Here is a 62,502-nt window from a genome sequence, read left to right on the forward strand (position 1 = left end):
CTGAAGAATGAGCTGGAGAGAGACAGTAAGGTAAGCTCTCACTGCATAACTAATTGCCTGTATGTCTCACCATTATAATGCCAATTTCTTTTGTTGGAATTCCTGTGTTTGTTTCTAAGTAACTAATTTACTGATAAGGTGTGCGCTTTCTACAGATTGTGGTGCCCCCTCTCCCTGGCAAAGCTTTGAAGAGACAGCTGCCCTTCCGAGGAGATGAGGGTATCTTTGAGGACTCCTTCATTGAGGAGCGGAGGGTAGGCTTGGAACAGTTTATCAACAGGTGTGTAAGGTTTCTGCCAATGGTATTTCTCTCTCTGTATGGCTGTCTCCATTTCAATGCATTGTCAAATTAACTCCCAGCCATCTGCCTTTTGACTCCACTAATAAGCAATTATGATTGCTAATTACCTGAAACCTACTTCTTTCTCTACTATCACCAGACTCGCAGGTCATCCCCTGGCCCAGAATGAGCGCTGTCTTCACATGTTCCTTCAGGATGAGTCCATTGACCGGAACTACATTCCTGGAAAAGTACGCCAGTAGGATGGGCAGGGTTGAGTTGCCATCTAGGGCAGAGAATTGCCAGGGACCTCACGATATGATATTATCACGATTCTTATGTGCTGATATTTATTGCGATTTAATGTTCCAAACGTATTGCTTATGATACACTGAGTATATAGAACATTAAGAACACCTGCTCTTTCCATTACATAAACTGACCAGGTGAAAGCTATGATCCCTTTTTGATGTCACTTGTTAAATCCACTTCAATCAGTGTAGATGAGGGGGAGGAGATGGGTAAAGAATGATTTTTAAGCCTTGATACAATTGAGTTATGAATTGTGTATGTGTGCCATTCAGAGGGTGAATGGGCAAGACAAAATATTTAAGTGCTTTTTTGAATGGGGTATAGTGTTAGGTGCCAGGTGCAGAACTGTTGAGTATTTTCATGCTCAACAGTTTCCCGTGTGTATCAAGAATGGTCCACCACCCAAAGGACTTCCAGCCAACTTGACACAACTGTGGAAAGCATTGGAGTCAACATGGGCCAGCATCTCTGTGGAACGCTTTCGACACCTTGTAGAGTCCATGCCCCGATGAATTGAGGCTGTTCTGAGGGCAAAGGAGGGGGGAGAGTGCGAAACTCAATATTAGGAAGGTGTTCCTAATTTTGGGTATACTCTGTGTATGTCTGCTGCATAGAGACAAGATGCAGCATGAGAGAACGAGTTTTGATCAGTCGGGGAAATAAAAGTGCTGACAAAAAAAGGATGAAAAATACCTGCGTTTTGGCACAGATACAGCCTACTTGCGCTAGCCGACTGGGTGGCTGGGTTGGAGAGGGGTGTGGCAGTAGGTGGGGTGTGCTGGCTGTTCCTTAGCGGTTTCCATCCATCTCTCCCAGCAAGGGAATAGCATTTTATTTGTACACTAAATTATATATAACACACACAGTATGACCTCAGCTATCAAGTCTTGACTTACCTAGTACACTAATTTTGTGCTTACTAGAAGCATAATCGGGTGAAATTATAAGATAATTTTGTATAACCTAAAAGCATTAATATTTATTGTATAAATGTGTGTCTGTAACAGATTTCCATCCAACATTTTTATGTGAGTAAAGTACATGTCGGGTAAAAATATCAGGGCTGATGGAAACAGCAAATTTGTCTGGAAAATGTCCAAATATCTACAAAACAAAATACACTAGACAAGGTGGGCTCTTTTTGTGTTGGTAAAATTAATGATGTGAGAAATGGCGGTGGAAACGCCTTTGTAATAACCATCTTGGAGTCACACGATGCTATGTTGTGTGGTCCTCCCACTACGACTCGGGGAAAGCTTGCAGTTCATTAGGCTACAGATGAAGTAAGTTATGATGCACTTCACCGGGAGCTGAAAGTTCACGGTGATGAGCTTGATGCTCCTTTCAGATAAATACAGAGTCTTATTCTGGTGATGATCAAATGAAATGTATTTATATAGCCCTTCTTACATCAGCTGATATCTCAAAGTGCTGTACAGAAACCCAGCCTAAACCCCCAAACAGCAAGCAATGCAGGTGTAGAAGCACGGTGGCTAGGAAAAACTCCCTAGAAAGGCCAAAACCTAGGAAGAAACCTAGAGAGGAACCAGGCTATGAGGGGTGGCCAGTCCTCTTCTGGCTGTGCCGGGTGGAGATTATAACAGAACATGTCCAAGTTGTTCAAATGTTCATAAATTACCAGCATGGTCAATGCTTGGCTGCCCCGTTTGACAAGTACAAAGCTCAGTCTTAACCATAATTATGTAGGTAGCCTACCCGCGCTGTATCTGCAAGGTGTTGGTTAGAGCACACGTGCCAAGACCAGAGTCGGCACATTCGCTGTAAAACGCAATTTTTTTTTTTACAAAACCACAAGTAGAGTTGAAAATGCGATGGAAACCCATTTAACTTCTATGTTTTTATTTGTTACATGGGAATTTAACAGTAGAAGTAATCTTTATGTGCACTCCTTCATCACGCACAGCTTTTTATCCGCAACAAGTCAATTTGATAAACGCATCTCTGGTGGGATGTGTATTGTTTTTATGCAGATTTTAGAATAATTGCATGAAAATCTGTCACCAATTGGATGGAAACCTGGCTGGTGATGACTGTTTCTCATCATTTTAAATGTGAAAATTAAGAAGCTATAGCTTAGCAAGCGGACAAAAGGATTATATTCTGTAATGTTGTAAGAGATTACATTTTACAGTTGTTTAAGGAACCTGAACATATAGAGAACAGTATCAGAGGTTTTTGTGTCTTACAATGTCTCTCCCCCCCCCCCCCCCCCCTTTTTTTTTTTAGGTGTGAATAAAGTAAGTTTGGTTATGCTTTTTATTCATATTAATACAATTGTGATCATTTTCCAACCGCTTTTGTGTGTGTCAATTCAGATTTGGTTTAGCGGGTTACCAATAATACATTCATGCATTTACGCTCATATCTCTTCGCTTCCCTCTTTTTCAATCAACCACTTTCTCCTTTTTTAATTTTCCTTGAGTAAGTGTAACTGTTGCCATGATATGGTTGCATGCATGCATGGGGTAATATTTACAGTTCATCTTTAGTAAAGCACGTTACTTCCCCTTTTGGCTTAAAGGGAAATGTCACTGTTTTTCAACTTGATATTTTATATATCTACAGCACCACAACATATTTGAAAATTACGCTTATCTTTGTTTTTTAGTAAAAAAAACTGTAAGTGTTTCTGATGACATCATTGGTATGCGTCATGTGATTTTAATCAATTTATGAGTAGGAATATGAAGTTGAACATATTTGGAATGTCCCTTTAAACCAGTCATGCAGGCTTTCATGGCAGCACTAACTGAGACCTAGAGAGCAGTATCTAACATTCATATAATGTATGTATGGCTAGACCTTGCTATTGTTTGTTTTTTTAAAGACAGATTACATGCAGTTAATTTTTGAACTACAAGTTTACATCAAAATGCTCTCATCTCCAGCACCCTAAAATCTGTCGGATGCTGTACGCTGATACTGGTAACACAATGCCTCAATCATTGACTCTAGTTTTTCATTTGTGATATAAAGGAAGTCTTGATTTCAAACCTATTCTTTAGCAATAATGGAACATACCCCTGAGATCATATAAATTATTTATTTTTCTAAGGAAGATTCTGTTAACCTAGCCATTGAATCAGAGCCTAGAACTAACCTACACAATCTTACCCTTTTTTTGATAGTAGTAACTATGTTATAGACATTGTAGAACAGTAATGGTCTATGCCTTTTGTTTAGACTTTAAAGTCTTGGTCTACATAAGTGTAGTGAGACTGGCAACACTAATCCTCAGATGCTAATAAGTCCATGAATAGCTGTGATTTGTTTTACTTTCTATAGCAGCCCCAGAGATGAAAATGATGGTGTACTCAGCCCATCTTCTCAACCCTACACCCCCTGGCTGTTTGGCTTTATCACTAGAGCCCACGCTGTCTCTTCCACAGGTGGCCCATCCTCCTAGACAACTGCATCTGCCGGAACTCTCTGTAAATACTGTGTACATATATACATATCTTATTTGTAGTTGGTCTGGGGAAGCTCTGGGGGTATTCACATGCAGAGCATTTAACTTGTAGCAGAAGACTGAGGGTGGTGAATTTATAAAACCAGTGAGTTAGTAAGTTACCTTTTTGAAACAACAGGATTTTTCTGGAGTTAAACTTGAGGCTTATTAAGTAAGTAGGAGTTGGTAATAATAAGACTTAATTTTTGGAATGAGAAAATATTGTTTAGTAACACAAGTTGGCTTCCTAACTCATGAATTCTGCTTGGTGAAATATAATTGTGTACATTTCTCATGTGAAAATGACAGGCTCTGCCAAAAATACTTTCCCCTGAGCAAACAGTTTCTCAGTTCTAGAGATCGATCTCCGAAGGGAAACCTGGCCAACCTGACTCACCAACACAAAGCATTCTATTACGTTCCATTAAGATTCTTTTTACATTCATGTATATGTACTTGACAACTTATTTACGAATCTTGATAGAGGAATGATTCCATAGTGTCATAGAAAAAATTGCCAAGTATTAGATCAAGTCTTGGGGACAAATATTCATTCATACCACCTCAATGGTCATCAAAGACTCAATTGCACTTGATGTAATAGTAGGGATCTTAACCCCAATGTGTTGGGAAAACTCCCAACCTAGATTCTCGCCACCGTGGTCACAATCATTTTCAACCTCTCTACTGCAACACTATTGTAGGTTGTTGTAAATGAGAATATTTGAAATCAACTTACCTGGTAAAATAAAGCTCAATCAATAACAAGAATGTCCAGCAGGATACTTATTTTGCTTACACTCGCAGATACAGGGTTGTCTTAGAAGGAAATATTATTCAGTGTTTAGGTGCTTCTGTTTAATGTGTGGGGTGAGGCTGATGCAGCCGGATATGTCTGTAATCAAGCACCAAAGACAGTTTCTGCTGCCTTGTGATTGTGACATGTCTTCCTGAAACATCCTCGGCCTCACCACAACTAAACTGATGGCTAGTCGCCAACCATTTAATTTGTGTTTTATGTTCATGTGTTTTTGACCATTCAAATACATAAAGGCTGTTTTTTTTCTGATTTGTTGACCACAATGTACTGTTAGTTTATTAAACCACTGAAAATCTATCAAAGGTGGTTGTCTCCTCATTTAACAAATATTCTGTTATTATGGCCCAATAATCTCTCACCAATTTAGTGGAAATTGCTTTCCTCAGTTATCTTTCAAACCAGTGGTCAAGAAGAGGACAAGGCAAGAAAGCGACCAGACCAGATGGAAATAACCATACCTGGTGTAATAGTGACGTAAAAAAGGAATTGAATCTACTACTACATTTACATTTTACATTTAAGTCATTTAGCAGACGCTCTTATCCAGAGCGACTTACAAATTGGTGCATTCACCTTATGATATCCAGTGGAACAACCACTTTACAATAGTGCATCTAACTCTTTTAAGGGGGGGGGGGGGTTAGAAGGATTACTTTATCCTATCCTAGGTATTCCTTAAAGAGGTGGGGTTTCAGGTGTCTCCGGAAGGTGGTGATTGACTCCGCTGACCTGGCGTCGTGAGGGAGATTACATCTACACTGTAGTAGATAAATAGACGTCCGTTCTATTAAAATTAAATGACTCACATAATTTTAAGGAATTTAATACATTAGTTCCATGTGGAAATGTTACCTTTTGTAATTAAAAGGTATTGACGTTGCTTACATTCCAATGACGTCTGACAAATCACATTAATCTTGCTATTTCCCCGGATGATGACAACCAATGAGAGTTGAGTAGAGGCGGGATGTTTACACTTTTAGCCAAACAAAATACATTGGTTGTGCCATTTAGAGTAGTCATATTCTACAGTTACACCTTTTTCGCAGAATTTATTTCTGTGCCCATCAATTCCTCAGGTATGTAGCTATAAGTTATTTACCAAAGGCATCGAATGTAAATTGAATTTGCTAGCTATGTGTTCCAAGAGTGAACCAAATGCGACCGCTCACCGATAGAAATCAATGAACTCTGAAATTCAAGATAGGGAGATGTATAGTGAATAGCAGTAGCTGGAACGAATGTGGCAGTTGTTGGTTGGTCTGCTGGACATTTTCGCGATGTCCAGCATGGCTACCACAATCCACGCGCGACTACGATTTGTGCCAGGCTACAAGACTCGCGTGCTCTGACTCACATCGTCAGCAATAGCTAGTTGAACCCAAACGTAAATCAGACTCTGTCGTTGTTTTATGTAGTTAGCTAGATTAATATTTGAGTGTCGACCATTCATTCTGTATTTGACCTATCTAGCCATCTGTACCCCTGGAATCAGGTGGGTGGCTGTTTACTTTGTTCCTTGTCAAAACACTGACCTCTGCATTGCTCTTTGCAAGCCTGTAGCCCTTTCACTCTTGAATGTATTAATCTTGTCTAGCTAGGTAATAATGTCCCTCCAACTACAATATTTAAACCAAATATAGCCTTGGATATCCTATTGCTGCTTAATCTGCAAACGTAGTACTGACAGTTTCTATTGTGGAATGCTTGGCTCTATGTTAATGGTTTGCATAACTATGTTCAAATTTACCTGCTGAGGCATGTCTTTTCCCGGTGTCCCTATTTCTGTAGGGTATTTTTTTATTTAATTTTTTTCAGCCAAGAAACCTAACCACCAATCAAACCACCACACCTACCTTCTGTTGGGATTCCAAGTAATGTTTGCGTGTTTTAGCCATTTACTGTGACTGGAAAGACTAGTGTGAAAGAGCCCTGCTGAGGGAGTGTCACTCCATGGAGAGATTCCCAGGCTGAGTAAGTTTCATCTGCTTGAGACCTGTGAGTGCTCCCGGGCTGAGAGGATAGTGTGTGGTGTTGGTAGGGTGATGAGGTAAACAACTCACTTGGAAGTGATCAAATGAATGGCATAAGCCTACTATAAGAGTTAACCTCCATGTATAGAATGGGCACTCCAGAAGATCTTTCAGCCTTTTGGTGAATTGCATTATTGTGGAGACATGGGCACGTTAATAAAAAGAAAGCTGGCTGCTGATGCTCTGTTGTTATCATGGCCCATAATTAGATTGCCCTTTTGGAGGAAAGGATCTGATGAATAGCAAATGCAGTGTGCACCAACTGGTGTCATTTCAGATGAGGTGAAGTGAGGTAACCATGGAAACACCCGTCCTGGATTCCAGGACCTGCAAATTGAGCATTATGCCCTGCCTCATTCCTTAATAAACATTGGCAATGATTCCATTAACTTGAACTGTTTAAATTTAATCATGAACTGTAGAACTGTTATTTTTCTTTATTTACTCAAACTCTGTGAGCATGGAACAACTTGTTGTAGCCATGGCAAGACAACAATGTAGCGTTGTTGAATTCGGAAATGTCCTGGCACCTAGGCCAGATTTTCTGTCATAAATTATTTTTACAATGGTTCTTCTATCTTTTACAATTGTATTGAGAATACACCTGCTTATACATGACCAGAACGACTCATTACTTCAGCTCCCACAACCTATTGCTAAGACTTTGGTTAGTTTAGCCCACACACTACGCCATACTCTTTCTAGGCTACACAAACAGTGCTCTATTCAATCCGCATCGTGTAAGTTCAGCTTTACAGCGTGATTGAGATTTAAAAGCAATGTTCCCGCTTTAGCAGAGACCTCATTCACGGTAAACGCTGCATATGTCGGCTCAATGGGAAATTACCTTTACATTTCTATCACGGAATCAGCTTGAATAGAGCCCATAGTCATGGCAAATTATTTCCAAGAAGGTTAGAAGGCTTACGTAACGTTGCCGATTATCCTCTTAATGGAGGAGAAAGGCCAACTCTATGCTTGATTTAGGCCTAGTTGTGATTGCAGAGACTGGCTGGCTCAACTTCTCCTGGCTAGTATGTCAGCCTACTGATTCTAGTAGATTGACACACGCAGACAAGCAGACCTTGCAATCCCATTGACTGTATCCCTATTGTCAGCCTAAAGTCAGCAATATGTTACTGTTCAAATGGTTAGCAAATGGTAAGTGCTGTGTGTGTAGTGACTGAGTTATGCCTATTTGTTGAACTCATAGCCTATAGTGTGTACACTACAGATTGAGAACAAGGGCCTGAGATATGAATGGGTGTATGCTATGCAGTCACCTGTGTAGTCTGTGTTCCCTGTAGGTGTTGTCTTTTGTCAGCCAAACAGAGTTGACATAGATGCTCTTCCTCCTGATAAGGTGTGTTTCCCAGACTCGACCTGATTAAACTTGCATGGCCTCTCCGGTGTGTGTGTGTGCCAAGGATCAACCCTTCAACTCGAAGCCATCGCCAGACAGGAGAGCTTTATTATGTCCAACCATGGCGCCCTAACAGTGGGCTTAGACAGCTAGGCTATTCCTTCCTGTTTAATGATAGCTGTTTTGGGCACCGTTGGATGTGGCGATTCTATTTTTCTTATGCTTCTTTAAAATTTAAATCGGTCTGGTGTGTCAAGTCATAGGCCCTTCATCAGGTTTTTCCATTACCCTGTCTCTCTCTCCCATGCTTTCTTTGCCAACGTCGCTGCCATTCCTCCTATTTGCCCCCCTTTCTCCCTCTTCTCTTTTCTTATTTATTTTCTTTGTTCTCCTATTTTAGTTTTTCTTCTGGCTGCAAATGAATGGGGTTCTTAAATCTCTCCCTTAGCTAGTCTTTCAGATTCACTATGGTCTCTGCCAAGGTCAGGGTACTGGTCAACACTACTGCATGGTTTTCTTCCCGTGAGGGACCACCAGCCAGAGGTCGGGACAGAGCTGTCACTGTCTAAGCCTAAATGGCTGCCTGCCATTATTCACTATTCAGCCAGCCTGCCTTTAGAAGCAAGTTATCCTAGTGTCAGGTTGAGATCTGTAGAGAGAATGGGGTTTTACACGTTAACAGAATGACGCTGAACCTCCTATTTTTCACTTTAAAAGTATGCCAAACAAAAACAATTGATTGCAAAGTTAAACAAACCATACAACACTAAGCACAATGACTACTTTTAACAGTTCCCACTGAACATTTTTCAAAGATACATTTAATTAAAGAACAGTGCAGATGTAAAATTTTAATCTCCTTCAACTTTTTTATGTGACCACGTTTTCCAAAAACTCAGTTGAATATCTGCCCCGAATTAAGATTCAAAGATGTCAGAAAGAATGGTGTGTCAGCTACAACATGACACCTTGAGTTTGAAAAAAATCTATTTTTGTTATTGAACTACTAAGTGAAGTAGATAAACACCTGGTAACAGAATGACATCATGGGTCCCTGTTCTGTACAGAAATGCATAATTATTTATGTCATTCTCTTCATGGTGATGTATCCTGAACAGGTACACAAAGGTAGAAAAATGTAATATCCTCCTTTGCATGTTTGGATATTATTCTACACACTGGCTTTTATTCTAATGAGCTCTGTTCCCAGGTACAGATCTGTACCAATCAGGTTTTTTTCTGGATCAAAAAGGGCCTTAGATGGTTGTCGTGGTAGGGGGGCGTGCCAATGAGCTCATTCGGCCGTTGTCGTGGCAAAATTTGACATTTTAGCATTTTTAGGCCAATTCCTTTTCTTTTTTTTGCAGTCTTAAATCGAATTTCCTGCGATACTACATATTCTGCCATGGAGCTGAGATTTTTTGTTGTTGCAGTTTTAAAGCTAGTTTCCTGCAATTCTATGCACTTTGCCATGGATAATGTTCTTATTTTTTTTGCTCAAACATAACAAAATGCTAAATTCATTTTTATTTTTATTTTTTATTTTTTTATTCTCCCTGACTGTCTATCTTTTATTTTGATTGGATCTGAAATATTAATGCCCCTGTGTGAAAAAGTAATTGCACCCTTACACTCAACAACTGGTTGTGCCACATTTAGCTACAATGACTCCAACCAAACGCTTCCTGTGGTTGTTGATCAGTCTCTCACATCGCTGTGGAGGAATTTTGGCCCACTCTTACATGCAGAACTGCTTTAACTCAGCGACATGTATGGGTTTTCAAGCATGAACTGCTCGTTTTCAAGCAACAAATGTGAAGTTTTGGAATGGCCTAGTCAAAGTCCAGACCTAATCCCAATTTAAGAAGTTGTAACAGGACTTGGAATGAGCAGTTCATGCTGGAAAACCCACAAATGTCACTGAGTTAAAGCAGTTCTGCATCCAAGAGTGGGCCGTGATAAACACTTCAGTGTCTGGGCTTGTCCTTCAAATCACTCCTGTTGTGTGTGTGTGTGTGTGTGTGTGTGTGTGTGAGAGCTGTCTTCTTGGGTATGATGATACAAGCTTGGCACAACTGTATTTGGGGAGTTTCTCCCATTCTTCTCTGCAGATCGTCTCAAGCTCTGTCAGGTTGGATGGGGAGCGTTGCTGCACAGCTATTTTCAGGTCTCTGCAGAGAAGTTCGATCGGGTTCAAGTCCGGGCTCTGGCTGGGCCACTCAAGGACATTCAGAGACCTGTCCCGAAGCCACTCCTGCGTTGTCTTGGCTGTGTATTTAAGGTTGTTGTCCTGTTGGAAGGTTAACCTTCGCCCTAGTCTGAGGTCCTGAGCGCTCTAGAGCAGGTTTTCATCAAGGGTCTCTCTGTACTTTCTTCCGTTCATCTTTCCCTCGGTCCTGACTAGTCTCCCAGTCCCTGCCGCTGAAAAACGTCCCCACAGCATGCTGCTGCCACCCATGCTTCACCATAGGGATGGTGCCAGGTTTCCTCCAGATGTGACGCTTGGTATTCAGGCCAAAGAGTTAAATCTTGGTTTCATCAGACCAGAGAATCTTGTTTCTCATGGTCTGAGAGTCCTTTTAGGTGCCTTTTTGGCAAACTCCAAGTGGGCTGTCATGTGCCTTTTACTGAGGAGTGGCTTCCGTCTGGCCAATTGCATAAAGGCCTGATTGGTGGAGTGCTGCAGAGATGGTTGTCCTTCTGGAAGGTTCTCCCATCTCCACAGAGGAACTCTGGAGCTATGACAGATTGACTATCAGGTTCTTGGTCACCTTCCTGACTGAGGCCCTTTTCCCCAGATTGCACAGTTTGGCCGGACGGCCAGCTCTAGGAAGAGTCTTGGTGGTTCCAAACTTCTTCCATTTACAAATGATGGAGGCCACTGTGTTCTTGGGGACCTTCAATGCTGCAGAAATGTTTTGGTACCCTTCTCCAGATCTGTGCCTCGACACAATCCTGTCTGAGATCTAAGGACCATTCCTTCGACCTCATGGCTTTGTTTTTTGCTCTGACATGCACTGTCAACTGTGGGACCTTTTATATAGACAGGTGTGTGCCTTTCCAAATCATGACCAATCAATTGAATTTAGCACAGTTGGATTCCAATCAAGTGATTGAAACATCTCAAGGATGATCAATGGAAACAGGATGAACCTGAGCTCAATTGGTAGCCTAGTGGTTAGAGCGTTGGACTTGTAACCGGAAGGTTGCAAGATCGAATCCCCAAGCTGACAAGATAAGAATCTGTCGTTCTGCCCCTGAACAAGGCTGTCATTGGAAATAAGAATTTGTTCTTAACTGACTTGCCTAGTTAAATAAAGGTTAAGAAAAAAGGTCTGAATATTTATGTAAATATGATATAAGTTTTTTATTTTGAATAAATTTGTAAAACATTCTAATAACCTGTTTTTGCTTCGTCATTATGGGGTATTTTGTTTGTGTGTGGATTGATGAGGGGAAGCAAAACAATTTAATCAATTTTAGAATAAGGCTGTAATGTAAAAAGAAATTGGAAAAAGTTGACGGGTCTGAATACTTTCCGAATGCAGCGTATTTTATTTATTTCTCCTCTTCCCCAGCCGGCTGTAAGAAGATCCTTCATCTCCTCTTGACTTGGTGACCTCCTGTCCTACCATGGCTAAGAAGCTAGCTTCCTTTGGTAAGATGCTGCTCAGGCGGCGAGCGCTGGACTGTAACCAGGAAGAGAGCCACTTCGCCCGCTGCCTGAGCACACTGGACCTGATAGCCCTGGGGGTGGGATCCACTCTGGGGGCCGGCGTCTATTTGCTGGCTGGAGAGGTGGCCAGGGAGAAGGCCGGCCCAGCCATCGTGCTCTGCTTCCTCATCGCAGCGCTCTCCTCCGTCCTTGCTGGTCTGTGTTATGCTGAGTTTGGTGCCCGTGTGCCAAAGACTGGTTCAGCCTACATGTACAGCTATGTGACAGTGGGGGAGATCTGGGCCTTCATCACTGGTTGGAACCTCATCCTCTCCTATGTCATAGGTGAGTCAGAAGTGGGAGTTAGAGAAAATGAGGGATTTGAGATTAAGAAGGGATGTCATTCAAAATGGGGGGAGGGAACGTTTTAATTGTTTGTATCTTATAAAGTTGCAAGAAACACGTTTGAGGTTTAAACAGGATATGAGAGGTGCAATGATAAATCTCTCATAATTTTTCCTCATTACTCTAAGCAGGGATATTACTGCAATACCCAAGACAGTCAATTGAGATTATCAGCAATTCTGAGTAGCTGAATAATTAAGATTCTGATGAGGACTTGAGCTGAAGAGGTTTTACAGGCAGATTGGTCCTCTAGAAGGATTGCCTCTTGACAGAAGGGCCCTTGAAAGTGTGACTCCAACTTCTGTCATTATAAATCTCTTCCTCTCGCTCCCTTCCTCTTCTCTCCCTCTTTCAGGCACAGCCAGTGTTGCTCGGGCCTGGAGCTCCACCTTTGACAACCTGGTTGAACAGAAGATCTCAGACTTCTTCAGAGCCTCCATGTCCATCAAGGTCCCTGGGAAGATTCTGGCTGAATACCCAGACCTCTTCGCCCTCATCCTGATCTTGCTGCTCACTGGTGAGGCTCTCGTTTAACATAACTCTGAACACATTTGAAAGCATTATACACACCCTCAGCGAAAATACAGCTACAATGATAGGGCTCTTCATTCCTGCATTAGGGCATGCGAAGAGTGCCCATTCAGTTTAGCATTATGATTGGCTGTGCTTGGTCGCTGCCCACGTCTGTGGCCCTGACACTTTGCCAACACCCACACAGGCCTGCTGGCGTTTGGCGTGAGTGAGTCGGCCCTGGTGAACAAGATCTTCACGGGGGTCAACCTGGTGGTGCTGGGCTTCGTCATCATCTCAGGACTGGTGAAGGGAGACCGTACTAACTGGAACCTCACTGTCGAGTACTTTGTCAACACATCCAACATCACTGATACAGAGTGAGTCACCAACCAGCTGGCAGACAGACAGAAGAGCTCATGAGGAGTGGTTTATTAGGCAGGAATGGTGTTTTAAAATCAGCCCTAGGCAGTAGTTGAATATATGAGTCTGTTTACAAAAAATATATTAACTCCTTTAGAGACATCAACCATTAGGGATACCAGTTCTCTTCCTGAAGACTCAATATGAAATTATTATCTTTCTCTTTGCCGTTTTTCTTTATTTTCCAGGCTACTTCAATAACTTTATTAAATAATAATTATAACCAGTCCCCTGCTCTTTCTTTGTCCAGGATCATTAAAGAGAAGTTTGGCAACGGGGGTTTTGCTCCATTCGGCTTCAGTGGAGTCCTTTCTGGTGCAGCAACTTGCTTCTACGCCTTTGTGGGTTTCGACTGCATCGCAACCACAAGTAGGCAATTTCCTCTCGTCTCTTGATACCAATGATTTACACACAACATTAAGAACACTTTCGTAATATTGAGTGGCACGGCACCCCCTGCTTGTGCCTTCAGAACAGCCTCAAATCGTCAGGGCATGGACTCTACAAGATGTTGAAAGCGTTCCACAGGGATGCTGGCCCATGTTGACTCCAATGCTTCCCACAGTTGTGTCAAGTTGGCTGGATGTGCTTTGGGTGGTGGACCATTCTTGATACACACAGGAAACTGTTGTGTGAACCCCAGCAGTGATGCAGTTCTTGAGACACAAACTAGTGCGCCTGGCACCGACCATCATACCCCGTTCAAAGGCAGTTAAATCTTTTGTCTTGCCGATTCACCCTTTGAATGGCACAAATACACAATCAATGTCTCAAGGCTTAAAAATACTTTGTTAACCTGTTTCCTCTCCTTCATCTACACAGACTGAAGTGGATTTAAGAAGTGACATCAATAAGGGTTCATAGCTTTCACCTGGTCAGTCTATGTCATGGAAAGAGCAGGTGTTCTTAATGTTTTGGTTCCGTGTGGTTCAGCTGGTAGAGCATGGCACTTGCAACGCCAGGGTTGTGGGTTTGATTCCCACGGGGGACCAGTATGAACATGTATTCTCTGGATAAGAGCGTCCCCTTAATGGCTAAAAAGTAAATGTAAAATGTACCTGTGGTTGACGACTGTCAAATCTAAACCGTCTTTATCTTTTTCCACAGGTGAAGAGGCCAAGAACCCCATGCGTTCCATCCCCATCGGTATCGTGGCTTCTCTGCTCATCTGTTTCTTTGCCTACTTCGGGGTGTCTGCAGCCCTCACTCTCATGATGCCCTACTACCTGCTGAACAAAGAGAGCCCGCTGCCAGAGGCCTTCAAGTATGTGCACTGGGACCCTGCCCGCTACATCGTGGCTGTGGGCTCCCTCTGTGCACTCTCCACCAGGTGACTGATAGACAGTTTCCCATAGAGACTTCCTCATGTCCTTGTGTGCACTTCTATCAAAGGTTAAAAGGCACCCAGATGGCAGGCTATTTTTAGTTAGATATTTATTTCTGGGTTTGAACAGATGTTTATTTTCATATACTGTGGTTTCAATTCCTTTTTTGTTTGTGATTATTTGCAGGCAAAGGAACAGACACAAATTATGATGTGGAATATATAAACCCAAAAGTGTTTGTTTCATGTGTTAACTTATTTCGGGGTCATTCAGTGTTTGTGGACTGTCCAGAGACATGGCTGGCCTCTGTGTGATGGCGACTACTTTGTCTGAGTCTTTCTCTCTTTTCCCTGTCCAGTTTACTGGGCTCAATGTTCCCCATGCCCCGTGTAATCTATGCCATGGCTGAGGACGGCCTGCTCTTCCGTTTCCTCTCAAAGATGAACATCAAAACCAAGACCCCCCTGTTAGCCACCATTGTGTCGGGTATTGTAGCAGGTAAGCTTAGCTCATGTTTTACTAAGTATCTCCTTTGTGCACCAACACTTTGTTTTCTGTCAACTGTTTAGCTGCTACCCTATGCTGCTTAGAATTGAAACCTATTCTTTCTTTCGGCAGCCTTGATGGCATTCCTGTTTGATCTGGCAGCCCTGGTGGACCTGATGTCGATAGGAACTCTCCTGGCATACACACTAGTGGCTGTGTGCGTGCTTATCCTCAGGTTAGCACAGAGGATTATAGCTAATACCCTTCTTTTTTTTTTTAAGAGTCACAAACACATTTGATTCCTCAAATATCCAACTCTTTGCTGTAAATGAAAATGTTCTAGTAAAGTACGTAACTAGTAAAGTAAGGGTTGACTGAATTCTACCTACAGTTGAAGTCGGAAGTTTACATACACTTAGGTTGGAGTCATTAAAACTCATTTTTCAACCACTCCACAAATTTCTTGTTAACAAACTATAGTTTTGGCAAGTCGGTTAGGACATCTACTTTGTGCATGACACAAGTAATTTTTCCAACAATTGTTTACAGACAGATTATTTCACATATAATTCACTTTATCACAATTCCAGTGGGTCAGAAGTTTACATATACTAAGTTGACTGTGCCTTTAAACAGCTTGGAAAATTCCAAAAAATGATGTAATGGCTTTAGAAGCTTCTGATAGGCTAATTGACATAATTTGATTCAATTGGTGGTGTACCTGTGGATGTATTTCAAGGCCTACCTTCAAACTCAGTGCCTCTTTGCTTGACATGGGAAAATCAAAAGAAATCAGCCAAGACCTCAGAAAAAAAAGTGTAGACCTTCACAAGTCTGGTTCATCCTTGGGAGCAATTTCCAAACATCTGAAGGTACAACGTTCATCTGTACAAACAATGGTACGCAAGTATAAACACCATGGGACCACGCAGCCGTCATACCGCTAAGGAAGGAGACGCGTTCTGTCTCCAAGAGATGAACGTACTGTGGTGCGAAAAGTGCAAATCAATCCCAGAACAACAGCAAAGGACCATGTGAAGATGCTGGAGGAAACAGGTACAAAAGTAGCTATATCCACAGTAAAACGAGTCCTATATCGACATAACCTGAAAGGCCGCTCAGCAAGGAAGAAGCCACCTCTCCAAAACCGCCATAAAAAATCCAGACTACGGTTTGCAACTGCACATAGGAGCAAAGATTGTACTTTTTGGAGAAATGTCCTCTGGTCTGATGAAACAAAAATAGAACTGTTTGGCCATAATGACCATCGTAATGTTTGGAGGAAAAAGGGGGATGCTTGCAAGCCGAAGAACACCATCCCAACCATGAAGCACGGGGTGGCAGCATCATGTTGTGGGGGGTGCTTTGCTGCAGGAGGGACTGGTGCACTTCACAAAATAGATGGCATCATGAGGGAGGAAAATTATGCGTATATATTGAAGCAACATCTCAAGACATCAGTCAGGAAGTTAAAGCTTTGTCGCAAATGGGTCTTCCAAATGGACAATGACCCCAAGCATACTTCCCAGGTTGTGGAAAAATGGCTTAAGGACGACAAAGTCAAGGTATTGGAGTGGCCATCACAAAGCCCTGACCTCAATCCCATAGAAAATTTGTGAGCAGAACTGAAAAAGTGTGTGCGAGCAAGGCGGCCTAACATATCTGACTCAGTTTGGTCAGGAGGAATGGGCCAAAATTCACTCAACTTATTGTGGGAAGCTTGTGGAAGGCTACATGAAACGTTTGACCCAAGTTAAACAATTTAAAGCCAACGCTACCAAATACTAATTGAGTGTATGTAAACTTCTGACCCACTGGGAATACGATGAAATAAATAAAAAATTAAATAAATCATTCTCTCTAATATTATTCTGACATTTCACATTCTTAAAATATAGTGGTGATCCTAACTGACCTAAGACAGGGAATTTTTACTGGTATTAAATGTCAGGAATTGTGAAAAACTGAGTTTAAATGTATTTGGCAAAGGTGTATGTAAACTTCCAACTTCAACTGTATGTGTATTTGTTCTCAGGTACCAACCGGGCACCCTGGGTGTTAGTGGTGCCAGTGAGAAGCTGGTGGAGCTGGTGGGTCTGCAGAGGGCAGCCATGGCAGAGGGGGACAGTGGGGATGAGTTTGGCCAGGAGAGTGAGGGGGAGACCAGGCCCCTCAGGGAGCGGTTCATCCTCAAGATGCTGCTGGTGCCCAGCTGTGACGTCCCAACCAAGACCTCCGGGCTCATCGTCTACATCACTACCGCTGTCATCTGTGAGTCTCCCCCTTTTGACAGGGTGAAGTGTTGATGGTGTTTAAAGCTATATTTAAGTTAGCCTTTTTTGAGAGGGTTGGCATACTGGAAGCAGCTGTCTGATAATGCAAATGAGAGAATACATTGAAATTATTTAATAAGATTCCACTGTACATGCTAAGTTAACAATCTCTCTTCTCTCTTTAGCTGTGGTGTTCACCCTGCTGTGCATAGTACTGTCTGTGTGTGGGGCAGAGGTGGTAAGTGGCCACCCAGTGTGGGTCACCATATGTGCGATACTGGCCTTCTTCTCCTTCCTGTGTGTGGTCATCATATGGAGACAGCCCCCGAGCAGACAGTCACTCACCTTTAAGGTATGATGGAAGTTTTCAGTCACAGGACTCATTTCACAAACATTTTCTTGAGAAACCAGTTTCCATTTACTAAACGTTTCCTCATCAGCTCTTCGCATAAAAGTGAATTAGAAAATATTTTGTAGTTGTTAGACTTGAATATGTCCAGTGTGTGGTTTAATGTACAAAATAAACATTTTGAATCCCTTCAGGTACCCCTACTCCCAGTGTTGCCATTGGTCAGTATCTTTGTCAACATTTACCTCATGATGCAGCTGGATGGGCCAACGTGGTGTCGCTTTGCAGTGTGGATGACTATTGGTTAGTGAGATTGCCACCCCTATTATTTATTTGCCTCTTGCGCCTATCTGTATTACACAACTTTGTGTAACGCAAGTACAGTGTGTCAGTGAGGTTCACCTTTGGCATGCCGTAGCTTATCACTGTTTAAATCAGTTTTTCTTCCTTCTTCCCTCTCTCTCCTAGGTTTTATCATCTACTTTGGTTACGGGATTAAGAACAGCTCAGAGGCCACACCCAACCGTGGTAAATTTGAGCCAGTCCTCCGATCAAAGAGCCCCAACTACCTGGCAGAGGATGAGAGTGAGGTGGAAGGAATGATGTCTTAGAGGAGAATAGTGGTGGAGTAGATGGTATTTGCCCCAACGACATACCACGCAAGCCTTGAACAGGAGCACATTCTTATCTGGGTTTTTTCAACTCTCTGGGAATTGTGCCACAACAGTCTTAACTTTCTGTCTTATTCTTCTTCTAAAATTGATTAAATTAATGTTTTCCCTCATCAATCTACACACAATAATGAAAACGCAAAAACAGGTTTTTAGAAATTTTTGCAAATTTATTAAAAATAAAAAACCAATACCTTATTTACCCTTTGCTATGAGACTCGGAATTGAGCTCAGGTGCATCCTGTTTCCATTGATCATCGTTGAGATGTTTATACAACTTGATTGGAGTCTACCTGTGGTAAATTCAATTGATGGACATGATTTGGAAAAGCACACACCTGTCTATATAAGGTTCCACAGTTGACAGTGTGGAAGAAGTTTGGAACCACTAAGGCTCTTCCTAGAGCTGGCCGCCTTGCCAAACTGAGCAATCGGGGGAGAAGGGCCTTGAACAGGGAGGTGACCAAGAACCCAATGGTCACTCTGACAGAGCTCCAGAGTTCCTCTGTGGAGATGGGAGAGCCTTCCAGAAGGACAACCATCTCTGCAGCACTCCACCAATCAGGCCTTTATGGTAGAATGGCCAGACGGAAGTAAAAGGCACATGAAGTTTGCCTAAAGGCACCTAAAGGACTCTCAGACCATGAGAAACAAGATTCTCTGGTCTGATGAATCCAAGATTTAACTCTTTGGCCTGAAAGCCAAGCGTCATGTCTGGAGGAAACCTGGCATCATCCCTACGGTGGAACATGGTGGTGGCAGCATCATGCTGTGGGGATGTTTTTCAGCAGCAGGGACTGGGAGACTAGTCAGGATCGAGGAAAAGATGAAGGGAGAAAAGTACAGGGAGATCCTTGATGAAAACCTGCTCCAGAGCGCTCAGGACTTCAGACTGGGGCGAAGGTTCACCTTCCAACAGGACAACGACCCTAAGCACACAGTCAAGACAACGCTGGAGTCGCTTCGGGACAGGTCTCTGAATGTCCTTGAGTGGCCGAGCCAGAGCCCGGACTTGAACCCGATCAAACGTCTCTGGAGAGACCTGAAAATAGCTGTGCAGCGACACTCTCCATCCAACCTGACAAAACTTGAGAGGATCTGCAGAGAAGAATGGGAGAAACTCTCCAAATACAGGTGTGCCAAGTTTGTAGCGTCATACCCAAGAAGACGCAAAGCTGTAATCGCTGCCAAAGGTGCTTCAACAAAGTACTGAGTAAAGGGTCTGAATACTTATGTAAATGTGATAATTCTTTTAAATTTTAGAATATATATATTTTTTTATTAAACCTGTTTTTGCTTTGTCATTATGGGGTATTGAGGGGATATTTTAAATTTTTTTAAATCCATTTTAGAATAAGGCTGTAACAATGTGGAGAAGGTCAAGGGGTCTGAATACTTTCCGAATGCACTGTATATACTCTGTCAACATGAACTTGCCACATTTCTGCATATCTAAATGTTGAAAGGGTTCTTTGTCTCAATGATGATGTCATTTAGGTGGTACAAATGGTAAGGAAACAGAGTTTCTCCACTTTAACGTGTTATTCTAGTGCCTGGTTGTTTCTGCCTCAATTCAGCCATTTTCCCCCAAATGACATCTGGTCTCTTGTGTCTTTGCCCTGTGAGTCAGTAAGCACATCAACAGGGTACGTGGTGTTGCGTGTCCTCCTGTCCATGTAGGTCAATCACTATGGTTTTATTTGTGTTCTTTGAGGACAGGCAATACCAAGCAGAGTGTCAAACAATCCCAGAACTCACTGTTTGCACTATAGAGAGATAGAGTCTATACTATAGAGAGTCCTTACCCAAAAGTTCAAATTTTGAATATTCTTTTAAACAATAATTTATATAATTTTGTTTAAATATTTATACAGAAACATGCATGTATATTTTTGTTGGATACATATATATATATATATATATATATTTATGTATGTTAAAATGTTTTTTATTTTAAGAGCTGCCCAAATAATTATTTGGTTTAAAATGATGCACTCAAAGGCTTAAAGGTAGAGATTGTGTGACGAGAGAAATAACTTATTTTTGTACCATGATGATATACAAACTCTACCAAATAGAGAGATGTCTGTAGGAAGGTACACTGAGGGGGGAGGGGGGGGGGGGATTAGTATATTCAGCCCAAAACTGACACTAGTGAAAGGCAGAGAAGGGATTCCAATACATGAAACTAGTATAATTTCTGGAGTTGCATTAAAAGGCTTTCAGGTTACATTTCTGTTCGAAGGTCTTAAGCTTGTGGTTCATGTTACCCACCTGACTGGTTCCATGTATAATTGTGTACATAACTGTTTGTATATAATTGTGTCATTGAAAGAGGGGCCTGGGTTTTAATCGCTAACTCTAATGAGTGTCTAACTGAATGTAGTAATAACTTGAACTGAAAAGCCCACCAGCCTCAGTCAAGTTCTGTTTATAGAAACTTTGTGTGGTGTTGTTTACATCAACTTTTTGCTGTTTAACTATGTGCCTCAGTCTACATTTTCAGTTCCTCACTTTAAGGGTATGAAACTGTTATTTGTATTCTATGCCTGTTTGATGTGGAAATTGTCACCACAGATTATCAATTACAATTGATATCTGCTGTTATTGGTATCAAATGAAGATTTTAAGATCAAGACAGTCCAGTCTTATTGGAAAATGGGCTAGAAAACAAACTACAAATAGCTGTGAGTGAAAGTGGGGATATTTTCAGACTGTCATTGTTTCTAAAAACAACTTTGTAAAGATAGGTTATGATTCCATTAACAATGAATATTGTTTGTGCTTGACATTCTCCATTCTCTCTGTTTTGAGCTTTTACAATGTTATTTTGTCAGTTGAACTGTTTACTTTCAAGTACATGTGTATAGCGGTTTGCTAATCCTTTTCAATTTGTAAGACATTATACACTGGGTGGTTGGAGCCCTGAATGCTGATTGGCTGAAACTCATGGTATATCAGACTGTATACCATGGGTATGACGCAACTGCTCTTATTACGTTGGTAACCAGTTTATAATAGCAATAAGGCACCTCGGGGGTTTGTGGTATATTGCCAATATACCATGGCTAAGTGGTGTATCCAGGCACTCCGCGTTGTCGTGCACATATACCACACCCCCTCGGGCCTTCTTGCTTAATTATACATTCTATTGTGTTTTGTGGTTGGTATTTTTGTTTGGCCTGCTTGTTTTATTACAGTTCTTTAACCATTTTTAATGGTTCCAAAGGGCTCAAAGCTTGTTACAGCATCATGTTGCAAAGCCTTGCAGATTACATAAGTGTCTCCTTACAATGTTTTGTGGAGTAAATTACAACATTATGTTTACAAACATTGCTTTTAACACACATAACCTTGAGGTCATCAGAACAGTATTTTTTTTAAATATATATAAAATAGATTGTGTACTGACAGTTTCATGACCATTTGTATTCTTACTCATGAGAACATGTTCTATTTAAACTATTTTATATCTGTAAATGTGTCAAGAGAAATTACTGTGTATAAATGTTTTGTAAGTAAATTTTAATCATCCAAAATAAACTGATTTCTGGCTTAACTTTCAATTATAATTTCCCAGTCTTTCTGTAAAAGGTGGCTTCAACACAAATTATCCAAATGTATGTTGTTTATTGCCTGGTGTCATAACTTGTTCAATCAAAATGGAATCTTATGGCAAGACTTCAACTCCCAGACATACTTTGTTGTGGTGTATTTTCGTTTCCTATGTTGACAACCAGCTGATTTCCTGTGTCTTTAAATGTCCTGCCATTATTCTTCAACAAGCAGCAGCTAGGTTCGATGTTTTTCTGACCAACAGAAACTCTCGAACATTGGATACTTTTTACCATTGGGATGCGTAGCTAAATATTTAAGTACTTGTTTTATACTGGTACAGTAATCGAAACTGTGAGTTTATTAGTAAGATTAAGGGTAGAGATATCGCTGTTTGTCTTTTCTGTTCCGCTTTTCTGCCGCAGTCCGATATTTTCAGCTAACCTTAGCTAGCTTTTTTGATTTTAGCCAGGTAACTAGCTAACTAATAAGTTAACTTTACATTTCTGTCAATGTTTCCGTAATGAGCTTCTTCACTCAAACGTAATCGTTAGTGAAGTATATGTTTTCTTCAAGAAACCAACCTTGTAAATTGCCACAACCCAGAAGTAATGTTAGCTAGTTAACTTAGCTCCTTGCTAGTTAGTCATGTTACTAGTTACATATTGTCCAGCAGTAATGGAGGGTTTTCAGTAAAAATCGTTATTAAGGTTAAAGCAACGAGTTTAGAGCCATCTAATGTGTTTGTGACTGTAATAGTTAACTAAGTATTCGTGTTGGCAAGCTACTGAAGCTAGCTAGCTAATTTCTAGCCAAATGCTAGCTAAATAGCGACTGTCTAGCAGTGAGTGTATGATTGCTAGACAGTGGTTGATTGGGCAGATAAGCTTGCTACCTACTAGCCTCCATCGTTCGCAGATATCACACGAACGGGCGAATATAGCAACCAATTTGTTCACGTTGTCAGCGCGCTTGAGAAGGTGCTAGGCTGTTGAAAGCAGAGAAGGAAAGAGGGGTGAGAGTAGTGAAACGCACACAGTGCTCTTTGTGCCAGGGGGTTGGCCCGGTCTCAACCAGCGAAGCGCAGTACACTCGGTTCTGTTCAGATCTGCTTCAGAACCATGACAACTGCAAGGGATCTCGATATGGTGAGTATTCATTGCAATCCAACACAATCCTTACTGCATAAGATCCTGTATGTCTAATATTAAAATGGTTATAATGCATGTTATGTTTTCCATTTTTAAATGGAATGTTTATTTAACTAGGCAAGTCAGTTAAGAACAAATTCTTATTTACAATGACGGCCTACACCGGCCAACACTGGGCCCATTGTGCCCATTGTGCGCTGCCTGGTGGGGCTCCCAATCACGGCCAGTTGTGATACAGCCAGGATTCGAACCAGGGTGTCTGTAGTGACGCCTCTAGCACTGAGATGCAGTGCCTTAGACTGCTGCGCCACTCGGGAGCCCAAATGTATTTGGGGGTTAGGAGCCAGGATCAGGGACTAACGTTAACACTCTCACAAACAGAATAGCTGTTTCTGTAATCACCATCTGTCAAACTACATTTTGAGATTGACCCACATTTTTTCTAGATGAGCCTTAATTGATTGTCTTCCTATCAAAAAATCACAGCTCCACCCATTTTGAATACGGTTATTCTCCAAACAAACCCAGTTGACATGTGTAAAGGCAAAGACCTTGTCCATGGCACTGTTGTGTTAAATCAGGGATGAAGAGGAGATTGATTGTAGGGACTGAGGAGAACCAGTCAATTTGAAATCACAAACGATCTCAAATCAATGAAAAGGCTGATAGGCTACTCTAGGCCGCCTGCCCTGTTGTACCTATGCCAGCTTGTAGTGCTCTAGAGTTGTCTACTTCTGCAAATATTTTGTTCATATTTACATTGATATTTTGGTAATTTAGCAGACGCTTTTATCCAGAGTGACTTAGTAGCAATACGGTCTAAGTGCCTTTCTGTTTCCAATGCACGCATGTGTTGCACAGACCTTTTCTGTTACTTCAAAGCTGAGTTTTTGAAGTTAATGTTTCTCTTGATTGGATAGTCTAAGAGGATATCCTTGATGGTTAAAAAAAGAACCAAGGGCAGCTAGGCAGATTCGAGTTTGTTTTGTTTGGTTGAGGATTAAAGGGATGAAGGGAAGCCAGGGATGGGGGGGAGGGGGCTTGTTAATGATGACTTTGGTATCTAACCCCACTCAGAGGTTATGCAGTGCATAGGGGGAGGGGCTTAGTAGGGTCGGCGTGTTTGTAAACAGCTCAGTGTAGGACTATCCTGACAATACACCTTGTGGCACAGATTCTTTGTTCTGGCTTCCCCGATTTACCACCAGAAAGTTTAGGGACAAATGAACATATTTTATTATGTGGGGGAATTACCCATTCAATTTTTACCGTAACTTTGATATTGGTATCCAAAATATGATAGTGTTTGTAAGGGTAGGATATTTGTCATGATTTCCAAGCCATTTATTGGATTGTGGTGGGATACCAATATCTACTCTGATGAAGTGTGTTTGCGCAGCGTGTTACGATCTGTCAACTGATGGAGAGATTCACAGGGGTGGAGTGTAGCTTCCGGCCATAGGCTAATGATGCTTCAGAGCTTTTTTCACTATTAGAGGTCCTGACCTGGGGCTGCTGCCACCGCAGGAGGGAAGGCTATGAGCCAGGGGTCTCTTCCTGTGTAGGAGCTGCCGTGTATGCTTAAGGCTACTTACCGGTAGCGGATATTTTATGATTGTCGAATTGATGAGTTTATAATAGATGCCGTTTACATAGCCTACATGGAGCATCTGACAGTAACCTCTGAGTTGCACTACTTCATGTAAAATGCTGTTTATTTCCCAAATGGATTTCAATACCCGTACGACTTATTATTTTGGAGAAATCATAGTTCACCACATAATTAGTTGGGGGGAGGGGGGGTTCATTTATTCTCTGTGGCATTTGGAATTTGACTCATTGCAGAACCCTGAACAACCTGCCTTACCTTCATTTGTTGTCCTCATTTGGTTTTCAATGAGAGCATTTATTCCCAGCCAAACACTGTGCAAACACCATGTTGATGATGTAATCGTTAAACCAAGGAGCGATTGAAATCTATGAAAGAAAATGCAATTACCCAAGTCTCCTAAAATGGATTCTTTGGATTCTGTAAATGACTAATACAGATGAAATGGTCCCTTTTTTTTTTTTTTTTTTTTTTAAAGGCTAACATGTCGTAAGTTGCTAGTACAATTAGTGCAACAGCATGGCCAACATTTTTTCTTCAATTTCTTTTAAATGGGTTCATTTAGTGAACTGGGTGGGTACAAAGAAGAGCAGGGAAAATTCCCCAGCCCCCTCCCTCCTTCACACACACAACTACGCCCCTGGGTTACGCATTGGCCATGTAAATTTAATAACGTGGCCCAGGGCTGTCTGGGACACCTGGGGTTATCGCATTAGGCCAACAGCCCAGAGAGAGGAGCTGCCCACAGCGCTGAAGGCCCACTTCACCCCCCCAGCTCCACCCTTATCTGTGCATTGTCCTGCTATAGGGGCTCACTTCACAACGAGCTCAGTCCTCTCTGAAGGAAGCAGCCCAGTTAAACGGGGCAGAGATCTGCACCAGAGAAATCTAATTAGACAGGAATGTCAATTTCAGTGCAGGCTTCCGAGGGTCATCTCATGTCATTCGAGGTGAGAGAAAACGGAAGGATTCCATGTGATTAGGCTAAGCTACATGCTTCTCATTGCTCGACGGGGTGGAAGTGTAGACCGTATCATTCTGAAATTGTGGGATTTCTGTAGAGCCATGTGTAGGATTATTAAGATGTTTTGTTTGGGCGATTTTTCAGGTGAATCTGCGTCTTATCCTGGTCAGTGGGAAGACACAAGACTTCATCTTCTCCCCCAACGACTCGGCCATGGACATCGCCAAGCACGTCTTTGATAACTGGCCCTTGGGTGAGTTTGTGCATGTTGGGACGTGGATCAGGGAACAACCACAACACTGTCTTTTTTTATATTGAGTTGTATTGCAGAATTAATCAGGTCAATTTGCAACTTTCTTAATTCTTCTTAGTCTGGGTCGGATTTAAAAACATGCTTTCTGTCTCTTGTCACGGGGACCACATTCCAGTTATTATTGGGACAGTTGTTACACAATGCCTTGGCTCTAAACACTATATGCCGCCTTCAAACCACTGACGATGGCAGCCATGTTTGTGTGTTCAACCACTGCAGGAAGTCTCTGTCTGAGTGGCTGTCTGGCACTAGTGATATTAGACTGCTTCTGAGTGTTGTTCTAATGTTGTTGTCTCATCTCTGCATCAGGATGGGAGGAGGAGCAGGTGGGCAGCGCCAGCATCTTGCGCCTCATCTTCCAGGGACGCTTCCTGCATGGCAGCGTCACCCTGGGCGGTACTTGATGGACCCTCTTATACACACACACACCATGCTACCGGGCTAAAATAAACTAGTGAATACTGTATGACCTTTGTCCTTTGAAATTAATTCTGATTTCAAATGTGCCACAGTTGAGGACATTCACTGTAATGAACTTGTCATCAAAGATGGAGAATGGACATTCTGAGCATGCTTACTAATGCCATAATTAAAGAGGATTATCTTGTGATTATATATTCTGCATATGAATTGTTCATTGTCTGTCCTTTTTGTTTTCAAAGCTTTAAAGCTGCCCCCTGGCCGAACAACTGTCATGCACTTGGTTGCCAGAGAGACCCTGCCAGAACCTAACTCCCATGGTGAGAACCTTTCTCTTGCGCTCTCTGGTTGTCTGACTCATCCCATCACCTAGCTGTCATGGACCAGTGGTGGGAAAACGTACCCAATTGTAAAAAAGTTAAAATGCCTTAACTTCTCTAGGGTATGTGGGACGCCACCTCGTCAACAGCCAGTGAAACTGCAGGGCGCCAAATTCAAAACAACAGAAGTCCCATAATTTAAATTCCTCAAACATACAAGTATTTTACACCATTTTAAAGATACACTTGTTGTAAATCCAGACACAGTGTCCGATTTCAAAAAGGTTTTACGACGAAAGCACACCAAACGATTATGTTAGGTCAGAGCCAAGTCACAGAAAAAGACAGCCATTTTTCCAGCCAAAGAGAGGAGTAACAAAAAGCAGAAATAGAGATAAAATGAATCACTCTTCATCAGATGACACTCGTAGGACTTCATGTTACACAATACATGTATGTTTTGTTCGGCAAGTTAATATTTATGTCCAAAAATCTGAGTTTAGGCGGGACGCTACTGTCTAACTTGGCCAAAAGCCAGAGAAAATGCAGAGCACCAAATTCAAACAAATAAACTTTCATTAAATCACACATTAAAGCTACACTGGTTGTGAATCCAGCCAACATGTCAGAATTCAAATAGGCTTTTCGGCGAAAGCAAACGATGCTATTATCTGAGGATAGCGCCATAGTAAACAAAGAGAGAGAAGCGTATTTCAACCCTGCAGGCGCGACACAAAACGCAGAAATAAAAATATAATTCATGCCTTACCTTTGACGAGCTTCTGTTGTTGACACTCCAATATGTCCCATAAACATCAGAAATGGTACTTTTGTTCGATTAATTCCGTCGATATATATCCAAAATGTCCATTTATTTGGCGCGTTTGATCCAGAAAAACACTGGTTCCAACTTGTGAAATGTGACTACAAAATATCTCAAAGGTTACCTGTAAACTTTGCCAAAACATTTCAAATTACTTTTGTAATACAACTTTAGGTATTTAACGTAAATAATCGATAAAATTGAAGACGGGATGATCTGTGTTCAATACAGGATTAAAACAAACTGGAGCTAGCTTTCTGGTCACGCGCCTCTAACAAACAGGACACTTCGAGTGACTCTTGTTCAAGATGGCCGTACTTCTTCATTACACAAAGGAATAACCTCAACCAATTTCTAAAGACTGTTGACATCCAGTGGAAGCGGTAGGAACTGCAAGAAGGTCCCTTAGAAATCTGGATTCCCAATGGAAATCCATTGAAAAGAGTGACCTAAAAAAAATAATCTGAATGGTTTGTCCTCAGGGTTTCGCCTGCTAAATAAGTTCTGTTATACTCACAGACATGATTCAAACAGTTTTAGAAACTTCAGAGTTTTCTATCCAACTCTACTAATAATATACATATCTTATCTTCTGGGGCTGAGTAGCTGGCAGTTTAATTTGGGCATGCTTTTCTTCCAAAATTCCGAATGCTGCCCCCTACCCTAGAGAAGTTAATATAATGACACAACTGAAAGTCACCCAGTAAAATACTGCTAAAGTCTGACACGAAACCCAAACCGGCTGCGTGCGTGCACCATCGTGCATACATTTATTTTGTCCCCCCACACTAAACGCGATCACGACAGGCAGGTTAAAATATCAAAACAAACTCTGAACCAATTACATTAATTTGGGGACAGGTCGAAAAGCATTAAATATTTATGGCAATTTAGCTAGCTAGCTTGCACTTGCTAGCTAATTTGTCCTATTTAGCTAGCTTGCTGTTGCTAGCTAATTTGTCCTGGGATATAAACATTGAGTTATTTTACCTGAAATGCACAAGGTCCTCTACTCCGACAATTAATCCACACAAATGGTCAACCGAATCGTTTCTAGTCACCTCTCCTCCTTCTAGTCTTTTTCTTCTCTTGACTTTATATATATTGGCAACTTTCATAAATTAGGTGCATTGGGGTGCATTGGGGTGCGTGGGTACTTGCTTCACTGACCTCGTTCGTCTTTCAGTCACCCACGTGGGTAAAACCAGTGAGGAGATGGCACGTGGGTACTTGCTTCTATAAACCAATGAGGAGATGGGAGAGGCAGGACTTGCAGCGTGATCTGCGGCACAAATAGAACTGACTTCTATTTTAGCCCTTGGCCACGCAGACGCTCGTGAGCAGTGTGGGTGCAATAATTGAATAATATAGATTTCTAAATCTATTTTGCGAGCGGTGTAGTCAGCCAGTTATAGTATTTGGTTTTAAATAAACTTAGGTATCAAAAGTAAATGTAATTAGTGAAATATACTTAAGTATCAAAAGTAAAAGTCTAAATCATTTCAAATTTGTTATATTAAGCAAACCAGATGGCACCATTTTCTAAATTTACAGATAGCCAGGGGCACACTCCAACACTGACATAATTAGTCACTTTACCTCTACCTACATGTACATATTACCTCGACTAACCGGTGCCTCCGCACATTGACTCTGTACCGGTACCCCCTGTATAGTCTCGTTATTGTATTGTTGCGCTTTATTTATTTTTCTATTTTATTTATTTTTTACTTCAGTTTGAGTAAATACTTTCTTAACACTTATTTTTCTTAACAGCATTGTTAAGTGCTTGTAAGGAAGCATTTCACTAAGGTCTACACCTGTTGTATACGGTGCATGTGACAAATACGATTTGATAATTTACAAACGAAGCATGTGTGTGTAGTGAGTCCGCCAGTTCAGAGGAGGTAGGGATGACCAGGGATGTTCTGTTGATAAGTGCTTGAATTGGACCATTTTCCTGTACTACTAAGCATTCAAGATGTAACTTTTGGATGTCAGGGAAAATTTATGGAGTAAAAAGTACATTATTTTCTTTAGGAATGTAGTTAAGTAAATTGTCAAAAATAATACATGTACAGATACCAAAAGATACTACTTAAGTACTTAACACCAGTGTCAGGGACACTGTTGAGCTGTAATTGCTACAGATATAGGCCTTATTGTCCCTTTAAACCTGAAAGTCTGGTGTGATATTTTCTCTTTCGTTGTCTGATGTCAAGTTTCTTTGTATCGTCCTCTTTGTAGGTCAGCGTAACCGGGAGAAGATCACAGAGAGCAACTGCTGTCTGCTCTTGTAAAAACAACAAACAACAATCCTTTCACTCCCCTCCCCCACATTCATCCTATGCTCGGCTTCTGTCTGCCCGTCAACCCTGGATTTGGGGAGATCACAGGAAGATGGGTCACAGAGCTGTCAGCGGGCGTGTGTTTGTTGCACGTGTTTGTTGCACTCTGGCCCAATCGGTGGCTTAGGAATTATGTAGGTTTTTTTCGTGCCAATTTATTCAAATCGATTTTCTTTTGTTCACCCTTTTGCCAAATTTTGCCTTTCCTTCTCTCTGTTGTAAAATCATGTTAAGAATTTGTACATATAATATCTGTGGTTACCCAGGAGGAGCATATATCCTGTGTAACCGGGGGAGGATATACAGGTTTTGAAGACTCACCTTACAAAGAAACACTAACAAACTCTTTGGAACTTTGACCCGTACTGTGCATACAGTTGTTTGCATTACCCTTGAAGACACGGCATACAGTTTGCTCCATGTGTCTTTCTGCTAATGAAATGGAAGTTCCCACGGGGTTGGCACTTAACTGGGTTGTTTATTTGAAAGTGTGTCTTTGTAAGTTTTATGTATGGTCTTAATCTTCCCATCCCCTTCCCGTCTTAGAGGAAGAGAATCATTTCCTACTGTTATACAAAGTGCCGTCCCCCTCACCCGATGTAGACTGTGTACAGTAGTTGCCTCATACTGGCAGGGAGTGTTTAGTCTGCAATAGCACCAGTGGACTGGAGTGGTGCATCTTTCTGTGCCATGGGCCACGTGTTCGTTCCTGGACCAACACAGAGGAAGAGTTCAAAGTTGTAAATGGACAGCTGTGTCAACACCTGAGTGGATGTGTGTGACATTGTCATGTTGGATCACCTCCTTGAGGATGAACTGGTTTAGCTAGAAGAAGAATCTAAACTAACTCCTAAGTGTCCTCCCCCTGGTTGTGAAGCCTTGCTTTCTTTCTTTTTTCTCCTTTTTTAAACTGAGTGAAAATACTTTGGAGTGCTTCTGAGTGACCATTTTGTGTCATTCTGAATGGCTTACCTCTCTGATCCACATGACCGTTTAGACTGTACCACACCCAGTCTCATGAGGAAGCCCCGTATCCTCGCCACTCCCCGTCTGACCTGAGTGAGGAGTAAGGGAATCGACGCCAGGAGCCAGTCAACCGTGAGGTGGTGGTGGGAGGGCTTCCTACAGGACATAAGGGCTAGAGGCATGGGGGGGAGCAAGGGCTTGGTGAGGGTACCATCTGGAAATGATGTATTTTTTACCTCCTTTATGTTTGGATGCTGTCTGTTTTTGCCTTTTTGATTCATTCTGTAATCATATTAATATTGCAATTTTTTATCTTGTATTGTTTATTCCGTTTTTGTCTGACTCCTGTTAATTGAATACTTTTTGTTCCAGGGGTTGTATGTATATGTCTGGGAATGTAGATCATGTTCTGTGTGTCAGTGGATGGGCTGGGGAGATGTCTGTGTAGTGAGACAGTATGGCTGCGTTTACACAGGCAGCCCAATTCGGATATATATTTCAGTTATTGGCCTTGTTTTTTTTGACCGAAAAGCTCTGAAAAAGATCTTATGTGAAAGGTCAAAAGACCAGTTAGTGGAGAGAAAAATATCAGAAATGTGCTGCCTGCGTAAACCCAGCCTTAGTGTATTTGAGAGTGAGTAATGGGTGTGTGTTTGTCAGGTGTGTGTGTGCTCTTGCGCCTAAATACTGAGTGAGTGTGTGGGTGAGAACTGTGGGATAGTTATGCAGGTGGTTGAGTAGGAGGGCGATTGGTCTTGGGTGGCTGTGGTTTCCATGGAAACAGTGTGGTTCCTTCCTTTGAGTGAGTCTTTTGGTTAGTGTTTGTCAACCAATGTCACTGCTATGAAATTTCTCAATATGAATAAATGTAAAAAAAAAATTAAGAAGTGATCTGCTTTAAGGTATTATAAATTAATAAACATCTTTAAATATGACTTGTTTTTTTTACTAAAAAGAACAGGGGAGTAGAAATCAAGTTAATTAAGCAGTGTTGGGGAGTAGTGAACTACATGTAGTTCAACTAGTCATTTAATTACATTTTGCAGTAGCTTGGTGGTAGTTGAACTAAATTCTAATCTAGGTAGTGTTTTCAGTAGCTTGGTGGTAGTTGAACTAAATTCTAATCTAGGTAGTGTTTTCAGTAGCTTGGTGGTAGTTGAACTAAATTCTAATCTAGGTAGTGTTTTCAGTAGCTTGGTGGTAGTTGAACTAAATTCTAATCTAGGTAGTGTTTTCAGTAGCTTGGTGGTAGTTGAACTAAATTCTAATCTAGTTAGGTTTCAGTAGTTACTTGTTTGCCGTGTAGCGAACTACTGGAACAACACTACTTTTTAGCTAAAATATGGGTGAAGTAGGCAATCACTTCCTTTTATTTTGTCGTCAGACCTGCCTTATTCTCATTTGAAACATTTTCTTAACGTAAGACCCCCAAGGTGATCTGTTCTTGCAATTTGTAGTCCGACAGGTCTTTTTTTTTTTTCAGGAAATAGTTTGGCTGTATTGAACTACTTTTTCAAAGTAATTTTTTAAAAGTCAACCATATTTCTAAAGGGTAGCTTAAATTCTTTCAGTGGGAAGTAATTGGTAGCTTGAATTATGTTTTCAGAGTATCTTCCCCAACACTGTAGTTAAGCATGTGGCTTGCCTCTGGGTGGCAGTGTTGTGTAGATACTCAATACTCTCGCAGTGTCATCCTGGGCTGAGGCATATTACTCTTCCAACACCTGCTTTAGTTCCATACTGGTAAGATTAATACCTCTTTCGCCATCCTCTAAGGGCAAAATGCAAAATGTTGATGTTGGCTGTTATATAAACACAGTTTTCCTCTGACTAATAATGATTGGCTGGCGTTATCTATTATTCAGAGGTTCTTTGCAATGAATTGGTTAAGTAGGAGACTGATAGTTACTCTCCAGTATCACATAAATGACATTAACAAAGGATAAGAATGAGTGTGACTGATGGATTACTGTATGTGGACTTGGATAACTAAAATGTAATCGGTCACCAGATTGGTTTTAGAATGTGTTCAAAGAGTCAAATATTAGTGTTGCTTCCGGTGTTGGAAATAAGTTTGGGCATCTTGGATTCTGTCTGAGACTTAGACCCCATATAAAAGGCTTTGCATGTCGTGATGATTGAGTCGTAACATTTGGTTGAGCTGTTATTATTCGATATGTTCTCTCCCGTCTGTTTTGGAAAAATCTGGTTATGACGCATAGCCAAGGGAGCTCCAGGTTTCCAGTTGATGTTGGCAATAAACGTCAAGCCCCCTGAATTATTCTAAAACCTAGTGCCGTTCTTAATCTTTTTAAATCAAACTACTTGTCCTTCCATGCATCTGCTCATGTCTCTCTGTCTGGCAGCTTCTAGTTTTCTGTCTGGCAGTGGATTTAGTAAGAACACACAGGGAAGATGAGCAAGATGGTCATGAGAGGGGTCTGAACTGTGAGGTGATAACCAGAAACTGACCTGGAAACAGGGAAGCAGCATCTGTTAAAAGCATTGCTACTTCAAACTGTTTCAGGATGAATAACTTTGCGGTATTGCATGAGCCGGGGCACGTGCGGTCAGTCAGTCGAGTGTGTTAGAGTGGGCCCCGATCCAGGGTTAACAACCAAGAGAAAAGGAACCACACGGTTCAGCTGGGCCATCTCTTGGGGTGGTGTGCTATGCTGCTGTGGTGGTGGTAATGGGGAGGGGGGAGTCTAGCTGCCGTACCCAGCTTCCTCTGACATTGGCTGGGGACTCTTTGCAGGGAAGCTGTGATGTGGCGCAGCGGAGGACTGTCTTTCTAGAGATTTCTGATGCCCTGGGAGAGCCATCTCTCTTTTCCCCTCTGCCTGGGCTCTATCTGTTTCTCACACTCCCCCTCCTGCTTCCCTCCTTTCTCCCTCTCTCTCTGAGGCCCTCTGCAGGCACTCTGGGTAATAGGTGTGTCAACATCATAAAAGTGATAGATGTGTAAGGCTGTTCACCGGCAGGGGGGTTGTGACTTAGAAATGTTTTTTTTCCTCTGTTTTTTAAGCCTACCAGAATCCCTTTCCCCCTTCTCGCTTCTGGCTAGTGCAGAGCCATTTCGCCTTGTCAGTCCCACTTATATTAAAACCAGCTGTGAATGCACACAAACACACACACACACATACATACACACACAGTTGAGCACAGACTGAGGACAGGCTACTGATACCACAGACTCTGGGCTTGTCCATTTTTTTTTTTTTTATCTGTCAGCCTTTCTATACGGTCTGGTTAGTCAGACAGCAGTGGGAGAAAGCCAGATGGGATGAGTCGCTGTATGTGAAAGTGGTTGTACACTCGTGCCTATTTGTTAAGGTGTGTGCATTTATTCGTCTTTTTTTTTCTTCTATAAACCAGAAACCCACTGAGAGTGGAGTTATGAGAGATCAGTAGGCCAATATGAAAACACACACATCCACCACACACCCACACACACAGCCGGGTGTCAATGAGTGAATGAGTGTTCACACACTGACTTCAGTAGTCTTTCTCCTCTCCACTCCCATCTCCAATCATCCCCTCTCCTCCTAATTGGAAAAATTACTCCAGTTCATATGACTCCTTCGTTCCACATGAACAGACCCGACACTAGACAGAAGTCAGGGACAGGACGTGGAGTTCGTTCTGGCGTGTGAAGGGGGAAGGGTATGGCAATCAACATAGTCCTACTGTTTTCACAGCCAATAAGCAACGGCACCACTGTAGAACTGTCAAACACCAGGCAGCATTTCGCTACATCATTTTTTCTTTTGGCCGTTTATTTTACCAGATGGTCCCTTGTGCTCTATAGCATGCCACTGTAAAAAGGGGCAGGCCAGAGCAGGGGGGCTTGACAACAATATAGCCTCTGTACCTCACAAAGCAGGGGTGACCAGGTGAGAATGAGAGAGAGTAGTCTAAAGAGAGCAGATACCCAGGAGGGGAGCCCCGCCTGAGGCATCCTGAGATTTAATCTGCTGCTCCCACAGGTTTCTAGACCGATTAATCAACAGTAAAGCGAATATAAACCATTATGTACGCTTGCCTCCTTGTGGTCTCTTCTGTTTCAATCTCACAGTCTTCTGTCTTCCTGCCTCAGACACACTCTCATACACAACAACACATTTAGATCCTCTCAGATCACATCATTAGGTCCTGCTTATGTACTGCACTGGTAAACATGCTTTTAAATGAAATTCCTTTACTCTGCTTTTAGGGATTTTCTTCTTAGTCTAGAACCCCAACCAGCGTATTAAGAGTATTATAAAACAGGTGGTTCGAGCCCTGAATGCTGATTGGCTGACAGCCGTGGTATATCAGACCTTATACCAAGGGTATGACAAAGCATTTATTTTTACTTCTCTAATTACGTTGGTAACCAGTTTATAATAGCAATAAGGCACCTCGGGGGTTTGTGATATATGGCCAATATACCATGGCTAAGGGCTAAGTCCACAAGAACAGCCCTTCGCTGCATATATCACACCACCTTGGGCCTTTTTGCTTAACTATCATCCATCCCATTGACAGTAACCCCCACCACACACACATGTGCATAGGAAAGTAGAAATGAACAGAGGAAAGGAAGATAGGCGAGAGGTTAAACGGATAGCAATACAGTGCATTCAGAAAGTATTCAGACCCCTTCCCTTTTTCCAAGAATGATCAATGGAAACAGGATGCACCTGGGCTCAATTTCAAGTTTCATAGCAAAGGGTCTGAATACTTATGTAAAGAAGGTATTTCTGTCTTAAATTTTTTATAAATTTTCTAAAATGTCTAAAAAACTGTTTTTGCTTTGTCATTATGGGGTATTGTGTGTAGATTGATGAGGGGGGAAAAAATATTTTATCAATTTTAGAATAAGGCAACAAAATGTGGAAAAGGTCAAGGGGTCTGAATACTTTTTGAATGGACAATATGTCATGGCCAGGATAAGAGCCACGTTAAGCCTCTTTGGATGAATTGATTTGCTGAAGATAATAAATGAGCGCTGGTGTTAGTGGAAGTATGACTATTAGCAGTGGTATTAGTGATCATTTGTGATTGAATAGTAATCTCTGCCAAGACAGAGTCCTCTATGGGTTCCCCACCTCACTATGGGCTGGCGATCAAAATACAAATAGGGCCGGTTGATGTTTTTCTACAGTAACATTCTCTGTATGCTCATTGTTAGAGCAGGGCGAGTGGTCACTTTAGGGGACTGGTTTCTAGCCAAACTCTTTCTCTGGCTTCCCTTGAAATGAAAGGAGAAAGAAAAGATAGGAGGAATAACATTATAAAGAAAAAAATTTAAAAGAGGAGCTGGGCCAAAACTTGATGACTGCGTGCGTGCCTTCCGGAGTGGTTCAGATTATAAATAATCAGTTCCCTCTGACAGCTATACTTCTTGACCATCTTTGTGTTTGATTATACTTTAGTTATCAAAGTTGAATTATTTAGCTTAATCAAAACAGTTTAGCGGTTTTGGTCAACCGTGTATTGTAAATGTATCCATTGTCGGTTTTAGAAGCCTACCAATGGATGCTTGTTATGGTTCTGCTCCACCAAACAGCCATGATCTTTCAATATAAGGACAGTATACATTTTCAGTATAGATATTCCGACAGCTGTTGTTGTTGGTTTACATAAATCTTACCACAAAAGAACATTGTTTAATGCTGATTTATGATAATTCATATTTCGCTCCAGCTTTGATTATATGACATTCGTTACATCTCTGGTCTGCTGTCATGAATATGTATCTTTAATGGCTTCCATTTGGTTCATATTTGCATTTTCTCATCCCTCTGTTTTCCTTTCGTGATGGTGATGATGATTTATGAATGGGTGGCTCTGGTTTCTGCATCTCCTCAGTGGCTCAGACACTCAACTCCCGAGGCACCTGAAAGATGAGTAGTATTGGTAAGGTGTTGTTTGTTTGAAGTTTGGTGTCTATATCATGTCTATGACTGTTTAGTAGATGTGCTAATTGTGTTTTGGATCAATGGACTCAAAGGGGATGAGAAGTGACCTAATCTGGGCATGTGCCCATCTCTTTAATACCTTCCTCATCCACTGACCTACACAGTGGTGCTGTGAGACTCGACTGGACCATAGACATATATGAAACTGGACTCAAACCGCCTGGCCAAAATAGTCTATGACACCATTCCAACCAACTAATCCCAGTTGTGTGAATATTTGAGTGCGTTTCCAATTACTGTGAAATTGTGAGTGTGTTCTGTGTGTGTGAGAAAGTGGGTGTCTCCCTCCAGTATGTAATTAAATACATGTTTTTATATGTTTATGGGTGTTTGCACAGTATCTGCAAACATTAATGCTGTATTTCAATTTTATTGATTGCCTTTATCTAAGTGAGAGATCATAAGGGGTTCACTGTCAGCTGGGGGTATGATCCGGAGGTCTGCCCATTGCCCAACCATTTTACACTACATTACTGCTCTTATCCACACTAATGGGCTCTCTTGGTGGGATTCCCAATGGTGATGGGGATTTAAATACCTGGCCCCTCGCCCACCACAGCTGTGCATGGATACATTTTGGCTGCATGTCTGCTGTAGGCATTATGATGCCATTTATCAAGTTGTTCCATCGAACTCCAAACCGGCATGAGAGTACCAATGAATCAAACTCCACCTGTTCATTTTAAATGGGATTCCCATCCAACGTACAGTGTATGGGGATTGACTTGAGTCCAATGATGAACCCTTATGGATCCACAATGGATTGGTGTGGTTGTTTGTGGTCTGACTTTGCAGTGACTGACCGTATTGATTACATAGAGTCAACACAGAGTCAAGACATGGACCGGCCTAACCTTGGCCTAGTTGAATCTGACATCTCAGCATCTCCATCAGAGGGTAGGATTTCACTGTTAGCCTACACCTGTTGTTTATGACACGTGACAAATAAAACGTGCATTGATTCAGATGAGGGAGTGTAGGGAGCCAGCGGGTTAACGGACAAGGTTGGACGGTACTGAGATCCGCCCGGCTTCACTAAGGTCCTGTGTTGCATTGTTGAATGTCCTCTGCAGTTTCCTGGTGTTACAGCCAAAGAAAAGGGCAAAAACACCACTTGGAAGATGAATAAAGAAAACGAAAGGGTAGAGGATGGAAAGCGTCCCGAAAGAGAACAGAGTGCGAAAAAGAGAGGGTGGGAAAGGTGAGGATCAGGGGAGGGAAAGTGATCGAGAGAGAACGGTGCTGAGAGTATGCTGCATCTCATTGCTGAGTAAAGGGAGAAGACACTGTCCCTGAGGGGTTTGGTCTCTATTCTTCATCTGTGTGCTATGCTGATTCCCTGTGCCTGGGTCTCTGGGTTGGGAAGGGTGATTCAGGGACGGGTCTCCATGGCTCAGCATGAGGCCCATCTGTCTGTCACGTGGAGTCTGGGCGACTCATGAAAAGAAACATCAATATCTAACAACACGGAGCCAGCTGAAGTGAATTCAGCCGTCCCTCGTTCCAGGACCACCACATAAAACTCCCTCTTGCTTGTTCCGTGTACTGTTTACTCCAGAGCTATTTGTTATTCCGTTTGATGCTGTGTCTCTCCAACCAGTCTCTCTGTTTACATCCGTCTGCTCAGCATTATTTATGACATCAACAGATGGATTTGATAAAGCAGGGGGGATTTGTTAGAGTACTTCAATTGGAACTATGTTGTAGTCAATGAAGCAATACATACTGACCTCCATGTGAACTAGCAGTGAGTGTTCATACCTCTTGTCTCTGTCGGTCTGTCTGAGGGTTCTGTCCTGCTGGGCCTCAGAGGCTGGGAAGCCAGCAGCGGGTGCAGGGAAGCAGGAGCCAGTGGTGCTGATAGCAGCAACAAGTAAAGGTCACGTTGACTGTATATTTCTGCCGAGCTGTGGATATTATGATTTAATGACAGCAGATTTGTGTTTGGGTTCTTCACAGGTCTCCGTTTATGGAGACTGAGAGAGAGGATGAACCAGATCCATCCCTGTTTTTGTCTGTTCTCTCAGAGTGTGTGTTGTGGTTGAAAGGACATCTGGGAATTGTTGGGGAGTAAACTGAGTTAAACATGGTGGATCTGGTGAACCAACGCTCTTTTTAAGCAAGCACACGTAAGATGCTGCCAAGACACAGGCACATACAAAACATGACCAAAAGTATGCTCGTCGAACATCTCATTCCGAAATCATGGGCATTAATATGGAGTTAGTACTCCATTTGCCACTATAACAGCCACAACTCTTCTGGGAAGGCTTTCCACTAGATGTTGGAACATTGCTGCGGGAACTTGCTTCCATTCAGCCACAAGAGTGGGGTTGTGTTGGGGGTTGGGTACTGTGGGGTTGGGTACTGATGTTGGGCGATTAGGCCTGGCTCACAGTGGGCGTTCCAATTCATCCCAAAGGTGTTCGATGGGGTTGAGGTCAGGGCTCTGTGCAGGCCAGTCAAGTTCTTCCACAGGCCGATCTCGACAAACTATTTCTGTTTGCTTCTCGCTTTGTCCACAAACTGTTGCCACAAAGTTGGAAGCACAGAATTGTCTAGAATGTCATTGTATGCTGTAGCATTAAGATTTCCCTTCACTGGAACTAAGAACCCTGAACCATGAAAAACAGCCCCAGACCATTATTCCTTCTCCACCAAACTTTACAGTTGGCACTATGCATTGGGGCAGGTAGCGTTCTCCTGGCATCCGCCAATCCCAGATTCTTCTGTCGGACTGATAGATGGTGAAGCGTGATTCATCACTCCAGAGAACGCGTTTACACTGCTCCAGAGTCCAATGGCGGCGAGCTTTACACCACTCCAGCTAATGCTTGGTGTTGCGCATGGTGATCTTAGGCTTATGTGCGGCTGCTCAGCCATGGAAACCCATTTCATGAAGCTACAGACGAACAGTTATTGTGCTGACGTTGCTTCCAGAGGCAGTTTGGAACTCGGTGGTGAGTGTTACAGATGATTTTTATGCGCTTCAGCACTCAGCGGTCCCGTTTTGTGAGCTTGTGCTGTCTACCCCTTCGAGGCAGAGCATAATTTGAACAAACTGACATGTTGGAAAGGTGGCATCCTATGACGGTGCCACGTTGAAAGGGACACTTCAGTAAGGCCATTCTACTGCCAATGTTTTTCCTATGGAGATTGCATGGCTGTGTGCTCAATTTTATACACCTGTCAGCATCGGGTGTGGCTGAAATAGCCGAATCCACTAATGTGAAGGGGTGTCCACATACGTTTGTATATATAGTGTAACTTAATAACACCTCATTCCAACTTGTGCTCAGAATAGGAAAAAATAAATCATGCACATCCACACGTGGCACCAAACTGGTCTCAGAGCATTTCGTATTATTCTGTACGTAAATCCAAGACACCCCATTTAGTATGATATGTGATGTTTGGTATGGTTAGATAAGACAGATGGTTAATTAAGGCAAAAGCAAAAGGAGGGTGGATGGGTGGGCGTATATTACGCGTGTAACCTAATTAACCTACTGTCTTTATCAGTGATTGAAATGCACTGTATACAAAATTGTGTACAAAGTCCATAGGCACAATTTATTTATGAAAAGGTTGAAGTTGAAAGTGTAACAGCATAACACATTCTTTCATCTTGTACTGCTTCTCTAATCTTGTACTGTTCAAACCATTTTAATTTTGGTTACTTAAGACAGAAACGATAGGAGGGAGATTGGTCGGGAAGGAAGAATGGGCGTATAATGCAAATGTATAGCAACCCAAAGGTTGTGTGTTTGAATCTCATCACAGATAACTTGAGCATTTTCGCTAAATAGCGACTTTGCAACTACTTACTACTTTTTAGCTACTTTGCAATTAGCTAACCATTCTACCAAACCATAACCATAACCCCTTTAACCTAACTCCTAAACGTAACCCTAACCCTAACCCCAAGCCTAGCAAACGTTAGCCACCTAGCTAGAATTCGTAACATATCATACGTTTTGCAAATTCGTAACATATTGTACGTTTTGAAAATTCGGACATATCATACAAATTATAATTCGTAACATATTTTACGAAATGGGTGATGGACATCCACAAAATAATTTATATCATACTAAATGGAGTGTCTCGGATTTATGTACAGAATAATACGAAATGCTCTGAGACTAGGTTGGTGGCACGGGAGCTGAGCGAAAAGAAAAACAAGTCAAAATATACAATACTCACAAAAGAAAGCAGACATTCACTTTCTTTTTCTAGAAGGTCTAAGCACCCTTTTAGCAATGATGGTCAGTGCTTTTCAAGGAAAGGTGAAGAAGTGAACCGTGGCAGCCTGACACTGAAATGATTGTTATGGGTCGCTAATAAGAAATGTTGCATATTATATGACAGCTGGTTCTGATTTGGCTTCTCCCTACAGGTTAAGCAGACTGGGTCCTGGAGGAGGTCAATGGCTGCAGTCTGCAGACCTCTGTCATGCTGCCTGAGACCCTGCAGGCCAAGGTGATTGATTCACAGTCCCCTTATACACACGGTTTATCCTCTCCGTCTGTCCCCAAGGTGCCGAACGGACCCACTCTGTCTCCCAAATGCGATTCAAACTCACAAATGCATAACAATTAACATTGCGTGAGAGAGGGAGGGAGAGATCGAGTGATAAAGAGATAGAAAGTATGCTTAAATTGGCCCATTTGTTAGTATGTATATTCTCTGTTGAATAAGAGCGTATTTGATGTGGAAGAGCCAAGTGATTGGAGGGGTGAATGGAGGTTGAACTTAAACACAGAGACACAGCTGCAGCCCAGCCTGTCTGTGTTGGTTCTTGGCCTGGCCTAGTGTCTGCAGTTCTGTCAGCCCGTCCCTCAAATGGTAGTATTCACAGACGAGTGTCAGCAACAGGGAGTCTGCAAGCCGTCTACAGCCCTGCTAGCAGTCTGTGCAGCAAAGTTACAGGAATTTTACTACACTAGAGCAGGAAGAAAGAGTGGATAGGAGACATTTATTGTAAACACTGCTTGTTTTTTTTGTGACAGGCAAACGAAAAGTATTTTTTTTGTGTGTAGTACACGATTTTGTATACAGTGCCTTTCAATGACAGATAAAGACAGTAGGTTAATTATGACAGAAACGATAGGAGGGAGGTTGGTCAGGGAGGATGGGTGGGCTTTTAACGCAACCCTCTAGCAACCAACGGGTTTTGTGTTCTAAGCTCATCACAAATAACTTTAGCATCTTCACTAATTAGCTACGTTGCAACTACTTTTTAGCTACTTTGCAACTACTTAGCATGTTAGCTAACCCTTCCCCTAACCTTAACCATTTAACCTAACTCCTAAACCTAACCCTTTAACTTCTTAGCTAGCATGTTAACTAACCTTAACCCCTAACCCTGACCTTAATCCATAGCCTAGCTAACGTTAGCCACCTAGCTAGCCTCGCTAACGTTAGCAACAATAAATTGGAATTTGTTTAATGTACACGAATGCATTATGAAGAAAGAAAATCATGTAATAAGCACAAAATGCATTGTGATGAAAATCGTGTAATACACACGAAAAAGTCAATTTTTTTGTGTGCTTGTGTCTATTTCACAATAAGGTGTGATAGTGTGTTGATTACCGAGATCTATGTTTACAGTGATGCCAGTTTTACTCTGTTTTCAAAATGTAATGGTTTGTTGGTCAGCCATGGTTTGATTGATTTCATGCCAGGTAAAGCACTCAGATGCAATGGTGAGAAAGTGACAGAAAAGCAAATGTGGTTGGCTGTAAAGTTGACAATGGCAGATATGGCTCTGAATCAGTCACTTGCAGTACTTATTCCCACACTGTCTAACCTCTCTCCCTCTCTATTTCTCTCTCTCTCTTCCTCTCTCCTGTCTTCTCTCCTTGGTGTGACTATTTGGAAGGCAGCAGCCTGTGGATGTGAGGTGGAAATGAAGAAATAGCTGTCTGAATTTGGAGGATTAGCTGTCTTTTAAATCCATCACTTTTAAGTGCACACACATGCATAGAAACCAGACCCCCCCCCCCCCCCCACACACACACACACTGTACTTGTTTCATAGTTGCACAGATTGAGACATGTATAGGGTGTTATGCTTTTGTTCCTGGTACAGATTCGCTATCACTAACCCCCCATTTGATAATGATTTTTTTTTTTAAGCTTCTCCCAAAAAGATTCCTGCTGTCAGAGACGAGGCTGTTGTTTGTCAGTTGGCTGTTAATACCACCAGATAAGTTTGCAATTAAACAATTGTCGTTGCAGTGTTTTGTCACAGGGATCATTTGTGTGTCGGGGCCTAATCCTCCCGCCGGATGGATTATATATATATATATATATACAGTATATATATAGGCCTCAATCAGCGATGGATTGAAATCTGGTCTAAACAATAGCTTCAATAAAGTAATGGGTCAGGGATGAGGCCTGCTGGAATTCTATTAGACCTAGTGTTGCCTCATCTCCCTGTGTTACTGTCACGGCTGTTGAAAGGAGCGGACCAAGGTGCAGCGTGGTCAGCGTACATTTTCTCTTTATTAACTCAAATGACGCCGACAAAACAATAAACAATACAAAACAAACCGTGAAGCTCAAAGGCTATGTGCCCTAAACAAAGTCAACATCCCACAAAGACAGGTGGGAAAAAAGGCTACCTAAGTATGGTTCCCAATCAGAGACAAAGATAGACAGCTGTCCCTGATTGAGAACCATACCCGGCCAAAAATAGAAATAGGTGGGCATCTATAGGTGGGCATCTATCCGCGGCGGCGGCTCAGGTGCGGGACGCAGACCCCGCTCCACCGCTGGCTCACCCCACTTTGGTGGCACCTCTGGTGCAGGGACCCTCTCTGCCGACCCCGGACTGGGGACCCTCGTTGCGGGCCCCGGACTGGGCACCCTCGTTGCGGGCCCCGGACTGGGAACCCTCGCTGCGGGCTCCGGACTGGGGACCGTCGTTGGAGGCTCCGGACCGGGGACCGTCGCTGGAGGCTCTTTTCCCTGGATCGTCACTGCAGGCTTTGTGCCATAGATCATCACTGGAGGCTCCGTGCCATGGATCATCACTGGAGGCTTCGTGCCATGGATCATCACTGGAGGCTTCGTGCCATGGATCATCACTGGAGGCTCCGTGCCATGGATCATCACTGGAGGCTCCGTGCTATGGATCATCACTGGAGGCTTCGTACGTGGAGCCGGAACAGGTCTCACCGGACTGAGGAGACGTACTGGAAGCCTGGTACGTGGAGCTGCCACAGTGCGTCCTGGCTGGATACCCACTTTAGCTCGGTGAGTGTGGAGAGCTGGCACAGGACGCACTGGAATGCGCACTGGAGGCATAGTGTGTAGAGCAGGCGCAGGATATACTGGGCAGTGGATGCGCACTGGAGGTCTGGAGCGTAGAGCTGGCACAACGTGTCCTGACTGAATACCCCCTGTACCCCGGCAAGTGCGGGGAGCTGGAACAGGGCGCACTGGGTTGTGCTGGCGAACTGGGGATACCGTGCGTAGAGCTGGCGCAGGATATCCTCGGCCGAAGAGACGCACCGGAGACCAGGAGCGCTGAGCCGGCACAATCCGTCCTGGCTGAATGCCCACTCTAGCACGGCAACTGCGGGAAGCTGGAACAGAGCGCACCGGGCTGTGAATGCGCACTGGAGACATCGTGTGCATCATCGCATAACACGGTGCCTGACCGGTCACACGCTCCCCATGGTAAGCACGGGGAGTTGGCTCAGGTCTAAACCCTGACTCCGTCAATCTCCCCGTGTGCCCCCTCCAAAAAATGTTTGGGTCTGCCTCTCGTGCTTGCTTCGTTGTCCTAATTCCTCGTATCGTCGCCGTTCTGCTCTCGCTGCCTCCATCTGCTCCCTTGGACGGCGATACTCTCCTGCCCGCGTCTAGGGCCCTTCTCCATCCAGGATCTCCTCCCATGTCCACTCATCCTGGCCACGCTGCTTGGTCCATTTTTGGTGGGGTCTTCTGTTACGGCTCTCGTTTGTGGTAGGAAGAGTGGACCAAGACGCAGCATGGAAAGTGTTCATGATATTTTATTCAAAAACACTCAAACAAAATAACGAAAGTCAAAAAACTAAAGTGAACCGTTCTGTCAGGCAAAAAAACACTAAACAGAAAACCAGATCCCACAAAACCCAAAAGGAAAATTACAACTTATATATGATCCCCAATCAGAGACAACCATAGACAACTGCCTCTGATTGGGAACCATACTCAAAGAAATAGAAAACATAGATTTTCCCACCCGAGTCACACCCTGACCTAACCAAACATAGAGAATAATAAGGATCTCTAAGGTCAGGGCGTGACAACCTGTCACTGATTCAAAGGAGACCACTGCTCCACAAAAACACAGGTCAGGCCCATGGAGTAGCAGTAGTGAGAGTATTATCCTCCACTTAAATTAGTTTCATGTCACATGGAAAGTGTCTTAGAGTGGAGGCCTGCTTCTGACACTGTGAGTGAGGGCATTCTTTGTTTCCGTGGTGTTTATAGGCTTAAACAGGGATTCGGACAGCCTCGCCTTTCTTTGAGCTCTCTGATTGCTTCAAAGTCCCGTCTACGGCTCCACTGTTCCAGCACTCATGGCCGGGGACCAGAACAGGCCGCCTTGTGAAGGAAGAAACCCAATAAAAAAAGTCTGCCTGCCAAAACCTCAGTGAATTCCTGATGAGGGAAAGAATGCAGCCGGAAAATAAGCCACGTTACCGTTCGTTCTCATTTTCCCCTCACTCCTTCCCTTTTTTGATAAACACAAACCCTTCCCTGTGCCCCCCCCCCCCCCCCCCGCTCCTCTTCCTCACTCAACTCCTCATTCACTTGCACAGTTCTGGCAGAGACTAGGAGAACCATGAAATCCCTCAAGTCCAGTCCAGATCTCTGGCAGAGATAGAGATGTTGGAAAAAAATAGTTCCACTTGCATTTGAGATCTCAGTAATAGTTAAACATATGCGCTCATCCACTGATAGTTTATCCATTGTTGGAAAGTTTAATTTGTCTTACTGACCCTCTACGAGAAGTGTTAGAGGGTAAATAGGATAGGGTGTGTCGAGTGATTGACTGAAACAGGGCCTGTATATTAGCCTAGCTGTTTCTCTTTATTCCCCAGCCTAGCAGTAGAGTATTGCAGAGGAAATGTCTTGTTATGGAGCTTCAGAGATGTTATGCAGATGGCTGTTTGGTTTCCTCATGTGATTAATGTCAGTTGATTAACCCTGGTTGGGGGCTGGGGAGCAGAGATTGGTAGCTCTACAGCTGCAGATATGACTGAATGATCTGGTAGCAAACATCCTTGCTCTGTTTGTCAGAACTGGGTTTGGACCTTCTCCATTGAGCATACAGGGAGAGAGAGGGGTGGGGGGTTTCTGCACTGTCCTTCTATGTAACTTTATGTTGATTAAATCACTTCATACTTCAGCAGCTTCACTGCATGGATTTCTTTCTAAAGTCCTCCCTCACTGTTTTGTGGAACTAATTGGGAGTGAGAGGTGAGTTGAAGTACACACACATATTTCCCCTCACCCCCCATGAGTTCCAGTGTGTGGCCACTAAAATATCTGCCTGTCATCGAGTCTGCTCGGTTACCTGGCAACATCCATTGTTCCGGTGGGAGTGTCTCCAGAGAGTGGGTGGGGGCTGATAACATTCCAGGACCTTCCATTGAGGACTCAGGTGCCTCCCTCGGCCAGGCTCATAGCTCTGTAGCGTGTATGTGCTGAAGGACAGGTGTGCTTGTGCGCTGTGCTCTCTGAGCCTTGAAGGTAAAAACCACACAACCACACCCACTAAAGCCCGTCTGATTCAACTTCTTACTCATAGAGACATGATGTCAATGTGGATATTTAGGGCCAAATATGGACATGTGCAGGTTTAAGGAAGGACTTGACGAAGGAGACAAGGCAGTTAATCTTCTCAATAACACTCTGCAATATACCTCACCTGTCAGTATGGAATCTGTGTGCACAGGGGAGGACAGGGCAATGCGTCAAGTGAGGGCTGAAAGTGAACCTGGAAAGTTCACCTCGAGGTCTGCAGTAAATATTCAACCCTGTTTACCAAACGTTTCGTGGTAGATTTGCTCCTTTCGGCTCAATTATTTGAGTGTTTTTTCTCTCTCCCTCCCTCTTGTGGATACAGGTTTATGAAGTATGATCTCTCCCATGTCTTTGGATCAGTTGCAGCAATACATGTTGTGATTCAATAACAACCTGTTTGATGATTTTTCAATATGCGGCATGACATATTGGGGGGAGGGAAGAGGAGATAGGATAAAAGGGTTAGCACAGGAAATAGCGCTGTCTACCTAGTCATGAAGCAGTGGGTTCAAGTGCCTGCAGATGCCCCCAAATATCTGAATCAAAATCTGCATGGCTCCTTGTGCTCTTTAGATACAGGAGCAGTTCATGTATAAAAGGCACTTCTGGATGATCTTTGTTCCTTGTCCTTGCTTCCCTGTTACCCTCCATGGTAGGATTCTAGACATGCCAATGGTGCTTGAATAAACAGTCGGTGCTGTTTACGATTGGGGAGGACACTTTCTTTCATTCCTACATTTTTTTTATACTCTCATTCATATTCCATCCAACCAGCTCCATGTAAAATCGATAGCTTTAGGCTACTAAGTGATATTTGACTTTAACCAATATCCATCATGAAATTTTATAACGTACAGGTCGAGAGACAAATTGGCGTAATCAAGGTGACAGACAGTGACACATTCAATACCACCTTGCCTGCATCTAGCTCATCTAGGGTATAATCATTAGTCCAAACAGTTGCAAAATATATTTCCTATTGGACAAATTCAGGTAGGTTTATCCCTGTTTCGTTCTGTTTACTTCCATTTAAGATTTTTTTTTAACAGAATCGGCAGAATGAATACACCCCTGATCACCCGCGCAACAGTTCACTTTCATAGAAGCCACATACAAACAACATCATCACTTTCCTCGTTGTATAATTCCTTCTCGCATCTACGCGCTCTCCTCCTCTCACCATTTCCCTCAGCTTGTGGACAGTGCACCATACAACAACTGTCTGTGACCAAGAGTAAAAAACTTTCTAAGCCAAACCTTCATACCATAACCGCTAACTGCTGCACAGACTACATCATTGTCACCATATTAACTAACGTCATAGTCAACATACAGTAGCTAATTGAACTTACGCATTAGTAAACCCACTACAATCATGCAGTACAGTGTACAGCAAGCAGTTTAGCAATTACACTGGCGGGCCCTGGTGGCAATACATTTATAAAACCGAAAGCTTACCTTGACTTGGAAGAGTTCCAATGTTGTAGCCAGCTACCTAACATACAGTGCATTCGGAAAGTATTCAGACCCCTTCCCTTTTTCCACATTTTGTTACGTTACAGCCTTATTCAAAAATTTATAAAATATGTTTTTTCTCATCAATCTTCACCATAATGACAAAGTGAAATCAGGTTTATATGCATTTTTGCAAATGTTTAAAAAAAACTTGTTTGCATAAGTATTCAGAACCTTTGATATGAGACTCGAAATTGAGCTCAGGTGCATCCTGATTCCATTGATCATCCTTGAAATGTTTCTACAACTTGATTGGAGTCCACCTGTGGTAAATTCAATTGATTGGACATGATTTGGAAAGGCACATATAAGGTCCCACAGTTGACAGAGCATGTCAGAGCAAAAACCAAGCCAATGAGGCCAAAGGAATTGTCCGTAGAGCTCCGAAACAGGATTGTGTTGCGGCACAGATCTGGTGAAGGCTACCAAAAAATGTCTGCATGATTGAAGGTCCCCAAGAACTCAGTGGCCTCCATCATTCTTAAATGGAAGAAGTTTGGAACCACCAAGACTCTTCCTAGAGCTGGCCCCTCAGCCAAACTGAGCAATCGGGGGAGAAGGGCCTTGGTCAGGGAGGTGACCAAGAACCCGATGATCACTCTGACAGAGCTCCAGAGTTCCTCTGTGGAGATGGGAGAACCTTCCAGAAGGACAACCATCTCTGCAGCACTCCACCAATCAGGCCTTTATAGTAGAATGGCCAGACGGGAGCAACTCCTCAGTAAAAGGCACATGACACCCCGCTTGGAGTTTGCCAAAAGGCACCTAAAGAACTCTCAGACCATGAGAAACAAGATTCTTTAGTTTGATGAAACCAAGATGGAACTCTTTGGCCACGTCTGGAGGAAACCTGGCACCATCTCTACGGTGAAGCATGGTGGTGGCAGCATCATGCTATGGGGATGACATCTCTGGAGAGACCTGAAAATAGCTGTGCAGCGACGCTCCCCATCCAACCTGACAGAGCTTGAGAGGATGTACAGAGAAGAATGGGAGAAACTCTCCAAATGCAGGTGTGCCAAGCTTGTAGCGTCATACCCAAGAAGACTCAAGGCTGTAATCGCTGCCAAAGGTGCTTCAACAAAATACTAGTAAAGGGTCTGAATACTTAAGTAAATGTAATATTTAAGTTTTTTATTTGTAACAAATGAGCAAAAAAAATTAACAGCCTGTTTTTGCTTTGTTATTATGGGATATTGTGTGTAGATTGATGAGGGGAAAAATCTATTTAATCCATTTCAGTATAAGGCTGTAACCTACCAAAATGTGGAAAAAGTCAAGGGGTCTGAATTCTTTCCGAATGCTCTGTAAATAGCATTCCTCTCTGTTTGCGCTGGGTGAGGAGGCTAAATTAGATAGCTGCATTAGTTAGCTAATTAAGTGAAAGTGAAAACAATTCAATGAAATGTAGCTCTCTCTCTCTCTGCTGCTTCTCCTTTATTTTTAAAGAAATGAATTTGTTCAAAACTGTTCAACTATCATTTGTCTCTCTCTTTGAGTCAACTACTCACCACATTTTATGCACTGCAGTGCTAGCTAGCTGTAGCTTACGCATTCAGTACTAGATTCATTCTCTGATATTTTGATTGGGTGGACAACATGTCAGTTCATGCTGCAAGAGCTCTGATAGGTTTGAGGACATCCTCCGGAAGTCATCATAATTACTGTTTAAGTCTATTGAAGGAGGTGAGAACCATGAGCCTTCTAGGTTTTGTATTGAAGTCAATGTACCCAGAGGAGGACGGAAAATAGCTGTCTTCCGGCTACACCATGGTGCTACCCTACAGAGTGCTGTTAAGGCTACTGTAGACCTTCATTGCAAAACAGTGTGTTTTAATCAGTTATTTGGTGGTGTGAATATATTTTGTATAGTTTTATCTAAAAATAATCATGTTTTACTATTTTTATTTTTATGAGATTCATTGAGTAGGATAGTCCTCCTCTTCGTCTGAGGAGGACCCTCCACTTCTTGAATCTCTGTTTGTTGAATGCTTTGGCAGAATTCCTCGAAGACATACCCCAGAATGATCTATTTCATTTTTAATTCCGTTCATTGAAACAAAGGAGGAATTGTGTTATTCAAAATTGAATGGCATGGTTTCCTAGGAAGGGACAGAAGTCCCACACATGAAAATGAAATACCAGCTTCCTTCTAAATCATTCTATGAATCAGAAAGATTCAAAGACCAGTTGATGTTTTTATACATTGTCCATCTATAAGTGCAGCTCATGCTTAAAGCCTGTTTTTAGGAAGCAAAACTCTTATGTCACTGAGCTATGTGAAACTGTAGTAGTTTTTTTTTATCATGATGCTACTGTGACACGAAAAATAATGTTTATATTGGGGAAAGTGCTGTGTTATGCACACAGCTGCTAGTCCTGTGGAACATAGCATATTTTATTGCCAAGCTATGGAAGATGTTGTCATAGTTTAGCTTAATTTAGTTTAATTGGCGTCAAAGCTGCAGATTTTAAAACCTCAGATGTTAAGTGCCCTATTTAGGGGACTTTGAGTGGTTCTGAACCTGTTCCCACTGATATTTTGGTGTACAGTCGTGGCCAAAGTTTTGAGAATGACACAAATATTAATTTCCACAAAGTTTGCTGCTTCAGTGTCTTTCGATATTTTTGTCAGATGTTACTATGGGATACTGAAGTATAATTACACGCATTTCATATGTGTCAAAGGCTTTTAGTGACAATTACATGAAGTTGATGCAAAGAGTCAATATTTGCAGTGTTGACCCTTATTTTTCAAGACCTCTGCAATCCGCCCTGGCATGCTGACAATTAACTTCTGGGCCACATCCTGACTGATAGCAGCCCATTCTTGCATAATCAATGCTTGGAGTTTGTCAGAATTTGTGGGTTTTTGTTTGTCCACCCGCCTCTTGAGGATTGACCACAAGTTCTCAATGGGATTAAGGTCTGGGGAGTTTTCTGGCCATGGACCCAAAATATCGATGCTTTGTTCCCCGAGCCACTTAGTTATCGCTTTTGTCTTATGACAAGGTGCTCCATCATGCTGGAAAAGGCATTGTTCGTCACCAAACTGTTCCGGGATGGTTGGGAGAAGTTGCTCTAGGAGGATGTGTTGGTACCATTCTTTATTCATGGCTGTGTTCTTAGGCAAAATTGTGAGTGAGCCCACTCCCTTGGCTGAGAAGCAACCCCACACATGAATGGTCTCAGGATGCTTTACTGTTGGCATGACACAGGACTGATGGTAGTGCTCACCTTGTCTTCTCCGGACAAGCTTTTTTCCGGATGCCCCAAACAATCGGAAAGGGGATTCATCAGAGAAAATCACTACCCCAGTCCTCAGCAGTCTAATCCCTGTACCTTTTGCAGAATATCAGTCTGTCCCTGATGTTTTTCCTTCGCTGCCCTTCTTGACAGCAGGCCATCCTCCAAAAGTCTTTGCCTCACTGTGCATGCAGATGCACTCACACCTGCCTGCTGCCATTCCTGAGCAAGCTCTGTACTGGTGGTGCCCCGATCCCGCAGCTGAATCAACTTTAGGAGATGGTCCTGGCGCTTGCTGGACTTTCTTGGGCGCCCTGAAGCCTTCTTCACAACAATTGAACCGCTCTCCTTGAAGTTCTTGATGATCTGATAAATGGTTGATTTAGGTGCAATCTTACTGGCAGCAATATCCTTGCCTGTGAAGCCCTTTTTGTGCAAAGCAAGGATGACGGCACGTGTTTCCTTGCAGGTAACCATGATTGACAGAGGAAGAACAATGATTCCAAGCACCACCCTCCTTTTGAAGCTTCCAGTCTGTTATTCGAACTCAATCAGCATGACAGAGTGATCTCCAGCCTTGTCCTCGTCAACACTCACACCTGTGCCAACAAGAGAATCACTGACATGATGTCAGCTGGTCCTTTTGTGGCAGGGCTGAAATGCAGTGGAAATGTTTTTGGGGGATTCAGTTCAATTGCATGGAAAAGAGGGACTTTGAAATTAATTGCAATTCATCTGATCATTCTGGAGTATATGCAAATTGCCATCATACAAACTGAGGCAGCAGACTTTGTGAAAATTTATATTTGTGTCATTCTCAAAACTTTTGGCCACGACTGTACAGAGCTCTGTGAACGTCGCAGGGTCCAGTACCTTATACTCTTAAGGATCGTACCCTTTTTTTAAATTTTCACCTAAAATGACATACCCAAATCTAACTGCCTGTAGCTCAGGACCTGAAGCAAGGATATACCTGTTCTTTATACCATTTGAAAGGAAACAAGAGAAAGGCCATTCTTTCAGATAGGAGTCTAGCTGTAAATTCGATTTTGGCCACCAGATTGCATCAGTGTGTGTGGAAAGTTTCAGACTGATCCAGTGAAGAATTACATTACTGCACAATATTTTGTATCAATTCTGCCAGAAGTTTGCCCAAATGTGCCGAATTGGTCAATTGATCCATTTTCAAGTACATAACTATAGAGAACATACAAAAATGCTATGGTAATAATTCATTTAAGTTTACACACTCCCAGGAATGTCATACATGATGGATCATTAGCTTATACACTAACTTTCACACATCTAGATGACCGGGCGGGGTGGGTGTGGAGCCAGAGACAGCAGTGGGGTCAAACTGTAGACCCCAGTTCCTACATTTGAACATAAAAATTGATTTTATCAAACAAAATGATGCCACATTTGATGTATATGACCCTCAGGATGACAAATCAGAGCAAGATTACTGAATGTAAGTACATTATTTACCTTCTGAGGTGAATGTATCAACCCAGTTGCCATGATAAAGTTTTGTTGTTGTTGTGCATTCTCCTCAAACAATAGCATGGTGTTTTTTTCACTGTAATAGCTACTGTTAATTGGACACTGCAGTTAGATTAACAATAATTTAATCTTTCTGCCCATATAAGACATGCTCATATAAGTCTATGTCCCGGAAAGTTGGCTGTTGTATACAATGTCATTCTAGTCACATTAGCGCACATTAGCAACAACCATCCCGGTTGAGGGACACCCATCCCATAGAGGTTATAGTGCCAGAAAGCCCCATCTATAAAGCTGAAGTTGTAACGAGTCTGCAGACATTCAAATAGTGTCTCTGAGTCACTCAGAAGACGCTTGGCAGAAAATGCTCTGTCGTCAGTTATTTGAAATGGAGCCAAAATATGATCATATTTATTTTACAGTTATAAAAGATGAAATCTTATAGTAAGTCATTTATAATTTGATTGTTACTATATTTAGAAAGCATTTCAGTAATTTAAAGAAAAATAAATACTACATACTTCGAATGATTTTTTATGTACTTGAGCTTGTGTCCTCAAAAGTGACTACACCTCAGCAACGTATAATTACTTTTACCAGAAAGTTGAGTTCCAGACCGTTCTAGAAACTATGCAGCACTACTAGTTATTGTTTATGGCCATCTCATGAAAAATAATTACTTTTGGGTATGTCTATTTAGGTGGAAATCTACATTTTGCCATAACAATCAAGAGGTTTTTAACAAAATGAAATAGAAATTGCATCAATATAACCTCAATATAACCTTCAAAGTAGTTAAGCACCATACAGTCTTATAAAAAAGGGTTCCAAAAGGGTTCTTTGCGGAGGGATTAGCCTAGGCAGCTAATAGTGGGTGCTAGATCTACACTAGGATTAATGTACATAAAGCTTCCTCCATTGAGGCTGCAAAGGCATAATTTTCCTCCTTAACTCAGAGGGGTTGGTTTAAATGCTGAAGACACATTTCAGTTTAATGCATTCAGTTGTGCAACTGACTTGGTATCCCCTTTCCCTTTAATGTCGGGCCTTCGGGAAAAAATATGTGTACTGTCTTAATATAACACAATGTTCCACCACCATTTTCAGATTTTTCTGACAACTTACAGTATGATGTTGCACATATTTGGCTGAACGCGGTGTGCAACATCCTAAATTGTCTGAAAATCCGAAAATGGTGGTGAAACATTTCGTTTTACCAAGACAGTACACATTTTCCCCGTTTTTTTTCAGACAGCCCGCCATTAAAGCTAGTTAAGGAGGAAAATGATGCCTTTGCAGCCTAAATGGAGGATGCTTTATGTGCCTTCCGGTCCACGGGGGACACGAGTGTATTACCGGCTGAGCATATCAATGCTAGACGATAGTGCAGATCTAGCACCCACTATCGGCTGCCTAGTCTATGGCGGTATAGGGTTCTACCAAGAACCGTTTTCATCTGAAGAACCCTTTTTGGAAGACGAAGTTGTAACCAGGCAAAGGGTTCTACTTAGAACCGTTAACATCCTAAGAACCATTTTTAGAAGGAAGGGTTCTTTGATGATTCTTAGTGTGGGAAGAAGGATTCTTTGAAAGACGAGAAGGGTTCTACATAGAAGCCTTCTGAATATGAATAAGCTTTTTTATTGTAAATGTTTTTTTAAATAGTACCTGAGTATTAGTGTTTACCTCTGGGTTTAAACTTTAACATCAGGAGTTTAAGTAATCTGATAAATCTAAAAAGATATGTGAGAATATGTACCTATATGGGAATATTTGTGCATTTATCTGCTACTCCCGTAATCATTTTACATATACAGTACTAACATTGTTGACATCTTTGCCATGATTTCTGTCTTTCAAATTAGTATTTTCTATGATTTTATTGAGCAGAGAATAGGATAATTAAAGGGAATATGAGTGAACCAGTAGTGTATTGTGTGGTACACAGCAAATTGGCAATGTTTTTTTCTTCAGTGTAACATTTCTAGTGTTGAATCAGAAGTTAAATTAACTTAACACTCAGTGGTGTAAAACAATCCCAGTGTTGGTGTTAATAACCAGAGCTCAGTGTGATTGTGTAATTTTAACTCTGTGTAGAGTAAAACACTCAAAACCACGCCCATCATTATCATATTTTCCAGTATGCTCTATTGCAGGTTGATTTTCAGAATTGTTTGTTTCAATATCTTTTTTTTTTTGCATGTACATTGACTGGTTGAATAATCTTATTCTACACAAAGATAACATACATTTTTCAAAATTAATCCAATCTGTTAGTAGTTGGATTTATTTCACCCGTTACTGAGATGGTTGTTCCAGTTTAGATGATTTAGGTAGTCTCATTAGTCACGTTCCAGTTGGTGGATGTCCTCACTCTGCCTGGATTCCAATTGGAATTACACATCCCTTTGCAAGCCATCATAATGTGACTTGCAAGCCTGATCTGGCCTGTAAAGCACGAGTTTCCTAATACCACTGTGTAAGGGTATAATTAGGCCCTCAAAGAAAGGCTTTATTATATACGTCATAAAGAGTTGAATTTTAAATGCTAATAAGGCTGGTGGAACCATTCATAGGGGGTTATAGGAGGAACCCTTCAAAGATAAAAGGGTTCTCGGTAGAACCCTTCATAGACGGTTCTAGGAAGATGAGAGATCCATAAACAAATTATCTGTGCACTTTCTTCTTAATACAAATTCAGGATCTCATGTAGTGACCCCGTGAGACAAATATATAATAATCTTCCATCTGGCTTTATATGGAAAACGGTGGAAAACAAGATTGATTCTCTCAATTCAGACTTCCTGCTACTTGTGGTTTGATCTGATCAGGTTGATCCATAAACTTGGGTTGACCTCACTGGACTAGACCCCTAGATCACCCTCTAGTTTCCATGGCTCCAGCCCAAACATGGAGATGAGGGTTGTTAGGGCTAGAGGTTGGTGTGGAGTGACAGGACACAGTTTTAGGACCGTTTCCAAACCTCCACAAGGCCTAAACTGGTTAAGGACTCATCTCCTCATCACTCTCAAAGTGATTCTAGCTTGCATTCCTTATTTCTGTTTTGCTAATTGTGTTTTCACATTACTTCCTGCTCGCTGCCAAATGACCTCGTGCAGAGGTGGAAGCAGGGCTGAAGATGTACCCTGTAGGTCCTGCAGGAGGACCAGGGACTAGCGGGAGGAAAGGTACAGGGAGACACAGAGAATTGTTTATTTTTTTAACTAGGCAAGTCAGTTAAGAACAAATTCTTATTTACAATGACAGCCTAGGAACAGTGGGTTAACTGCCTTGTTCAGGGGCAGAATTACAGATTTTTACCTTGTCAGCTCAGGGATTCAATCTAGCAACCTTTCGATTACTAGCCCAATTCTCTAACCACTAGGCTACCTGCCACCCTGCCACAGAGAAAGGGAGCCAGGGAGGACAGGGAGAGAGACAGAAAAAGAGTGGGTAGAAAAGGAGAGAGGGATTTGAGGGCATACATTATAGTGTCACATGAGAGGTTAATTGTTTGTGAAAAACATAGTCCTACTGAACATAATAACTAATGAGAATCCACATAAAAGGCATTTAGAAAAAAATGCCGCTGTGGTCTTCATGATTATGGATGAAATGCAGACCGAGGCAGATTTTTACAAGGGAGAGGGAAACGAAAGGAGAGAACTACTATGTGGCCTAACAGACACATGGGGAGGAATTTGACGACAAAAGGAGGAAGGGGGAGTTATAAATATAACTGAACGATTAAAGAGAACCATAAAATACTGGAGTGCTAGAGAGTGAGTGCAGAAAGGGGACGTTGTTTGTGTTCATAGCTCAGCACTCTAAAACAGTTACACTCTGGAGGCTATGAATTCCAAGGAGTACATTGAGAATTGTTAGTGACAGCGGGCTCAGGCGGTAAGGGGGTCAAGACCTGCGGCCGTTGTTATGAAAGGATCATTCTACTGTTGTGAGGCCCAGATCACTGGCTTGAATCTGAAGAATTATCGGATTAAAGAGTACAGAGACAACCCCTGTGATCTTGTTAATAATCGCGGTTTGCTTGGAGAACTGTCGTGGGGCCGGCCTGCATGTCAGCTAAGTGATTACACAAGGTCTGATCCCCGGGCCCACCACGGTGGAACTAAATGGGCAAAGGGAGTGTGTGTGTCCAGCTGCACACTGACCATGCCAGAGGTTATAACCTACCTGTGAGAGACATAAGGTAGAGATTACAATGCTCTTTGATTGAGAGCTTCACCTTTACCATAAAAGGCTCTTATGCTACTGTAATCTCCATAAAATCCTATAGAACTTACCTCTGTTTTGCCCGTAAGGTAAAGCTTATAGGGTATGAGCAGGGTGTTTGTACAGTATGGACATGCAGGCTTTGACTTGCGTCTAGCATGGCAGACCACTTCAATGGAAATTTGAGGTATGCCTATTCACACATACCCAGCGTGAACTCACTCATCTGGAATCTTTACTGTTTCCTCGCGGCTGAATCCGCTTTGCCTCAAACTCTGACTGCCATAAGTAATAAGATATATTAGCAAACCCTAAACAAACTTGAAACAGCGATGTTAGGCAAACACAAATGTAACCGCTTGTCAGCTATAACATAATAGTTACACTTTCATACTCTGTGTTTCTAACTCACATGCCCCTTTCTCCCAGCTTGGGTTGACAAACTAATAACAGTCTCCCTGAAGAGTGGTCATACACAAACGATGAAGACAGCCATGTCCCGTGGGGGGAAAGGGGGTGCCTGCTTTGTTGGTTCAACTGAATCATCTCGGAAATATTTACTATGGTTCGGGGAGAGAGGGGAAGAGAGAGAGGCCACTAACCCTCAGGACCAGTGTGTGGAGACAGTGCTCTTCAAAAGGAGACGTTTTCAAAATGTTACTGGACCGAAACGTTTTAACAAAGCGCCCTCCTCCCTGTGAGTCTCTCTCTCCTGGGTGAAGCGTGGATCCCAGATCAGGCCAGGAACAACCGTTCCACTGTACTCCTGGCAGGAGACAGTCCGGAGACCGGACTCCTGCAGATTTTTTGGGTTTTTACAGCATCTCATTAGGGCCTCCTAAAATCCCAAATCTCATTGAAATATGATGAATGCTTCAAATTGGTTTGTTGATGTTCAATATTGTATCACATGTATGATTGTAGAGACAATGCCAGAGAGGCATGAGTGTGTGAGAGGGTAATCTAAACAAGGAACTAGAAAAAGGAGATCAGGAATCTTAGTAGTTTTGATGCCAAACACACGCAGAGGAAATCTTTCTCCCCCTTGCTAACTCTCCTGCTGTGACACAGTTCATGTTTGCCCAAAGTCAGAGTGATACCATCAGTGGAGACGGCTTGGCTGCAGCTTGACACATTTACACCTTCTGGGCTGTTCCTACCAACAAGATATAAGACCACTCCAGTTTAATGTGGCTTCTATTGCCAGGCAAATTCCTGTAATTGACCATAACTTTGGCCTCAATGTCCTGTTATCTCAACATATCCCTGGAGTTATAGAGCAGAAGATGGATGCATCAGAAAAGCCATATACGGTGCATTCAGAAAGTACTCAGATCCCTTGACTTTTTCCACATTTTGTTACGTTACAGCCTTATTGTAAACTGGATTAAATTGTTTGTTTTTCCTCATCAATCTACACACAATACCCCACAATGACAAAGCGAAAACAGGTTTTTATATTTTTTTTGTAAATGTATTGAAAATAAAAAACAGAAATACCTTATTTACATAAGTATTCAGACCCTTTGCTATGAGACTCGAAATTGAGCTCCGGTACATCCTGTTTCCATTGATCACCCTTGAGATGTTTCTACAACTTGATTGGAGTCCACCTGTGGTAAATTCAATTGATTGGACATTATTTGGAAAGGCACACACCTGTCCCGAGTGGAGCAGCGGTCTAAGGCACTGCATCTCAGTGCAAGAGGCGTCATTACAGTACCTGGTTTGAATCCAGGCTGTATCACATCCGGCCGTGATTGGGAGTCCCACAGGGCGGCGCACAATTGGCCCAACGTCGTCCGGGTTTGGCCGGGGTAGGCTGTCATTGTTCTTAACTGACTTGCCTAGTTAAATAAAGGTTAAATAAAAAAAATAAAAAATATAAGGTCCCACAGTTGTCAGAGCAAAAACCAAGCCATGAAGTTGAAGGAATTGTCCGTAGAGCTCCGAGACACGATTGTGTCAAGGCAGAGGCAGGGAAAAGGGTACCAAAACATTTCTGCAGCATTGAAGGTCCCCAAGAACACAGTGGCCTCCATCATTCTTAAATGGAAGAAGTTTGGAACCACCAAGACTCTTCCTAGAGCTGGCCATCCTGCCAAACTGAGCAATCGGGGGAGAAGGGCCTTAGTCAGGGAGGTGACCAAGAACCTGATGGTCAATCTGTCATAGCTCCAGAGTTCCTCTGTGGAGATGGGAGAACCTTCCAGAAGGACAACCATCTCTGCAGCACTCCACCAATCAGGCCTTTATGGTAGAGTGGCCAGACGGAAGCCACTCCTCAGTAAAAGGCACATGACAGCCCGCTTGGAGTTGGCCCGAAAGGCACCTAAAGGACTCTCAGACCATGAGAAACAAGATTCTCTGGTTTGATGAAACCAAGATGGAACTCTTTGGCCTGAATGCCAAGTGTCATGTCTGGAAGAAACCTGACACCATCCCTACGGTGAAGCATGGTGTTGGCAGCATCATGCTGTGGGGATGTTTTTCAGCGGCAGGTACTGGGAGACTAGTCAGGATTGAGGGAAAGATGAACGAAGCAAAGTACAGAGAGATCCTTGATGAAAACCTTCTCCAGAGCGCTCAGGACCTCAGACTGGGGCGAAGGTTCACCTTCCAATAAGACAATGACCCTAAGCACATAGCCAAGAAAACGCAGGAGTAGCTTTGTAACAAGTCTCTGAATGTGCTTGAGCGGCCCAGCCAAAGCTCAGACTTGAACTCAATCAAACATCTCTGGAGAGACCTGAAAATAGCTGTGCAGCAACGCTCCCCATCCAACCTGACAGAGCTTGAGATGATCTACAGAGAAGAATGGGAGAAACTCTCCAAATACAGGTGTGCCAAGCTTGTAGCATCATACCCAAGAGGACTCGAGTCTGGAATCACTGCCAAAAGTGCTTCAACAAAGTACTGAGTAAAGAGTTTACTTATGTAATGTGATAAAAAACATATATATTTTATATATAAATGTGCAAACATTTCTAAAAACCTGTTTTTGCTTTGCCATTGTGTTGTATTGTGTGTAGATTGATGAGGGGGGAAAACAATTAAATCAATTTTAGAATAAGGCTGTAATGTATCAAAATGTGGAATAAGTCAAGGGGTCTGAATACTTTCCGAATCCACTGTATTACCAACACAGACTGCTGGTCGCTTGTTAATGTGAAAAACTCATTAATCTATCTAATTTTCCGGCTCCTGGAGGCATTAGGCAAGCTGTGATGGGGTTGGGCCCTGTGATTGACCTGGATTTAAACCTTTATTTTAAGCCTTTTCCAGAAATGAGAACAAGACCAAAAATGAAAGCAATTGTCTGAGGATGGACCATCTGACATGAAAAGAAAAGGGGACATGATGAAAAATCTTGAAATAAAGGTTCAAATCCAGGTCATGTTACATGACTAACCAAAACACAGGGCCCTAGTGCTGAACCATACCAAAATAGTTTAAGGCGGAGGATAAGAGGTCAAAGTGTAAACCTTTGCTAGGTATGTGTGAGATTCACAGTTAGGATGCGTGCACACCCACTTCAGGACAACAGCAGACACATTGTGTTGAGAGAGCTTGACTTGTGTCCTTGCTGGTAGATTCCGCAGCATTCCAGAAAGTGTCGTGCCTGTGAGTGAGACCTCTGTTTCAGCGCCAGTGAACTGTTCACGCTCCCACACGTTCACATAGGGCCTGATGATACCTCCAAAAAGATCAAGGTCAGTGGGTAAATCTGAATGGGATGTGGACAGGGAATGGATGAACAATGAACACCACCATCACTACCACAACATGCCCCAACATCTCAGGAATTCCTCTGCCTGCCTGTGGGCTATAATCACTCAATCCAGTAATAACGATAAATGTGTCTTCGTTCAGGTGTTTCATCAAATCCTACAGTATATGATGGAAAATGTCGCGGATGGAGAAGTTTAATGGCAGCCATTGCCACCCATACCTTAAGTACTGTGTTTTGTTCTGAGTCAGGGATAATCCACATGGACCACTGGAAACTGCTTGCATGATAAGCAAATGGAGAGCACACATTACACCGGTTTGAAGGTCTCTGCACTGGCTGCCTGTGAGTTTAAAAATACATTTTTATATTCATCTATTTTTTATTATTAGTTGTTTCTTTTCGTATTTTTTTCCTACATTTTTTCCACCCAATTGGTAGTTACAGTCTTGTCCCATCGCTAGAACTCCCATACGGACTCAGGAGAGGCAAAGGTCGAAAGCCATGCGTCCTCTGAAACACAACCCTGCAATGCCGCACTGCACGCTTAACCCGGAAGCCAGCCACACCAATGTGTCAGAGGAAACACCGTACACCTGGCGACCGTGTCAGCATGCACGCGCCCAGCGCAAGAGGAGTCGCAAGAGCGAGACGGGACAAGGACATCACTGCCGGCCAAACCCTCCTCTAACCCGGGAGATGCTGGGCCAATTGTGCGTCGCCTCATGCGACACAGCCTGGTATCGAACCAGGATTTGTAGTGATGCAGTGCCTTAGACTGCTGCGCCACTCGGGAAGCCCCCCATCTATTTGCTTTTATATCAATCTACGATTGTTCACCCCAATACATGTCAGACATGCTTTTAAGTTATGTACTCAGTAGGTCCCTCAGGTCCTCTGAAACTGGCCTTTTAACTATCACAAAGCCTAGGACCAAGAGGCATGGAGAGGCAGCCTTTAGTTATTATGCCCCCAGCCCCTAGAACAGCCTGCTAGAGAAACTGAGGGGAGCCAAAACTGTGGACATGTTTAAAAGGGATCTTCAAATACCCCTTTTTAGCTGTGCTTTTCCTTAGGGTGCTGTTTAGTCTTTCAGTTTTTATTCTTCTTTTGGTTTTTATCCTCCGATGTTTGGTGTGTAGTAAGATGTTATGTTTTTACTGTTTCGATTAATTTATTTGTTTTTCTTGTGCAGCGCATTGTGTTGCATCCATGTCTGAAATGTGCTATATAAATAAAGCTTGATTTGATTTTAAATACTGTAGTAGCCTACATTATAGCCTGCTTAGTAAGCCCATGTCTGTTGCTTTTTTGGCAACTGTCAGCGACTCAGAGCCGTGCACAGACCTTTTTCTGTGTGCTCAAAATGAAAAAAGGGCACCCCCCAGCTTAAAAAATAAACATTACTTTCATAAATTCATATCTTGAAATTCATAACACACCAAAATGTAAAATTGTTGAGCATAGGCCTATTTATTTATGCAACATGTAAAATAGGGACCTAGTAGCTGTCATAAAGACAAAGATTCAGCAGGCAGCAGGAAGGTAGAGGTGTACATGGTGGTTGAATTGATTTACATAGCGCTAGTGATGATGGTGATGAATGCACAATTCAATTATATTTACAAAGTTCTAGACTTCAAACTGTCTACA

At 42.5% G+C, this 62,502-nt stretch overlaps 3 protein-coding genes across 5 annotated transcripts in view; all 3 read left to right on the top strand.

The window, feature by feature from the left end:
• Nucleotides 1-5,178, top strand: part of LOC139581261 (sorting nexin-12-like) — a 7,288-nt gene extending 2,110 nt beyond the window's left edge. The window contains exons 2-5 of one of the 3 annotated variants that reach the window (XM_071410827.1): nt 1-30; nt 156-280; nt 441-539; nt 3,899-5,178. The exon at nt 1-30 is cut by the window's left edge and continues 66 nt beyond it. In XM_071410827.1, the coding sequence (XP_071266928.1) occupies nt 1-30; nt 156-280; nt 441-539; nt 3,899-4,019 (375 nt within the window). In that variant the 3' untranslated portion in view covers nt 4,020-5,178. Of the gene's footprint in view, nt 31-155; nt 281-440; nt 540-2,839; nt 2,873-3,898 lie in introns of those variants that run through there. The other 2 variants (XM_071410828.1, XM_071410829.1) reach the window with 2 other exon arrangements.
• Nucleotides 5,179-11,910: 6,732 nt separating this feature from the next.
• On the top strand, nt 11,911-21,940 carry LOC139581262 (cationic amino acid transporter 3-like). Its single transcript, XM_071410830.1, has 11 exons — nt 11,911-12,277; nt 12,693-12,854; nt 13,056-13,227; nt 13,521-13,639; nt 14,378-14,600; nt 14,954-15,093; nt 15,214-15,316; nt 17,117-17,352; nt 17,540-17,706; nt 17,898-18,006; nt 18,172-21,940. The coding sequence occupies exons 1-11, from the start codon at nt 11,911-11,913 to the stop codon at nt 18,312-18,314; spliced, it is 1,941 nt and encodes a 646-aa protein (XP_071266931.1). The 3' UTR covers nt 18,315-21,940.
• Nucleotides 21,941-22,124: 184 nt separating this feature from the next.
• LOC139581287 (ubiquitin-like protein 3) lies at nt 22,125-31,778 on the top strand. The gene is made up of 5 exons (XM_071410879.1): nt 22,125-23,077; nt 25,798-25,906; nt 26,276-26,362; nt 26,629-26,706; nt 29,777-31,778. Exons 1-5 carry the CDS (start codon nt 23,051-23,053, stop codon nt 29,827-29,829), a joined length of 354 nt encoding a protein of 117 aa, XP_071266980.1. The 5' UTR covers nt 22,125-23,050; the 3' UTR covers nt 29,830-31,778.
• Nucleotides 31,779-62,502: the final 30,724 nt, after the last annotated feature.

This window comes from Salvelinus alpinus, chromosome 7 (genome assembly GCF_045679555.1).
Source record: "Salvelinus alpinus chromosome 7, SLU_Salpinus.1, whole genome shotgun sequence".
Classification (NCBI taxonomy): domain Eukaryota; kingdom Metazoa; phylum Chordata; class Actinopteri; order Salmoniformes; family Salmonidae; genus Salvelinus; species Salvelinus alpinus.

What these genes read in the sequence shown, in the direction of transcription:
- LOC139581262 (XM_071410830.1), top strand. Translation starts at nt 11,911, where the DNA reads ATGGCTAAGAAGCTAGCTTCCTTTGGTAAGATGCTGCTCAGGCGGCGA. An exon ending in CGACTGCATCGCAACCACAA is followed by an intron (nt 13,640 to 14,377) that starts GTAGGCAATTTC and finishes CTTTTTCCACAG; the next exon opens with GTGAAGAGGCCAAGAACCCC. An exon ending in CTCTGTGCACTCTCCACCAG is followed by an intron (nt 14,601 to 14,953) that starts GTGACTGATAGA and finishes TTCCCTGTCCAG; the next exon opens with TTTACTGGGCTCAATGTTCC.
- LOC139581287 (XM_071410879.1), top strand. Translation starts at nt 23,051, where the DNA reads ATGACAACTGCAAGGGATCTCGATATG. An exon ending in CTGCAAGGGATCTCGATATG is followed by an intron (nt 23,078 to 25,797) that starts GTGAGTATTCAT and finishes GCGATTTTTCAG; the next exon opens with GTGAATCTGCGTCTTATCCT. An exon ending in CTTTGATAACTGGCCCTTGG is followed by an intron (nt 25,907 to 26,275) that starts GTGAGTTTGTGC and finishes TCTCTGCATCAG; the next exon opens with GATGGGAGGAGGAGCAGGTG.